At 46.3% G+C, this 71790-nt stretch overlaps 1 protein-coding gene across 3 annotated transcripts; it reads right to left on the bottom strand.

Annotated features, from left to right (window-relative positions):
* Positions 1-20095: 20095 nt before the first annotated feature.
* Positions 20096-47333, bottom strand: DUSP10 (dual specificity phosphatase 10). 3 transcript variants are annotated; one of them, XR_015258183.1, is made up of 6 exons: positions 47258-47333; positions 44819-45664; positions 37052-37129; positions 25698-26075; positions 25012-25270; positions 22266-22354 (listed from the first exon to the last, which is right to left on the bottom strand). XR_015258183.1 is itself a non-coding variant. In XM_086745123.1 (5 exons), exons 2-5 carry the CDS (start codon positions 45618-45620, stop codon positions 22089-22091), a joined length of 1524 nt encoding a protein of 507 aa, XP_086601249.1. In that variant the 5' UTR covers positions 45621-45664; positions 47258-47333; the 3' UTR covers positions 20096-22088. The 3 variants fall into 3 exon arrangements, 2 of the variants coding, with proteins under 2 accessions (XP_086601249.1, XP_086601250.1); XM_086745123.1 differs by lacking the exon at positions 25012-25270 and having other exon boundaries at positions 20096-22354; XM_086745124.1 differs by lacking the exons at positions 25012-25270; positions 37052-37129 and having other exon boundaries at positions 20096-22354.
* Positions 47334-71790: the final 24457 nt, after the last annotated feature.

The raw sequence follows: 71790 nt of genomic DNA, 5'->3' as shown, positions 1-71790 counted from the left end.
TTTTATATCCACTGTATATCCTCTGATAGTTTGAGTGAATTAAGTGCCATTTTGGGCAAATGGCAAATACAGTAGTCAGCAAAAAACTGAAGCTTGCATCTTTATATAAAGCTTCATTTAATGTCCTTTGAAATCAATGTAAAGCCTTGGATTGACGTCAGTGAGCTTTCAGTCAGACTCATACCACTGTAAATGTAAATTCAAGCTTTCCAGTAGTAGAACTCATGTAATAGAACACATTTTTGGTCTATTGAGCAGTGCAATCAGACTCTCCTTTGATCATCCACAGCAATCTTCTTCTGTGGGTTTTAAAGTGTGTTACAAAGGGAGGCAAGCATCATCAGCCTCAATTTACAAGCGAGAAAGAAGAGGCGGGAGGAGAGGAAACAGTTAGCAAGGCTGCCTAATACATCAGTACAGAGATGAGAATATAGCACACGCTTCCCGACACCAGCCTGGGGTCTTATCTAATAAGTCACACTAATAAGAGTTTATTATTGAGACACCAAAACAATCCTTCCTCTTTATCTTCACAGGCAGAGCTTTCAGAAGGAATGAGCTCCAAAAGCTTCAGATGCAAATTCCAATCGATATAGAGGTTAAAAAAAACCCCAACCAACCAAGTTAAAAAAAGACACCCCTGAAAGGTATAAACAAAAATGAAATGGTGCAAAGTCCCTGGAACAACCTCATGTGACCTCTGCACGATTCAAAAACAGGCTCAGGTCCTCAGTGAATTTTCACACATGAGCCTTACCTTTAACTGGGCAAAGGTTCACATGAGCTATAATTTGGGTATCTTCTGGCTTCTTTCTCCTCCTGGGAGTGGGCTCTCTGACCTGATGACACCTTCCATTGCATACCACCATGTCCCTTTTTGCTGAACTAATCGTGTCTGTGCCTCACTGTATGTTCTCCCAAGAGGAGGAGGTTGTCAGTTCCAGCCTGTTGGCATCTTAGGGCAACCGTAGCTCCAACTTCCACCCAGAGGTTAACTAAAAGTCAGAGTGGGCAATAGCTCTGAGCACAGCCTTAGCCCTGCCCAGCTGTGGGGTCACCCATCCCCATGTTCAGCTCCTCCAGCAATTAGTGGCTCCTCTGTGGGTTTGCCTGCATGATGTGCTACCCTTTGGGCACAAAAAACTTGCCATTGGGCTAGTCAGCTACAGTACCCCATCTTCTCCCATGCCAGGGCCCTGCATGCCCTCACAGAGTGGAAAACTAATAAACAAATAAAAGTGAAAATCCACCTTCATAGTTGAAACTTTTCGTATTGCTATGGTCAGGTATAACACCGTGTGCTGACCTTACCAGTGAAGGTGGATAAAGGAAGAAAATCTGATCAATTCGTGTTAGGTCAAGCAACCACATAATTATTCAGTATTTTAAAAAATCCAACAGATTAGTTAAAATAAAGCACCTATCTAATATCTTATGCATCATTTCCCCTGCTCAAAATCTGCAGCACTGTCTTGCATCACTCTTAGTCATTTGCAAGTAGTTTGCTATCTCTAAATTTCAATGGACAGCATAAAGATAGCAATATCAGATTGCTTGCCAGAAATGCTCATCATTTATGCAGAGAAAAGCCTGATTAATTAATCAGTCTTTATTTAAGCACAGAAGAGGAAGGGAAAGCGGAGATACAGAGCCACTCCAAAAAAGACTCTGTAAGGAAATGCTATTTTTAATATAAAAGATTGGCTCATAGTGCAGTGTTCAAAGTCGGAAGGGCTTAAAAACTGTTTTCTATTTCTGCTAGCAGAGCAGTCACAGCTAGGAAAGCTGGAGCCCACTGCTGCTTGTGCATTAGCAACAAGCCTATTTATGTAAGCTGCCAAGTATTAATATATACAGAATCGCAGCGCACTCCGTTTGTAAACAGGCAGGCAATGCCAGAGAGCCAGGGACAAAAACACGCACATGCTTCATCTCCTCTGCAAGAGGAGCAGGCAACGCCGTGCGCTGAGCTACCTGAACTTTGCGTTCAGAGACGCCTGCACAAGTCGAATCCGAAGCTGCCAGAGAAATGTTCCCTCGGATGCGTCCATGCGTATCGGTGTGACATTCCGTGGCATGTTCAGTTAGTCTCAAGCTCTTGCTCTTACCTATGTTTCCCCCATGCAGTACCACAACTTTTATCCTTCCCTCTCTCTCCTAACCCCAGGAGAACGGCGGCTGCAGGCAGCTGCTTCGCCGCAGCGTGCTGTGCTTGAGGCCAGAATGAGCAAGAGGGCTTTGTTTTAATCAGCTCCTGGGTTAATTAATATCTTTCTGTCTTTTCTCAATTGGTGGTCAGCATTGCACCCCTTTTATCATCTCCCTTGCTGGGGGATGGAGGCAGCACCCCGAGCCCTCCTGCTATTTTCTCCTGCTTCCCTGTGAGAGCACAGGCTCTGCTGGGCGACGTGGGGCAGTGCCACGCTGTTCGCTGCACATCACATCATCTTTTAATGTTTCACGCATGGATCCAGGAACAGCAGTGCATTTTTCTGTGTCACATAACATATACCACATGGCCAAGCTACCATTACAGCCCGCCCGTCTCCAGCAGTTTGTGTTCCTCTAGGGTGCTGTTATGTTTAATCTTAAGATCCAGTCTGTCTCCTTAGGTATTTCCTATTCATCTAGAGGATCACAAGCAATAGCTTTCCTCTGTGTCAGAGGAAAACCTTAATTTTAGGTCTTTCAGATGTGCCTTGCCCCAGAGGAAGTCTCAGATGGCTTGGAGACCTGGTTGGCAGCTTCAGTGGGATGAAATCCATGAGGATCCTTTATGCAGATGACATCTAGGATTAACCCAGTCAGGTTCACTAGGTCTTTCCTAAGGACGTCAAAATCTTAAACTATTTTAGAGCATCTTGAGACACAGCTAGTTAACTAACAGAATCTGGGGAGTAGGGCTGTGTCCCTTTCTCGCTCAGTGGTGGTGATAGGTCCTGTTCACACCTCACACATGAATAACTTTTCCATTAAAAAAAAAAAAAAATCTGTATTTATTTGCAGCAACACTTTCATAAAAGCTGCCTGAAGCAATATTAGGACTGTGCCTCCATGGAATTTACTGATCATACATAAAAAACATATGTTCTTCTCCTGGGACTCGTTAACAGGGCTGGGGGCAGATGGGGCTGAGACCACACTTCTTGATGGTTAGGTGGGAAAGGGAGCTTTGCCTACTGGAAAGGCTTGAGAATCGCTGCTGTAACAGGCTGTGATTTAATGCTAGGAAAAACTGTATCCCCTCAGTAAATGTACTTGGACTAGATTTTATGTAGGTGAATGCAGAAAAACCTTACTCATTCTTATGTCACTAATCCACACACCTCATAATTTGCACAGGGTAGGGGGAGGAGAGGAAAATCAGCACACTGCTGCTTTCCAGCCAAAACATAACACTGATTTCTCACTGCTCGGATTTCATTAATTTTCTGCAAGAGAACAGCAGAGTATTTACTAATACACACAAAACCACACACAGAGGCCTGGAGGTGTTTATTGCCTTTGCTCTTCGATATCTGCTATGCGTGACTAGATGCCTATACATAGAGCCTTTTTTTTTTTGGCGTGCTACGTTTTAATGGACACAATGAAATGAAAGTACATCATGTGTGGGCATCATCCCTTTTTTCCTTTGTGATTGAAGCTCAAATATTTTATAGATCGACATGTAGTATCTTAATGTATTTTAAAGCCAAGTCAGTCTTTCTTTGCATCCTTGTGCATTCCCTGTTCTTGGAAAGACAGCACAGTCATTATCTCCTCTGCTTTTCCATCCTTCCCTCTACCCACAAATACTTCAGAGGCATCAAGTAATTCAGTCACTGCTCTCTCACAGCTGCCTCCTGCGTACTTTTAAATAAAAGAGCAAATAAAGAAAAAGAGCCTTTGAGGAGGTAAGGGAGCCTGAATGCACAAAGCGGAGGGTCCCTTGCTCAGTAGAATACACACGTGCCAAGCTCCACATACCCCAACACACGTCAGATCAACTGAGTCATACTCAGGGACTTGGTAAGCTTCCACTTCATGAAGCAATGGATGTGCTTTAATCACTCATTGGCAGTACCCAAAAGAGTGTCTGCATAACAGAAAAAGAAATTTAATTAGTTGCTAAACCTTTCCCAGGAACCACATTACCCTCAGACTTAATGATCTCATCTGCTGGTTGCTGGCTTTGGGGTTCTTAACAACTCCGGATTCTCTTGGTCCTCTTTCCGTGAGAATGCTGGGGGTTTTTTCATACCCAGGCACATAATTCTCAAGGCCAAATGGTAACATCCACTCTGTTCAAAGTTATTGCTCCACAAGTACACCATCATGATATGAAAAAGTCCCAGAACCCACAAATCTGTCTTATTCCTCCTTAATTGGGCCCTACAAGACTTCAGGACTACAAATAGCAAGAAGAAACTGAACAAACATATCCACTAAACAAGCCAAAACAGAAATATTTACGAACAAATTTCTAAATGTTCTTGACCTCAGAAATTTTGCTACCAAGTAACTTCTGGAAAGAAAAAGATCATGTCCTGACCTTACCGCCCCATCACTTTGTGTTTGGTAGGAGAGCGTCCCTGCCTCTTCAGCAAAGAGCAGTCAGCCACAGAAATTTTGCTCTAAGGATCTCCTGCACAGCATCTCACCCTACCCAGCAGTGAGAAATGGCCCATACTGTCAGTCCTGACAGATCCTATTCAGAGCAGCACCTTCAGACAATACAGACATCGGAGTCTGGACTTGTGCAAAGCTTTTGACACTGTCCTGCACAACATCCTTCTCTCTAAACTAGAGAGACATGGGCTTGATGGACGGACCACTCGGTGGATAAGGAGTTGGCTGGATGGCCACACTCAGAGAGTGGTGGTCAACGGTTCAATGTCCATGTGGAGACCGGTCACGAGTGGTGTCCCTCAGGGGTCCGTGTTGGGCCCCACCCTGTTCAACATCTTTGTCGGCGACATGCACAGTGGGATAGAGTGCACCCTCAGCAAGTTCGCCGATGACACCAAGCCGTGTGGTGCCGTCGACACGCTGGAAGGGAGGGATGCCATCCAAAGGGACCTTAACAGGCTGGAGAGGTGGGCCCGTGCCAACCTCATGAAGTTCAACCAGGCCAAGTGCAAGGTCCTGCACCTGGGTCATGGCAATCCCAGGCACAAATACAGGCTGGGCGGGGAATGGATTGAGAGCAGCCCTGAGGAGAAGGACTTGGGAGTGCTGGTGGATGAGAAGCTTAACATGAGCAGGCAATGCGCCCTTGCGGCCCAGAAGGCCAACCACATCCTGGGCTGCATCAAGAGAAGCGTGGCCAGCAGGTTGAGGGAGGTGATTCTCCCCCTCTACTCTGCCCTGGTGAGACCCCACCAGGAGTACTGTGTCCTGGAGCCCCCAACACAAGAAGGACATGGACCAGTTGGAGAAGGTCCAGAGGAGGGCCACGAAGATGATAAAAGGGCTGGAGCACCTCTCCTATGAGGACAGGCTGAGAGAGTTGGGGCTGTTCAGCCTGGAGAAGAGGAGGCTCCGGGGAGACCTGATAGCGGTCTTCCAGTACCTCAAGGGGGCCTACAAGAAAGATGGGGAAAGGCTGTTTAGTAGGGCCTGTTGCGATAGGACGAGAGGTAATGGTTTTAAAATAGAGGGGGGTAGATTTAGATTAGAAAAAAAAAATTACAATGCGAGTTATAGAACACTGGAACAGGTTGCCCAGAAAGGTGGTGGAGGCCCCATCCCTGGAAACGTTCAAGGCCAGGTTGGATGAGGCTCTGAGCAACCTGATCTAGTTGGGGATGTCCCTGCTCCTTGCAGGGGGGGTGGACTAGATGACCTTTGAAGGTCCCTTCCAACCCTAACCATTCTATGATTCTATGATTTTATGATGACACTGTACTTCACACCAGTTGCTGGCTATTTAGTTTTATGTCACATCCAGCATTTTATGAATTTTAATTTCCTTTTAATTTCAGCTTTTCTCTAAGTTCATGCCACATTTATAACAAAAGGCTGGATTCCCATATACCCTGGGGGGTCCCAACCTGCAGGCTTGGGGAACACAGGCCCCTGAGATCAGAGGCAGCGTGGGAGCCACATCTCACCATCCTTGTGTCACCGAGGTTCAAGGCAGGATTGTCTGCAAACTTGCCACAGGGATAGGAGGCAAAACACATGGCAACACAGGCTTTAGTAACTCAGCACTGGCACTTCATAGGTGCATGGAATGGGATCTCTTCCTTGCTGAGCACCTCCCTTTCCAAGGGAAAGCATCGGGAACATCAGGATCTCTTGGGAAAGTTCACCCTTTCCTTAGAATGAACTAGAACAGTTATCACAGCTTTTGACATAGACATTTTTGGGCAAGGTGCAGATGTCCTCGACTAAAAATCATTTCCAAGTCCCTTTTTAAACACTGCGTAATGATTGCATCAACCCATCATTTCCTCTGATGGAAATTCTCATTCCTAACTGCCTATTTCTACCCTTTCCAGTCAGTTAGAAAATGCTATTTCTTGTGCAAGCCCAGTCCTAACCTATGTCCTCTTAACCAAGTCTGCTCCTTCATGATCAACCAGGAACAGATGTGGAGAGAGGACTGTAGTTCTGCTTATTATCCAGAAAGCTACTTCTTTTTAAAATGTCTTAAATTTGCTTAGTTCGAGATATTTAATCCAACCCTTTCTCACCCCAAATTTTGTGCCACTCAGAAACACTATTCAGCCCTGCCTGGAGGCAATTGCTATGGCCTGAGTTTGTTTCAGGATTTATGAAAAGGTTTCTATAGATTCTGGCAGCAGATTTGTTTGTTATTTTTAAATAACATTCATAGACTGCAAGTGATCAGGGAGGGCGAGAGTGTTATTGCCAAAAAACTTCATCCAGGCTGGCTGAGGCACTATATTATATTAAAATAAATGAAAGGTAGCTCAGTTTCCCTGCCCATGCACATAGATCAAGAAAAACAATGCCTTTAAATGAAAACTATGCCCAATGATCTGCCACTCATTACATTGCTTATATAGTTAAAAAAAAAAAAAAGCAGGTTTTAATGGAGGACTGCAGGTTCCAGCCTACAACTGGGTTTTACTGATGCAGAAATCACAACTAACTCATGAATTTCACATATGCCACAGACATCTCGCAGCTTTTGGAAACTACCTGGCTGGACTGGATTTGGTAAGCGATGTGACAATGCAGATGGACTTACTCCATCACCCTTCTGCTGAGCCACCTGGTCACAAGAAGCTACAGAGGCAACGCTCAAACTCAAAGCCAAATGAGTTTCTCAAGTAGAAACTTAAAGACCCTGCTGTCCATTAGGAAGGAAGAAGATCACAGGAACACGGTGCTTCAGAAATTGCGTCTGGCAGGTCCAAGTAGCTTCAAAGCAAGGAATGCAGTTTACTTCTTTCCGACTTAGAAGTTACATTAAGTTATTCATTGAAATTTCAAAACCCCATGTTGCTATCAGGATTGTAATGCAGTAAGGATATGAAAACTCCAACACAATTAAAGTAAAAAAAAAATATGTAAAGTACATTAATAAAATAATTACATTAAATAATTATCCCTTTATTTGCATTTAAAAATAAATCCTTTAAAGGATTACTGAATAAGCTTGAAATAAAATTAGCCAATTAACCAGCTAGTATGTGGTTAGGATGACAGAAAGCAGGCTAGCTAATTGTTTGTGGAACATTATTTCTCTAGCATTAAACCTCAGGGTCAGTTAAGGAGAAGATGATGAAGGAGTAAAGCTGAGCAAGAGCAAGATAAACAGCATGAACTGCCTGTAGTGGGAAAAATATGCTGTTGGTGCATTGAGGTGGGTCAAATTGTAAGCATGACTGATGATCACCACAATCCAAAATCTGGTGCTAAACATGGCAAAGCTTGAAAATCTGGATTTAGAAGCAGCCACTTTCCAATAGGTACACAGATTTTGGCTTGAACTGCCAAAATTAGTGAGTAATTTTGAAAGCATGGATACAGAGAGGCAGACTTATTTTGTAATCACTCCAACATTGTGGTTTTGATAACTAGACTGGAATTTGAACTTTCAATGATTTATTTTCTGGGTTAGAGTGGGACTGATAAGGAAGAAAAAAAAGTACCATCTTTTCTGAGAAATATTGCATTTTGTCTGGAACAGGGTAATAGAGTGGTCAAAACATAAGATGATGAGGTGGGGGAGGGGGGAATCTACAAAAAAAAAAAAAGATCTTTTTCTTTACAAATTACCTCTAAGCTTCCATTTACAGAACACAACCAGAACCGGGGGAGAAGAGCAACAGGAGCCAGGTATGTGGAAGGAGCATCAAAGCCTCTGACTTCCCGAGAGCTTCAGCTTCAGGCAGTGATGGCAGGGCTTTTGAGACCAGTGCTTTGAGAGGGTTTCACTTTGCAGGAGCTTAGAAACTTTGGGGAGTCCAGCCCCAAAGGCAGTAAAAATGAAAATAAGATGCTTAAAAGGAGGTTTGCAAACTCATCAGTCACTTGGACTTTGGTAGAGGACGTGGAGCTGTAAATGTAGAAGAACCAGACTGTTTCTCTAGCTACATCACTTCCCACCACTGACTCTTACTGGAGCGAGAAATCATCTCTTTTGGAGAGCTGAGGATGCCTCCGCTGGGTCACCAGCCCAACAGAGGGGACTCCTCAGCCATATCCTCCATTTTCCTGGTTTATGAACTTGTGTTTGGCTCAGCTATATCATGCTAAATATTTGGACAAGTTTTAACTGGGGTCTTCAAAGAAACCATACACATCTTTCCTGAGGCCACTGTTCAAAAACATGCAGAAAAAGCCATAGCATGAAGACTGTCTCTCTCACTTTCCTATAAATTTAATCAAACTGCTAATTGCAAAGACACTTTTGAGGAAATAAGAATGCTAATGCTGTGATCATAGATCTGTAAAAATTTTGCTAGCAACTTTCAAAAACATGCTATAAACTTCTATAAAATCATTCAGAAGAGACAATCCTAGTTTAATCCATGCAAAACCAAAACTGTACAAACAAGACACAAAATTCTGAAATTTACATTTTAATAGAGAAATGTTGTTGGAAAATTATTTTAAATTATACCTTTTAGCTCATCAGTGAAATTATCTGTATGAAATGAAACAAATACCCCTGAAAGCTGTCCTGCAAACAACGTGCAGATGCTTTTTAAAGAAATAAGAGGTAAATTACCAACTAAATTACCAAGATATTAAAATCCCTTTTTGGCATACTTTGCTTGCTTCTAACTCGACCTTAGATGGTAGCTTCTCCACAGGATTTGTTTCATCATAATTATGAACCATTTTTTTCTTTTCAGCACATTTTCATCTAATTTTCTTACATTGTATTGCAGGCCTTTGTACCAGCTTTTACTGCTTGTTCTCTTTTATCACAGAGAAACCAACTTCAACACATTGCTTTCTTCCTTTCACAATTTTCTTGACTATGCTAAACACCAAGCCTCCTTTAATTTAGCAATAATCATCCCTAGCGAGTACCTAAATGCTTTTGCTGCATTTCTGAATGACCCAGGATAATTATGCACAAAGGCATGGGTGTCATATAGCTGAAAAGACAACAGGAACGTTTTTCGCCAAGATGAATTAAATGTTCTGAATTATAAAAGCCATGTGTGGCCTTTATCTCTAGCCTGGTATTCAAGGATACCTTGATTTCTTACTAACATCTTGCAATAGGAAAAATATGCTTTCATTCAAGCTCAGAACAAGCACGGCACATCAGGCACAAGGCTGTCTGCACAGTAGAGCACCAGGAAAGTGGAGCTGAACAATTCAATCGCGGGCAACGTGAGGCCCTTGGCTTTCAAGCTTATGAACTTTGATACTCCCTACTTCTTGGATTGCTCTTTGGCAATTCAAAGCACCATATTGACTTCAGTTGCATAATATTGTTTCACAAAAATATTAATGTTCCTGCTCTCCTTAATAAGCATTCCTATCCCGTTACCACATGCAGTGTCAAGTGCTCTTCAAGTGCTTTCAGAATGAATCCAGAAAAGTGCAATGGCATTTGCTCCCTAGGCCACAGCTCCTCTTTGAGGACCCCCAACTTAACTTCTTCCATTCACACTGTCTGTGAGGAGCACTGAGCCCTGAGATGGAAGCAATTCCCTCCACTTTTACAAGTGAGGATGCTGAGGATGAGAATTAAGTTCACATTTCAGCACGTAAATGTCTGCCTGCCTGAAAAGAGGACTAGAAACAAGGAAAACTCCCCTGACATAGCTGTCAGGTGAGACCCCAGATGAGGGAGATCAGTGCCTGCTGTAACCCCTGCAGTGGCTGACAGCCAGCCTTGGGTCAGGATGTGCTCCAGGAAAGGGCTGAAGGAGCTCGCATCCCTCTGAGCAGGAACACGGCATTGCTACAGCCACAGCACCACCCTCGGCAGCAGGGTTTGTTCTTGATGTTGGCTTGGGGTCAACAGCTTCCAAGGGTCCCAGCTGAGCTGGACCCTCACTTGGAGATCCAGCACTGAATGCCCAGCTCAAACACATGCACAGAGTCAATAGCAAACAAGGAGTTGCACTTCCCAAGACTACAATCTCAAAACTCCTGTAAGGCCTTCTCTTCTACTACTTGGAGGATATTAAGTGAAGGTTTTTCCCAGTAAACATAGCTGAGTACTTCTACCCTGCGTGCTCCAAAGGGGATCGGGCAAACAAACATTAGGAAGGAAGAAAAGAAATACCGGCATAGAGTATGTTGTTAGAAATTGTCATCCAGAAGGAAAGCTTCACTTCCCTCTAAGTCTGGCAGGCTGAAGAGACTGAAGTGGTAATTTGGGAATGCTTGAAAATCTAGGGGGCATCTGTAAGTAAACATTTTTTAAGATCTCTCATGAATGTAAGAATACTTTGTTATTTTCTGTAAAGAGCATCTTTCACATTAAGACTCAGTTCAGCGAGACATTTCTATTTGCCCCCTCATTGCAACCATGTAGTCTTGGTAGAACAAATACATTGTCAACATCTACCCTTCTGGCAAGAAGCAAGTACTATCAGCCATAGAGACAGGCATTTTCCTCTCGCAACCACAGCCCCATAAGGCCTGGTTTAGCAGTAGCATGACTAGGAGTCCATGCCGCAGAACAAACTGCCTGAGGACAAGCTGCACAAAGAGGACACAAGAGCCTCTTTCTGTTTGCTCTCTCCCACCAAGGCTGGGCTGGACCCTTCTCTTAACTAGCTCCAATCAGCAGTGAACTCTCAGACTCATCTGTAAGAGCAGCAGCCACATTTCAGGATGTCAGCATGCCACTCTGACATCAATAACAGAACTGGGTCACATCCGTGATGCAGGCAGTGGAAGCAAGTGCTGTGCACCAACGGTCCCACCGCTGAACCACACAGACCCCACACCAGCCCGTCGGGAGGCATCTCCACAGCCTCAGGCTGCTTCAAAGTCTGTAAAAAATAATGGAGCAGTCAGGCAAAGCTCCTCTCTGCTCACATTTATTATTTGGGGTTATCATATACCTGGAAATGTTGACATTCCTGAAACACCATCATTTAAAAAACTGCCTGCTCCAAGCCATTTAAAAATGATTCATTTACAGACTACCAAAAACTTTTGACAAAAGTCAAAGTGCTTCTTTCCAACAGCAACTTCATTTCATGATAGATATGCATTCAGAAGATGAAGTCCTTTTTAGGGATGAGCAATTGAAGGGTTTAATCACTAAAAAGGTCAAAGTGACACACTTTAACCTTATCAAAAGAGTTTCTTTCCAATTATTTTCTAAACAAAAACCTTATTAGCATTATGTATTCCATGCAATGCCTTGCTGTTAATGAAAAGCATAATTTTCCTAATGAAAATGAAATTATTTTCATTTTCCTAATGAATAAAATCATAACATCTTATTCCAAAGTTTCTCATCAGTTCACTTTAAAAGAGAATTACCTAACAGCACAACGGAAAGAGAGTAAATCAGCTTCCAATGAGCGCAAAGGGGTGCTTAGCCTCGACACCCATCTAGCACGGAAAATTGTAGCCCCAAATAGCTCAAGTTCAGCAAAGTTATAAGGAACTGAAACCTGAGCCTTCTCATGATAAGCGTAAGGAAACCGCAGTGAGACTGACAGAGTCAGTAGGGTGATGACAAAGTACTCAAGTCTCCTCCTTGAAGCAACAGAATTTAACCTTCATGGCAGAAGAGTTGCAGGGAAGCCAAGATGGTTCTCAGGTAGGCAAAGCTGCCAATGGGCTGGATGCCCAGCCTTGTCCCCCAGCATGAGGATGCCAGATGGGCCCAACTGGCCTTCAGTCACCAGGATGCAGCTGGCCCCAGGCCCTCCCTGGAAAGCTGAAGATTCCAGGAGGTTCTCAGACCCTTAGATGGGCGGAAAATGTCTCCATTGCCTTCTGCAGGTATCCTATCTCAACCCAGCTCTCCCTCCTGCCCAGAGAGAGGGACTAAGGTGGACTTTTGGCCATGTAGAAACTCCCTTTCTCTCTGGATCACTGTTTCCATCTCTCTGAATCAGGCCAATGATATCAACAAGAAATGCATGAAGCAAAATTATTGTTTTGCTCCAGCTCAGCTCCCAGGAACCATTTCTTCCCCTGGTCAGCAGCTCATCTCTAGAGGTCCAGCTACCACCTGCCAGAGGTGGTGTTCCTGACACTCCAGGAGATCAGGCATCATCCCTCATACCCAGGTGAGGAGGAACTCTCACTTCTGTGCCTAGTTTTCCCTGTGTGTGCCACCCTCTGCTTCTTAGCAGACCCCATGCATGGTCCTTTTCAGCAAGGTGGTTATGCCTTTTCCACCTTCCCATCATTAAAAGCCTCACATTTTTTTCATCTTAAAGGTGAAAAAGGAAGCAAAGAGAAATACCATCTCTAGATGAAATAGAAAGGAGACTTTTAATAGGCAGAATAGACCGTGTTCCTGAAGTGCTACTGAAGGGATCTGGCCACCAGAAATACAGAACAGGAAAGGTTAAAAAAGCAAAAATACTATAGCATATTTCCTTGGGATCTTACGATGATCCAGAAATCCTTTTGCCCAGTTTCTCCACACATGACCCTTACTCTGATAGATTGCAGTAAGTCATGTTTCCTCTGCTTCCTCATGTTGAATGTGTGGTCATCCTAGCGAAAGCAAGGCAAAGGTAGCAGAAGTTTATTTACTTAATTGCCCAGTGGCTTATCTAGTCATATCCAGCCCATTCATCCCAGGACTTCAGCTTGGATGGACATGAGGTCCAGCGTACCCTGGGTAGGACAGCTTTCAAGAAGCAGCTCTTTGCAAGGTGATGAGTGGGAGAGGGCTCAGCTCTGCAGAAGCCCACCTTGAACCGGGCTGGTACCAATTAAGTGGCTGGAGCTGGCTGCCAGCATTCAGCTGACACATTCCCACCATGCCAGGTGTGATGTAAGATGCTGCTGTCTAGCTGTTTGGTCTTCAAAGCCAATAGGATATGCACAATTAAAATGAAGAAAATAGATGAGGAAAACATTTCTAGCCTTCAGCAGTCATTAGCCTATCCCAACCCAAAATCTCCTGCCTGCACAACACTTAGTGTCCTGCATACCATATGGGTGCAGAAGACATTTAGCAGCCAAAACAGCAGTACCTTCACACCTGTCCTTGCCCTGTCACTATGGTCCCTGTCTGCACAACTTTCCTCCATCATGTAACACCAGGTAGGCAGCTGTCTGCATCTCATGATGCTTCATGCAGCCTCTGCCCTAAAAAGGAACATCTCCCAAGTCACCGTCTGACCCCAGCATTGGTTTTCTCGACCAGGTAGCACCTGACTGCAGGCTCCTGCTGTAGGGATTTCAGGATGATTGTAACAGTACCAAGTGCTATTAAAGACCCAGGTTCAGTTTTCAAGAGTAGCTTGCACCGTCTCTTGAGAGAAAATTTCTGCAAACACAGCTCAGACTGAAGTCACTGAGAACAGCAAGAAAAGACAGACTTGGCCGTTAACAGTGCTCGTTATAACCCCTGTAAAAGCTTTGTGCTGGTGTACAAGAAGAAAGGAGAAAAAGAGAAGGGAGAAGCACGGTAGCACGAGCTCTTTGCCCAACAGTTCTCTCTGAATTATGTCCTCCGGCTTTAAATCCGAGGCTGTAGCCATGTGAAGCCACGCCAGCTGTGTCCGGGTCTGGTGCGGCCAGGGCGTGCCATTCCCACCAGACACGTGCTTGTGCTGTGCAGCTGAGGGTCACCAGCACAGGCAGCAGCTCCACCACCCCCTGAGCCATGAGAGACGCTGCTGCAATGGTTCACCGCTCACTGGCACGACGACATACGCTGCGGGACCTGCCAAACCAGAGCTCTCACTCAGCCTAAAGTTGGGGTTGCACATACATCTGTGTGTATCTCAGTAGTCTCCTGAAAGGCTGCAACGCCCCTCATGCCTTGGGCCATCTGCACTGTGGAAAGGCAACCCGGTCAAGTGGAAGTCTCTTCAGGGCTGTGCTGGAAGCTTGTCTTTTCCAAATACGTCGAAAAGAGAAGGCCACGGCTGGATGCAGGTTTGCTGAGATCAGGGCTATTCTGGTGCAGACAGGCTATGTGCTACTGATAGGGAGGATTAATGAGCCAGGCTGCTCATCCATTGCAATTAGAAACACCACAACTATTTTGGTGCCATTTCTCTGCAGAGCCCTCGAACAGCTTATCAGCCCCTTCTATATCTCCATGTAATCGTGGCTTCGTTAAATATAGGATGGTAAACTGCCATACGTATGCATTGCTCTTCATTTAGAGCTAAGGCCATTTGCTAAGGCTCGCAAGATAGTAAAAAGAGGTTTACTGAAGTTTACTGAATGTCACTAATACAACTTCAGTGTCACATCACCGAAGCCAAAATTGCTCTGGCATTTTCAGTGCATATAGAACAGACGGACACAATGAGGACCAAATTTGCTCTGGCTTCAAGGAGAAGGGCCTCAGGGTCTGAAGCTGTACCTAATCACATTTATCAGCAACCAGCTGAGGCTTTAAGAAATGGTTTTGTGACATTAGTAAAGCAAGAAGACTTCTAGCTCCTGGGCTCACGCTGCTCTGTGACCATGGACATCCCTCTCATCCACCCCACGACAATACAAGTCTAAAGGATGAGGTCTCACCTCCTGCTTCCACAGTGTTATTTAGAAGCATGGGTGATACTTAGGAGCAGAGAGGGACTCCCAGAGAAACCCAGTCCCATCTTACAGCAAACATACTGTGTTTCATACAGATCCTACAGAGCTGTAAACATTTTATCTGCCTAGATTCCCTGACAAAGGTAAATCATGACTGTGCACCAAAACTTCAATACACATCAAAATTTCAGAGTAGGAACTGGGCTCTCATTTCATGTTTTCTGAGCTTTTTACTGATGCTACATGAGCAGGAGTTCAGCCAAGTCAGCTGGCAGCAACAGCTTAGCCCATGCACCTGAGTTTCCCTTTCAGACACTGTCACAGACCCCAGCCCAGAAGAGCCAAGCCCAGAGAGGTTTCTCCAAAGGCTGCACTCCAGCCAGATCAACAGCTGAAGTGCAGCTGGACTCCACGCTGTCACCTGACTGTCACCGCAATCCTCGCCAGTCAAGGAGCACAGCTGAAAAGAGAGGAGGGTTTGGAGAAGGGGAACGAACTCTCAGTCTGCTCCTCAGCACCTGAAAATGAATCCCTACAAGCCACTACCAGTAACTGCAAAAGTTTGGTCTCAGGTGTTGGAGTACTACAAGACAGAGCAAAGCGATGTGAGGCAGATGCACAGCACAGCATCAAAACTGAATGCCTTGAAAAGAGCTTTCAAATGGATGCTAGTGGGGCAAAGCTTTGTTCAGGACTGTCAGACCTTGTTCAGATCTCTGAAAACATAAGGGGCTCCAGGCAAGCTCCTCAGCCCAGCTGCCGATGTCTCCTGGTTTTTCACACCAGCACCCTCTTCCATCACCCCTGCGGACTTTAACAAATGACCAGAACATTCTCTCGGGGAAGCTGCTGTCAATGCCTCTGGCCAGACATTTTGTATCTGCATGTGTCCTGGACCAAAGAGAGAGATCTTACAAACCCACTGACTCTCTATTCAGGGTCCCTGCATAGCAGACAAACCTCTGTCCATTCTTATAGCAACTTACTACTCTGCTCTACAACGTGATCTTCCTTAAACGCTCCACTGGCCTCTGCCAGAAGTGCAACTTGATATGAAACCCCCAAGTGCCAGACAGCTCCTTCATCTCTCCATGACAAATAAATCTTTGTGATAAATCCATGCTCTCCAATGTCACCTCTTGTATATAGACAATCAAAGAAGCTAAGGTACAGCAAGCAGAAGTGTGAAGACAAGGCATATGAGTCAAATTACATTTAACCTCTGGTTTAGTGCTTTTATCTATCAGAAATAGTTTGTTACATGTCTTAACTTTACTCCTTGATTCATGTTAGGTTTCCTTAAGTGTTTCTGTACTGTGCTGAACTCTTCCTCCTCCCAGATACAGCTATTCTTATCCCCAGGAATAAAACTTCAGGTTATTTTTCCTCGTCACTGAAATGAACCCAGCCCTGAGGCAGGAGCTCATGGGCTCTGTGCTCACTCTGACAAACTCATGTTACAGCCTGGGAAAACGCCAAACAGATGGGCATCTCACGACGGAGGATTTAAGCCAGACTGGATTCAGCCAAAGTTGACAGGAGCTCAGACAGCTTCTGAGGCAAGGGACCATATCTCTACATGCTCCAGGACACTGGCTCCATCAAGACACAGAAAGGAAAATCAGCCACTGAGTCACCAGCAGGATTTCGGGCTGCACACTGGGTAAGTACTGCTACAGCTCGATGCACACCTGACAGGCCTCCCCACCCTGGGCAGCATCAACTAGAGACCAGTGTGTTACTCTGCAAGTGACTGCAGTATGCAATTTTGTCATCCCAACAGTGTTCCTTGTTTCTAGTAACAAGGAGGTTGCAAGCTTGCAAGCAGGAATTGCTGAAAGGAGAAACTCTTGGGCTCTGGTCTCCCTGGGAGAGATGCTGCCTGGCTAATACCAAACTCAAACCAGAAGCCCATCAAGGTGGCTGAAAACATTCATCCAGCTGCAGTACACCTTGAAAATGACTGGCTTTAAATTGCTTTCCTCTAGTCTGAAGAGCAAGATGGTTGGAAAAGATGCAAAAGACAGCCAAATCAAGGCAAGAAAGGAGACCACTCCTCCAGCTCATGCTCCATTGGGACAAAAGTCCAACACAGGGAGAGGAGATAGCAGAAGAATGAAACCCTCAGCAAAAAAAAAGCACCCATTGAGCACAGACATTAGGATTGCATCCAGCACTGGGGGGATGCTGGGGTCTGGCAGCACCCCGGACCACTGCTGGGAACACGGCATAGCTTGAACCACTTCCCTTTGCTGCCAGCAGCAACATGCTCAGGGAAAACAACAAGGGCTCTAATTATTGGCTTCTGATGTCAGGCTGTGCTCAAACCATTTGCAACCTGCTCATCAGTAACCTCCTCTGTGGTACCTACAGGAGCAGCCACCAGATATGCCACAGGAAAGTAGATACCTGCTAATGAGACAGCTATCAACCACTTGTTATCTCTTCGATATCCCTTAACTCAGTCAAGAGATAGCACACTTTATTTTTGTCCTCCGTACTGAATCAGCATCTTCAGCTCCCAGGAGGCTTTCCCACTGCTGGTAGCACACAAGCCGAGAGCAGAACCCGAGGCCAAAACGCTCCCAGTCTGCTCAGCACTTTCCCATACCCCTTGTGTCTCCTATCTCAGCCTTGTCAGCTCCTGCGTGTGCTTTTGAATATACCTTTCTACAACCAGTCATTGGCCAATCTTGTGACCATAAGGTAACAATGCACTTCCTACACGATTGCTTCATCTTGAAACACTCCTAGCCTATATCTGTCAAGCGAGTAGGAGAGGGACCTCTGATTCCTCTTTCCCCAGAGGATGTTAGCACAACATTTGTGAAAGGTGAAGTCATAAGAAGCCTCAGAAAATCAAGTGTCAAGACAAAAAGGGGGATTCGGTTCGGTCCCCAGCGTGACCCAGAAGAATGAAGCATATAAGATACTTAGCACAGAAAGTTGAACAATCTCTTGGCTCTGAAAGTCCAACCTTAAAATCAGGATAGCTTGCAAGATCAATAAATTGAACAGTTTCAACTTTAACAGAGATTTACGGCAGATCTTAACGCTCTCACACACTGACAGTTCACCAATCTGTAAAGATCCCAGTTTGTAAAGAGAAAGTGGATTCACAACCAGAAGCAGCACTTGCTGCCACCACCCTGCCTGGCTTTTTGCAGGCTGGATTTCAGGGACCCGCTCCCGAGACCTGGGTCTTGAGGGCAATGCTCTCAGAAACAAGCACTCAGGGGTCTACCCCAAGCTCCCCAAAGGGAGAAATGGAAAGCAAGTTATGAGGTAATCTAATTTTCCAGGACAGTACCTATTTTAGCATACCTCACACACAAGCATGCAATGCTGATGCTGAGTGGGGAAAAGTAGGTCCTGTCCTTGCCGACACTCACATGTGCATTGAAAGCTATTGAATTCTTTCCTCAACTTGTGTTTTGTTTTAACCATGCCTTATCTCAGAGAGGCTGGGAGTACATGGCAGCCAGTGGTAACCTAGCTACCTATTCCTTTGGCCTTGCTTCCTCTTAGAAATGAGGGCAAATCTCCGGTTTTTTAGGGCCTTTCTCCTAATACACGGGTACATATTCACAGTGTATCATATCAGGTACCAGAAAAGGAGGCCTTTCCAGCACGCACACAGGGCTCCCAGGTGGTCTAACACTCATACAAGCCCTGTGTATGAGAGGCATACATAGGGCCGTTCATGTACGGCCTACATGACCCCCCTCCTGCCCTCAGGCATAAAGATGCAAAGTGATCATTCACTGGCTTCAATAAATTCTGCCTGAAAACCAGTATTTCTCCCTAGCCGGTTTCCTGCTGAAGTGGTTTCCAGGCTGCCACTTCGCAGCATGGCATTCATAACATAAACCTCCTGAGCTCCTCTCCTCCAGCCCAGCCCCAGTCCCCTCCAAGGGAACGGGCCCGCACAAAGGAGGGGTTTGATCCAGCCTGTCCCCACTACCAGCGGACCCACGGCAAACTCCACTCACTCACAACCTTGTGTTGCCCTGCCCCATTGTTTCCAAGTACACGACACCGGACGGCAAATCAGGCAAATTTTACCCTACGCCCACTACTTCTCACCACAATGAACACAAAGGCTGATGGGGTTTCTGCATCAAGGAGCAAGCTCTCCAAACTCCATGTTTGCGCTGCTCAGCCTTACCGAGGCAAATGCATCGGACCCTCCGCTGCCAGTAACTTACTCAGGGCTGCGAGGGCTACTCTTTGGCTTAAACAAAAGCCAAATGCAAGAACTTACATGGCTGCAAACTTGATCCTGATCCAAGGCAGTGCGTGGCAGCTGAGGCTGAACCAGAGAGAACGCCGTGAATCACGCTGGCATGGCAGGCCCTTCCTCCAGCCAGAGATGTTCACATCAGGCCATTTAGCACAGGAGTAAGAAAACAGCAGTAACAGAGAAGACATTTTGAATCAAGTCCTCCTCCCGCTCACGCTTAGGAGAGCTTTGTCCCAGGTAGCAGCTCGCATGCTCCTCTTGCTGAATAACCTGTTCCTCTGGTAGAGTATCGGCACTGTTATGCAGCACTTGCGGCCACGAACGCAGACTGCAAGGACCAACTTTTCAGCCAGCCCTCAGTCCTCCTGCTGCTACTGCTCTTGCTTCTCTGGCAAGAAACAAAGAGGTTTTCTAACTTTCTCCCTGTTATCAAATTATCTGCACCTGCAGTTCATGGAGAACAGCTGAAAGAAGTTGAACTGAAATGCAAGGAAAGGGAGGGGAGGAAGGAAGGAGACCATCTTTGCTAAGGGACCTCCTTTTTCCGGGAGCACAAAGGCTCCCAACTAGCAAAGAGTGACTTCTCCATCCAACCACTCTCTCCTTAGCCCCAGGAGCAATCACAGTCCAAGGGGTTTTGCTGCCTGGGCAACACTTATTGCCAAGGGTGTCTCAGCAAAGGACCAATACTGATCATAGAAAAGAAAAAAAAAATTTAAAAATCCATTCCAGTAGAAAAATAATTTAATAAAGGGATAAATTTCAAGAAAATATCTGTATGGTAACAACAGTTTAAGTAAAATGTTCACAAAAATATACATGTCTAATGTGATTATACATAAGTTTTCTGACAGGTCCTGTTTTCAGCTTGGTTCAGTCCATCTAGGTTTTCATCTAGGAAAAACCTTCACTGCTACCAGACTTCCTGGGATATATAATTTTGCACAACAGATTCATATCAGAAATGTTTTCTATCTCATTTTAGGCTCATACAAATAAACTTTAGAGTTGGTAACAGTCCAGAAGAGATCAGGTTATACTGTATCATTAAAAAAAACATAAATACAAACAAAGAAAGCAAAACTCAGCCACCTAAGGAACACTGTCAGGCAGAAACAACAGCCCTACAATACAGACACTTAACACTGAAACAGCTGGAAAAGGAGGGGGATGAAGGAACAATGGGCAAGAGAGAGGGGGAAATCCCAGGAATTGTGGAACTGCTAAAGGAGCAGGCTATAGAGAGGCCAAGAAAAAGCACACAAGAGACCAATGTATTTCTAGAAACCGGACAATTTTGTAGCATAGAAGATAAGCTAATTGCAGGAACATGAAAAGGAATCAGGGGAGAATGTTTATTTCTATTTTTTTTTTCAAATGGTTACCGAGCTGTAGAAATAACAGGTCTGTCCCAGAGAGCCCTCACCAATAGTGCTAATTCAGCTGAACAGCTCCAAAACTGATGTACTTCCAGGAGAGAAAAATCCGGTTACAGAAATTGAAGGATGCAAGAGTACAGTAGAAAATAAAGAAAACATGTTCCACCAGCAGATGACAGGAACAAAACACTGAAGAGGAGATGCCAAACAAGAGATACCAGTTTTGTCAAATGGAGATATACACTGCAACAAAACAAAAAGAACAGAACAAAACCCCATCCCATAGAAAGAAAATGGAACATTACTAAGAAAATAAAAAGGACACACATTTTCCAAAAGACTTTTTGTTTTATAATCATTTTTTTTACATAGACAACTGAAACACACCAATATTTTGTGCGAAAAATATTTTTAAATAAACTTTGCTCGTTCTCAATTTTTGTACATTCTGATATACATATGTAACAAGGTTTATGGCACTGTAACCAGGATCAAAATCATATAAAGGAAAAAAATAACTGCTCTCATTTATCCTTTCTGAACCAAGCCAGCTGCCCTTGCACTATTAGACTTTAAAAATTATCGTATTACTAGTGGGCAGCCAACTCTAGTTGGTTTGAACACTCAAAACAAACCTCAAATTATTATTGCACAAGAAGCCAGTGAAGGCATATGGCATAGAATGATCAAAGTCCCTTACTGTTAAAACCTTACACCCCAAAATAGAAAAATAGAACTGGAACATGAAACATGCCAAATTAACTTTTTTTCTTCTTTAGTTTGAGTGAGGAGCGTGAAAGTGCCTTGCAGCCTTCTTAAGCTGCTCCTATTTCCTTTGCATCGGTGAGTGTTTAGCTAGGTTATCTTTAGCAAAGCCTTTGCAGATGAAGGCCCTTATGTTTCAGGGAATTTTTTTTTTCCTGCTTTGTTTTGGCTGTTTGTGTTTCATCTTCAACTTAGGTTTCTTCAGTCTATGAACCTGCACAGACTACTTAGCCATAAACTCTACAAGTAGCTGAAGAGAAGGGAAAAATAAAAAGAAAAGCCAAATATTTCTTTTTCTTGTTTTGATTTTTAAAATACTCCTTTTGCTCTGAAGCCTCCTTGCTCTGCCGGCATCTGGGAAGGAAATCACAACAGCACCCCAAACACGGTGGTGAAGTTCTTGGATCTCTTTTAAAAACCTTTCCTTACAAAAAAAGGTTTTTATTCACAAAAAGTTTGCCACAAAACCCCCCTTGAAAGCTAAAAAGAAAAACCCACAACCCACCCATCACTGCCCCAAATCAGGTGAAGAATAGGTCAACCCCTTCATTGACCGCCTCCTCGCAGCTTCGCTGTCACACAACAGTCTCTACGCCGATCAACTTTGGTGTGAGGATTCGTGGTGTAACACCATTGTTTAGATCTTCTTCGAACTCCAGTAACTGCCCCATAAAGTTAAGGTTAGGGGAAATGATTGGTCGTTTGCCTTTTACAAATTTATAGGCATCCGTCATGGTCATGCGCGTGTGCTTCATTAAATACGCAATAACTATGGTGGCAGATCGGGAGACACCAGCCTGGCAGTGGATGAGGAGACCTTTTCCACATTGATGAGCTTCCTCTGGAAACAAACAAGACAGAATAAAATAAGATTTGTGCCAGTTTGTAAGTTCGAAAAAGCTCAGTGCAATTAAGAGTAACTTAATGTGAAAAGTCCCTTTATTTGATTACAAGCACAGCAGCATTTCCTCCCCTTTCCCTCCAGTCCATCTTCCTTCAGGGTTTCATAGTTACTGAATGTGAAACACACAGACCAGTCTAGCACTTAAAATCCTCACATTCACTTTTATCTCTTTATTAGATGGACTGCACATTGAGAGACATTGCTGCACTGCTCACGTGTGCTGCCACGGAGCATTTATTTAGGAGGTTAAGGCCCACAACCAAGCAGCTCTGGCTCCATCTCCACCTCTGCCACAACGCTACTGCATTATGTCATCATCTCAATCTCCCTGTCTTTCAAAGCAAAGCACCACCTTTTCAAAAAACAAGTATTTCCAGATTCAGTTCATCACAATACGTGTTTCAAGGCCCTATTCTTTCAAGCTTTTACACGGCTACTCTTGAAATGAGCTTCAGTGGGGCACTCTGCTGTGGTGTCTCTGCAAAAGCAGGAGCTGGATGCAGTTTGCACCTCAGCAAGATTTCAGCAGTAAGAGATCTCAAATTTTGACTTCTCACTTCCTGCATATCAAGCTCTGGGCATTTTGACTGGGTCACCTTCAGTGGTGTGAAAAATGGATTTGTCATCCCCATCTCTGCGATTCGAGCACGGCATCGCCTTCTGGCTTACTGGGAGCAGCAGGGAAAGGATGAGGTGGGGAGGGAGGGAAATGACAACACACACAATCACACACATGCTCTCCATGAGGATATAGCACTTAGAGGGATGCAACCCGGACAGAATTTAGGGAGGATGGAGCCCCTGGAAACACCTGTCAATAGGACACGAGAAAGAAGAGAGTCACTACCGTACCATCCTCATCTGCCACAGCTGGCTTTTAAAACAGGAGACAAAACTTTCAAAGATGTGACACTGCAATCTATTTCTTTTGTTTTAATCTGCAGGAAAAGCGTGAATTTAGTTTGCAAGTCTTGGCATGAATCTAACCCCACTAAGAGTACAGTTCATCCTATCCCAAATGTTCAACCTGTACTGTGAAAACACAAATGAAGCCAGCTTTCCTCTAGACATTTTTACCAGTTAGTATTTCAGAAAGCTGAAACTCTCTAACGCATTTTGACACACTTTCCCAGAGAGTTTTTGATGATTTCACTTCCTATGGGTTTAGTCTTAGCTAAAGCTGGGTTTGGTTGTGGTTTTTTCCAAGACACATTTAAAGAAACATAGGCCAGCGATCTGCTAAACATTTCCAAATCTTCTTAAATGCAATTTAATGTTTACCCTGAGGAAGGGAAAGCTTGGACTAGTTACTTCCCTACTTCCCCAGCTGGCTAAATCTGCTATGGAGAAAAACTCTCAATGGAGAAATATTTGTTTATTAAAAACAAAGACAGCCCCTCAAGCTGTAATTATTAAAGGAAAGTAAAATAGGTTTTGAAACACTTTCTAAGCCTTTTTAGAGCAAGGCTGCTTTCTCTCCCCTTGGTAAGGTCATAAAGCAAACACTGTCTGCTTTAATCTTGCAGTTCATAGGGATGCTGGGTGCACAGATCTCCCTTCCTTCCCCAGAGGGCCTCAGAGTTTTGCAGTTTCTTTATGTGAGCTTAGCCTATTGCATCTCCCCATCTTGTGGAATTCAAAGGTTAAGGTTTTACTGGATTTCTCAATTCAGCTTTTCTTTCCAAAGGATCAAAGCGAGGTTCCCTCTCCCCTGCCCTCAGAGGGGGCTTCCCTTCACCCAAAAAGGGGCATTCACGTTCCCATGCACATAGTAATCAGCAGTTTGGGAAGCTGACAGCACTAGTGGTAGAGCTGGGGTTGTGTTCAGAACACTAGGGGAAAATTTGGTTTTAAGTAGAGATTCTTTGATCTTCTACACTGTAGAGGACAAGCCCAAGGGCTCCTGGTAGAAGCTCTCAGTGCTAAGAATCAAGCTTCACTCCATCTGAACTGCAGCGTAAGCAGTTATTTGTCTATTCACCCTCCCTACAGCAGCACGGCTATAGACCGTGTGCATCAGCACACCACAACCCCCTGCTAACCGAAACACAGACAGACCAGGCTGGCGAGCTGTCTGGTTCAGAGCAGCAAGCCCTTGCCCAAGAAGATGGCCGGGGCAGATGGGCTCAGAAAAATACGCTGAGCTTAGACCTCCTGCCCTGGGATCCAGTCCCACGACTGGGGCCCAATCCTTGCTGAGCCTGAGAGCACCTCCACAGAGCCAACACAAGCAGGCTTCAGTTTTAGGAGCCATGTGCCCATACCCTGACTCAAGGGCCAGAAAGACAGATGGTTTGAGGGCAGGGAGGAACACAGGGCCACTTAAGGACCTAAGCTGTGACGCAGCACAGACGCACACCTTCTTTCTTCTACATCTCCATCATCGAGCCTGAAGTATTGGTAAAGAGATTAGCCCAGCCTCAGCACAAGAAAATAAAGTTATATGTCAGTGGTCCCTTCAGCTTATTTCAGAAAATCTCTCACAACACATACTATGCTGGGGAAGCACAAGTGGACATTCACTATACTGCAAAAGATACAGAGAGGCAAGGGAAGGTCTTAAAGCTTTCAGTATCACGTGCTGATGTCCTTACTGATCAGCCTTGCCCAAAGAGGCCATCTGGCTTCAGCCTAGATGACCAGCGCTGAATGCTGAGGGTTGTACTGCATGGATCATAGTGAGATTCAGAGCAACATGGGTAATGTCGCTGGGTCATTTCTTCACCGTAGCCTTGCATCTTGTCAGGGAGATTTCTGAACTCTCTTTCACACAGCCTACAGGGCTTAGAGGCTTATCAATACAAGTTTTCATCACAATCCACTCATCCACACATACACTCTGAAGTTATAAATCTAATGACAGAACAAGCAAAGTGTGAAAGTTTGTCAGTTTTCTCATGAAATTAAGTTAGGAAAGACTCAGCCATCATTAAGAACAGCTACTATGAAAAATTGGCTGGAAGCCACCGTGTAAACTAGGAACACAAAGAAATCAAGAAGAAGAGATAATAAAAATCTCAGTTTTCTGAAGCTTCCTGAATTTGGAAGCCTGGAGGTAGGTATCACTATCAATGGATAAAAATCGTACCCCCAGGCTACTCAACTGGATATGCCAGAGATGAGAACGAGTAGAAATATGAGTTGCTCAGCTTTTTTGACAATCTAAACAAAAAGTAAATATGGCCTTACACAGCCTTCAGGGTAGTTCAGCAAAACATAAAATTCACTCTAGATTCTTACAACAGGTAAAAAACCAGTATTTCCAGTCAAGGGTAATTACCAATGAACTCAAAAGCCTCTTCAAAATACTGCCTGAGATTCTGCTTGTTGCTGTCAGTGGCCGGGAGCCGCTTGTAGTTGAACATGCCTTTCTCGTAATGGTACAGGGGCAGGTGGGTGGTCACATTGATTACATAGCCTATATTCATCCTCTGCATTTTCTCCAAGTCCTGAGCATCGTGCTCGTTTCCGAGGAAGAGGAAGGGCAGGATGGGGGTGAGCTCAGCGTTCTCGATGTCTGGCGTGGTGGGGATGGACTGAGGTAGCGTGGGGGGCACGGCGGATGCACCGCCCCCTCCTCCCCCCTCCGGGCACTCTTGCAGCTGGAGGGAGTTATCGCAGAGGTTTTCATGGTTCTGCTTGAAACCACTGAGTCCTCCTGGGAAGAGAGACCAAGCAGATATTTTGGTTAGACACACTGAGGACAGCAATGCTTTGGACCCACTTTTCTTCAGAGAACACACTGGAGCCACAAAGACTGGAGCTGGCTCTGTTGTCCCCACCACCACTGTCCCAGTGACCAATGTTGGGCATGGCCACCAACAAGAAGGGTGGTATGAATCAGCAGCACACATTGTCCTCCCCTCCACGAGGCTGACGGTGCCAAGGAACAGGCTCACAGACAAACATGCCTCTGTGCAACATCAGTACGCTGGGGCTGCCTCACCTACTAGCTAGTGGGAGGAGGCAAGGAAAAAAAAAAAAAAAAAAAAAAAGATGACAAAAGGCATTTTTCCAACAAGGAAAGCACTGCCAAAACTAGGAGCAAATGGGCTAGCAGCACACTAAAGCAGAGCAGCAAACCAGCTAGGACAGTCTTTTAGCTTTACCTATCCACAGATGTGCCAGGAGCAGCCCTGCAGGGTGTCCCCCCACCCAACACCCCTGAGGAAGGGTGGGAGGGTAGGTGCTGCTCACAGGAACTCCTGGTCCATACACGTTTGTGCGGCTGAACAAAAAGAAACCTGCTCCTTGTAACCTAACAGCAACTGAGGTACTTGTTTAACATGTGGCAAACAACTCTCCTTTTCTGCCCCGGTTCCCTGACAATATCTAGCAGGAGTTATTTTTAGGACATTAATACGGATTGGGAAATGGATTCAAGGGGGAGGGAGAAGTCGCTTTTTTGGCTCATGCCTCCCCTGGCTCTATTGCACATCTTGCTGGCTTTTTCAAGAAGCATTTTTAAAAATTTTTTTAATTTTTTTTTTTCAGGAGCGTGGCTCCGCAGAACTGGAGTGAGAAAAGCAGACCTTCTTTCCACACCTCATTCAGCAATTACATCAGCCCGCGGCTCTCCACCTGCCCAGTTTCCATAGCGATTACACAAAGCACACAATGACATCAGCTGGCATGACATCAGCTCTTTGAGCACAAACAATACAATAAGAACTACTTTGTGTAAGGCCTTTGGTAGGAGGCAGCGTTCCTGGGAGCCGCTGATGTAATGCTAACAGGTGGCTCCTCCAAAAGAAAAAGGCGGAAAGAGGAGAAATGCAATGATATATCTCCCCCTGCCTCGCCCACAAAAGCACACGTTTGTGTTATACCAGGATTCTTGGAGTCATGCACCGCACCGAGATGGGCCAAGTGTTCAGACTCAATTGCACTTTGTTAGATGCAAGCCAAAAAAAAAAAACCAAACCAAACAACAACAAAAAACCACACACCCAGGAGAGCGGAGAACTAGGCTGAAGTTACTAGAAAGAGCTACACTAGCCAAAATAAATGCTGAATGTCACCATCCCAATAAAGTTATTTTTTTTTAAAAAAAGAAAAAAGTTTATTTGTCTTTTCCATGCTCTTTCACAGTGATGTAGCGAAGGAAGATTTTAAAATAGAGCAAAACATGCTGTCACATGGGCTCTGGATTAGGCACAGCAAAGGGCTAGGATGCCTACATCTTGAGCGCTGCCACCCCAAATGTCCACACGCCTGCCCACAGGGTGGGACCCACCCAAGGACCCTGTGCCCTCTGCAGTACTCAATGGGCACAAGGCACCCAGACTAAGTTACAACCATCTGAGCCCCTCCAATGCAAGTGCCCTTTTTCCATGTCCAGACCTCTGTCCTTCACACACTGCCAGTAACTCATTTTCCCAGAAATTCTTGAATTGTCCACAGAGTATTTCCCCCACCTCAAAAGCATGCTTGTCTTCAGCTGTTTCTTCTGTTTATAGGACACTGAGCAAACAGATCTGCCTTAAAGATCTCTACTCGCAAAGTTGTTACAACAGAGGAGCAGGATGGAAGGAAGAGCAGGGACAAAAATCCGAGCTCGACTGCTAACTGCACCACCTGGCCTTGACATGGTCTGAAAAGTCTTCTCAGTCCACTCAAGAAAATAAACAAAACTATGGTTCCATGGCTGAAGATGTCTGAAGCCTCATCCAAACCAACAGCCTCAGCCTAGAGTCCAGGCTGAAGGCTAAGCCCTAACCCACATTCCTGTCCTTCTGCATAGTCAAACAATCCATTCAGCTTAAATGCTGCTGTTTAAACAAAAACCAGAGCAGACTAGGATTCGCAAGAAAATCCTTGAAAAATAAATTGCTTTAGTGACTCCAGAGTCAATGCTCATTTTTCACCTCTCCTGCAGCCTTCTGGGAGTAAGTGGCCATAGGCGGAGGTAGGATCCCATTGCTTCATCACACAAATGGTGTGCCAGATACCATCCTGCTTCACCAGCCACCTTGTACGATACAGCAGAGCTGGAGAGTCTACAGCAAGCTCTTTCCTCACCACCTATGTCCTCCTTTCAGGGCCTCTGCCTGCCCTGTTGGCCAGAAGACACTATTACTCTTGTTACCAACTCTTCCTCAGTGCAAGCTTTGGTCCAGCAGAGGAGAATAGGGAGGAGAGGACAAGAGACCATCGCATTGTGTGAAGCTCCTCTGTTATCACTGTACCCAGAAGAGATCAAGAGGTACAGGGCAATTCCCACCACTCCAGCAGGAGCATCACCCCAAAGGATGGGAAGGCAATCCCAAACACACTATGTGGAAGACGCACCAAGAAGTGGAGCAGTCAAACATACAGGAGCTTCACCCACAATTCCTTCCCCACATTTGCCAGTGAAGAGGTCACCTTTCCTAAGATCAGTCCACATCCCCCCTCTCCTTGTTCTCCTCCCTCATGTGGGTAGGGAGTTTAAAAAGCCAGTTCAAGCAATATTTAAAGTGCCATAGCCAAGCAACTCTCAGAGCAAGTGTCCCCAAAACAACACATTACTGAGGAGAGCATTACTAACCTGAACTGCCTCAGACATGTGAACATGGGAGGACTGAACAAGAACACTGGTACCCAGAAAGGATGCAGCAGGATGCAGTCACGGAGGGAAGCTGAACTCTAAAGCCAACAGTAGGAGCTTTGCTTGGATCTGCACTGCCACACACATCACACAGGTCCCAAAACAGGATCCAGACACCTCATGAGCGCTGTTCCCTTAATCCATTCTCGCCACACATGGTCCTTGCTCCTCGCGCATTTATGAGGCACTAGTGTAACTTAAGTGGAGCTCATGCATGCATAACACTCAGGTTTTTCTGAAGCTTGAGACTATTTCTCGAAAAAGGTCCAAGCAAAGTTCATTGTGACAAGTCAGAAAGAGTGACATTTACCTTCCACATGAAGGTAAATACAACATACAAGGTATTCAAGGGCATCTGTATTCCCTTGTCAAGCAGCTGCTATTTCAGCATTTAAAATCTTGTGCAGTGGGAGAGAGGAGGTGAGAGAAAAGAGACTGTACCTAGAGAGGAGGCCGACACATTGCTTCTACAAGCCTGGGCTAAGAGTTTATTCATTAAATTTAGCAAGGACCAAGACATATCACTGCTACTGACAGCAACTCCAGACCACAAGGAAGCTCAAGGCATGGATGCAGAGGTGCCACTCATGGTTGAAACAGAGGCTGTTCTGTGGTTGAAGCTGCTCAAGCCTTCCCAAACTTGGGGCACAAAGGAAGTGTTACAGAGAGCAGGAACAGGGAGTGTAGAGAAGCACAACCTGGCAGAAGCCTCTCACTAGCAGCCTCTCACAGCTGCTATTTGGAATACGCAAAAAGTCTTCATCGTATGCAGGCAGCCTGAGCAGAGAGGCAATATAACGCATCCACCAGGAAAGACTGTTAGCAGTCTGAACCACCACCATGAAGCCTAAACCCAACTGTGTAGCCACCTTCAGTTACAAACCAAAATGCCACCAGCTACTGAAGCCACCAATGTTCACTTCTACAGAACATCATGCTTGTAGCCTGTCTCTTCTAGCTTTAAACATGCCACATAGCTTTAATAACCTGAATCACCCAGCCTGTTTGACACAGCCCATGCATGGATACGGAGAATATATTAAGTGCTTTTGTGCAGACTCTGCTCCAAAACAGCTGCCAGGCAGGCTTTCAGGGGAGACTGAACCCACTTAAATCCAAATGAAGATGGACACGCAAGGATACCTTGGGTTCCCTAGTGTGTGGGGTATTTCTTCCATAAGGAATGAATCAATGAAGCAGGACCCTTCACAGCAGATGGTCTTGCCTGCTATCTAGTGGAACATGACAGAAAACCAATGGCTCTTGCTCGCTATTGATGCAAGAGCCAGATATTTTTGCAGTTATCACTGTGTGACATCCTCCAGCATCCTGGCCAGCCAGAACAGCTAGTGAGCAAAAGACTTCGGATTGTCCAAGACCTCAAAACTTTTAGGAAGTCTCAAGTCAGCACCATACACACTCCAGCTATTCATGTTTGCTGGTTCAAGCTCTTTGCAGCCACCTGCCCATAAACATCTTGCTTAACGCTCCTCAAAATCCCTCACCAAGCAGTGCCTGGGCAGCAGCTGCATACAGAATTCCCAGCTCCAAAGCTACCCAGGAGCCCGGGGCTTGCACCAGCACTGCCAGTCCAGGTGAGCAGCTGGAGAGGAGCCAGAGCACCTCTGAACAAATAAATAAAAAAAGACAAGCAGCATGGTGCTTGCATAAAAACCATGCCAAACATGGCATTTGTCTTTTGCCATCAGAAGAAGGCAAATACAATGCAAAACAGGCACAAAAGGTATGTTAGAAACCAGGCAACCAGGTTTTACAAGGGACCATGGCCTTGCGATAGAAGTAATCATCTTCAAAAAGGCAAGAAAAACAAATCTTACCTATGACCACACATTTTATAAAAAAAAAAAGTTTATTGTAAGATTGAGAATTAAGGCACAAGTAGTACAGTAACACCTGCCCTTCTTCTGTCGTCTTTAGCATCTCTTTAAACCATCACTGCTGTTCTATGGCTGTGTGACTGTATACAACCTAGGACATGGGTTTACAGTATGTTTTGGTAGATTAGCAGTACGTTTCCTATCTGGAAAACAGGCTCTTACACCACAGCAAAGGGAGGGACCTTGTTCCCCTCTACAGCAAGAGAGCTTATAGCGAGGCAGTCACTGTGAAATGCCCTCGCCATACAGCAATACCTTTGCATTACCTCATCGGCGTGGCTATACTTTGTTCCGAGCGTGGCAGGTACTGGGTGTTCCCACTACAATTACAAACAGGAACATATTTTTATACATGACAGACTGCAGATGCGGGATCCACATTTAGACAGAACACGTGGTCCCGGGAGACAAACAGACCTTTTATAAAGCTTTCAAAGCTGTCCAGGCAGATTTCTGGATCCGCTCATCCTCGATTACAATACCACAAAGCCATCTCAAAAAAATAAAACCAACACACACACGCACATGTGCAACAAGAGCAGAAATCCCAGGATGCTGTGAAGTTATCAGTGGAAGAGGTGTTCGGTCTGTGACTTCCCCTGCTCTTGAGCTGCTGGGTGCTCGTTGTGGAACCAGTGGAAAAATTTAGTGGTACTGGAGTTCTGGCCACCAAAAGCTTCACTCGCTCAGGAACGAAGCCAAGTTTTAAAACATCCACTCAGCATATGCCCTGTCAGTACCCTCATCACAAACTGAGCCGCTGCGTCTGAGCGTGTTTAAGGTCAAAATGTTACAGCTCTCATTTGGGGCGCAGGACAGAGCCATTCAGACAATTGGTGTGTATCTGTTTAAGATGACGCTTTGAATTTGTGCAAGTACAGCCTGTTCCTTTAAACCTGTGACCTCATTTATTTACATTACTGCAGAAAAGCTGCCAGAAGCAACAGCTGATGACAGTCTCATGTATTTTTCCACTAAGACCACAATTAAACTGCTCCTGTGTTATTAATGAACAGATAACTTTGTGTCAAGTTGATTCGAAGTGCAGGATGCCTCAAGGTTAAGCAAATGCGACTCCAGCACGTAAGAACAGGGGCCAGGTACTGCCAGCTGCTTCACCCACCTGGTGCTGCACCCCTTCCCCACCCAGGCAGGAGGGTCAGGGCCCCGGGGCCAGCCCCATACTGTGCCACCAGCAGTGCCCGGAGGTCCTGCTGCAGGCTGGCACGCTGGTGCTGAGCCACCACCGCTTTACTGCCAGTGTTGGTGCTGCTCCTGCACCACAGCAGGGTATGCTGTGGACGGCAGCACCATGCTCGAGGGAGATGGGCTCACCTTTGAGTGCCACATTGGCTCATTTTTTTTTTTTCTTACTGTCACATATTCCTCCCCTTTGGCTCAGGCTGCAGTCCCCACTGGCTTCAGCAGGCAGGTAGCATTGCTTTCCATGTGCTGACCTTCACACGACAGGTTTACACAGGGCCGAGGCTGGCTGAGCTCGTTTGGAGGCAGTGGCTTGTCCCTGGGTCACAGGCGTATGGTACGACTGCTTTATCACACAAAGGAACCTTAACCAGCAAGCTCCAAAACAGAGGTACTCCGAGGGACACAACTCTCCATGCGTCGCTTTGAGCAGCAAATCCATCACAGCTTGCTTGCTTCCACCAAGGGAAAAAGGAGCTGTACAGCTCAAAGCAGAATTCAGCCAGTATAGGCCAAATCCACTTCCAAGATGTGGACATCCACCCAGACCATCTCTTCATACCACCCACCAATGCAGCCATGTCTGCAGAAGCCTATGGCTTTGCACAAAGGATCTTGTATCTGGGCCATAACCAAACTGAAGGCCCACTACCTTATCTCCAATACCACCAGATGACATGGAAAGAGTAAAAGCACCTAACTCCTCGTGTTTCTTCTACAGTACTCCCTTAGCCTCAAGCAAGGGTAGCTCTAACGGGTAGCAAAGACACTCGCAGGGAGGGCACAGAGGCACTGGGGGTGCGCCCACAGAGCACAAGAGCAAAAACCACCATGCAGTGGAAGACTCAGCCACCACATTTTCCCACAGCTGTGTCTGGCACCATTGTAGCCTCAGCAAAGATGGTTCACAGTGCATACTGGGGATCATTATCTGCTCATCCTGAGGTACTGAAAGAAGGGATGCCTAAGTTTCCTCAACAACACAAGACAGCCACTTTCCTTGTCCAAGCATGGCTCTACTCGCTGTGGCACAGAACTATGCTTCCCACATATCTTCAAGAGCAACAGGGCTAACTCCAGCAGGTCATTATAAGAATGTTCCCACTCTCCAAAACAGATGTCCTTCTCCTCACCACACCTGCTGCTGCTGAGCAGGGCTCAGGGCTTGCCCTCACTGCTCTAGAAAGCTCAACATGGTTGAAAATATCGTACTTGGCCCACACAGCGGGAAGCGGAGATGAGAAGGGCAGCTCCCTTCTGTCAAAAGGGGTGGGAACCTATCAGATCACACTCACCCAGGTGGCATTAGGAGCTCCTCCTTTGTTTTCAAGGAAATTGTGGTTTGCTTTTTTGTTTGTTTTTAAAACACCGGAGGGAGATTTACATGAGGTCAAACCCATCCTTCAGCAGCACAAGGAGATCACAGTGACACCAGGACTGCTTTATACATTACTATACCTGTCGTTAAAGAAAAGGTGGCAAAAAAAAAAAAAAAAAATCCATCCTCCTACAACATAAGTAGCTACATTCACCTCAACCCACATTGCCTCCCTGTTTTTGAAAATCAAAGGCATAGCTAAAGGTTTTTCTACTTCTATTGCTATTAGCAAGTAGAGTAGGTCTGACTTTCTGGTCCTGCAAGCGTGTTTCTCACCTGTCCATAGAAGGCTCAACCACACAGCATTCAGCATCAGCCTTGCCATGAAAGATTAAGCTTTAAACAAACATTAAAAAGTAAAAGTAAACATAGTTCACAAAGAACAGCTTCCATCTCAATACACTCAATCTAATCTAGTCTCTCCCTCTAACCAAGCTGCCAAAGGCACTTCAAAAACAGGCAGAACCTTGCATTCCGGAGAACTTGCAAGGTCAGGTTTTTTCCATGTGGGAACTACCCTGAGAGGCTGGTTTGTACACAAATTCTGACCTAGAGGAGTTACAAGTACATCCTTGACACAAGTGCTTTGAGGTCTCTTTAGAAGTCAAGAGCATGACGCTGGATAAAGAGGAAAGGTTTCCCCTCAGCACTGAGGCACGTGTGCATGTTTGCATGTTATTTCTAATTTCATCTCACTGCAGCTCAGACCCCTTACCACAACACATCCTCTCCCACTGGCCTTTGCAGTCCCTGGCCTCATCTACTTTTATTTTGTACTTTGACCCCAGGCACAGCGCAGCCAGCTGTCCCATGGACATGTCCCAGGGAGGAAGGAGAGAGGTCACCAAAAGACCCTTCCCCTACCAGACTGTGCCAGAGGTGCTGGCTCTGCCCAGCTCCACTCTCAGCTCCTCCTGCCTCACCACCACCTGCTCTCAGTCACATTTTGTCACCCCAACGCCTACAACACCTCAACACATGACTTGCTACTTTACACCATCAGCTCTCACCCCCCTTCACTTCTCCTGAGGACCACTAGATCATCCAAATTAGTTCCAATTAGAAACAAACAATTTTTTTTTAAAACCTGCTTCTAGGGAACCTTTCTTGGGATTTCAGTTTGAGATTATTATATTTTTTTTCTTAAACTTAGTTTTTGTTTCGACCTTAAGTTTTGGGCCTAGGCCACCCATGCAATTCCCCCACATCCCTTCCCTACCTCAATTGCCAGCTTTTCCAAGAGATGCCACTAACTTCTGGACTACTCACCAGCCTGTCCAGAAGCCGGTGTGAATACTTCTGGACCACATCTCTGAATTCAAGACAGTGGTTCCAACTTGTAACTGGAAATCCCCCTATGCAGAGGGAGTGCAGAGTCTGCCCATTTGAAAGAAAAAAAAGAAAAGTATTCACAGGAAAATAAGCCACATGACAGCATCCTTCAAAGCACTGAGCTATCCTCAGGGAGCATTCAGAAAGGTGAAAGAGGAGAAGGCCTGCTCTCAGTTTTAGTACAGGGATTAAGCTATACAATAATGTAATTAGGAGCAAGACAAGAAATCCCACATCCCAAACACACTATGGTGACAATTCTGCTACAGATGAGGATTGGACTTAACCTCCCTGGAGGGCAAGCATTTATAGCAGAAACTAAAAATTAGACACATTACAACTTCTCATAGCAAAAGTATGCATTCCCTTGGGGATGTAGGCTAACATGAAGTCCAATTAAATAATCACTGGAAATGTCAGTGCAAACCCTGAAGGAATACATACTTCTACTGTGAAATGCTCCCACTGGAAATCATATTAACAAAAAGGTCATCAAGAAATGCTAAAGTTACGCACAAAAGAGGCAGGGGAAGTGAGGGGGGAGGGAACAGAAACTATTTTAATGCAATAAAGATACCGCAAATGGTTTTATATTGACAAAGAGCTATGAGGCTGTTTTCACAGACAGAGGTAGAGCAGACCAGATTTGCCCAAAACACCAGGGTTTTTTTGGTGTGTGTTTTTTTTTTTTTAAAAAAAAAAAAACAAAAAACAAACCAAAAAAACCTTTTACCAATTCTCTCCCTGCCCATCACCACATCCTCCTGTGCACCCCTGAAGCTACCAGCCAACTTGCCCTGTAGACAGCCAGCAGCCGCTGCGATCGCAGACGAGCGCAAGGCAGAGGGCTTTGGCTCAGCACATCAAAGGCAGAAGGGTCCCAGCACTGTGTCAGACATCTGAAATCCTGGATGCGTAGGAGTGGACGTTTCTGTTTAATTCACATGTTCTAGAGAACACTGACATTTTCACAGTTCAGCCATCCATTTATTCACTTTACCCTTTTAAGGGCAACCTCTTCAGGACAGTTTCATTCTATTGACAGAGCAGGCTGCTTTGTTTCTCCTGAGGATGAACATGAGTTCTTTTCCAGTCCAAACCACTGCTCCTCCACATTGGAAACACCAACAACATGTGCATTAGTATGAAAACAGAGTGCTGATACACCACACCAGCGTTTGGGAGTGCCATCCACTCCTACTGGATCTAACCTCTTTTATAAAATAAAGAATTTCTATCCTTTTGGCTAGAAATAATAATAATATCTGGCTCTGATTTTACACTTCTCAGAAAGGTATTTCAAAGCACATGAAGAAAACCCATAGAAAATGAAGCGTGCTGTCTTGACATTGCCCAGCGTCATGCTGGTCAAAACAAAAAGCAGCAAGCTACTGGAAATAGCATAGTGCAAGCCAGCCCCCACACTGACACAAACTTCAGGTCCAGCCCTGCTGACACTTAGATCCCAATCCTAACGGTCAGGGAGGCAAGGCTAGACCCTAAAAACCCTAAAGGGCAAGAGAAAATTACCCATTTGTTATCCATATACTCTAGAGTCAAGGGAAGTAGATGGGAGAAGGAAGTAAAAAAAAAAAAAAAAAAAAAAGAAAAAAAAAGAAAAAAAAGGACACATTTACAGAATCCAGAGCTACATAGTAAAATAGTAATCAAACAAGGACTCTCTTTAGGCAGATCAAAACCAAGCTGGGTCTCCTCGTCTCCACAGATGAGTTAACACTGATGTTTCCCAGGAGGCATAAGCACTGTGTTATCCCTCAGAAGTGTCATGCTGCCTTACAGGGCTAACAGAAACACCTATTAACATGAGGTTAATCTTAGGTTCAACAATCACATTAAATGTTTTGTACCTAAAATTCACCTGCAAATTCTAAGCAATGGCAAAAGGCTTATTCTTAGTTTCCATCAACTGGGCAGATAGACTCCCATTATCTTAGCAGAGACCAAGAAGAATTAGAGTCCATCACCAAAACAGTACAGGTCAACTGTTCTAACAATAGTTTTTCCTTTGAAATATTATTGGTCAACTGCTTACATACAGCTTAATATCACACTTTAGCATAATAAACTGGAAACAACCAATTCGTCTGATATGACACAGAAGCCTGCAAGTTATCTTTTTTCCCAAATGTCTAAGTAATTGTAAAAAAAATATATATATATATATGATAATTCATGTGTGGACAAGGAGTAACATTTGTTCTTCTTTTTATTACCTTTAATTAGAATCAGTTCTTCTCTATTGCAGTGAATCAAGCAGGAATTAACCCAGGCATGCCGTAGGCTTTCTAAAGCTAGAGCATAGTAAAAGAATTAGAACTAACATGCTCACATTACTTAATTTTTTTTTTAATTTTTTCCAATTTCCTCCTTTAAAGCCATTATCTTCGAAACAGAGCAAGGCATATGTGCAAAGCAGCACCTAACCCCAGTGGGAGCAGTGGCTCCCAAACCCTCCCACCCACCGAGCGCATTCATATCCCCCTAGCAGATAGTGATGACAGATTTATAGTCACCCTGACTGCACTAACCCCAGACCCCTCCAGTGGGGACAGCACAGCACAGGGACACATGAGCTGACTGGACCCCAGCCGAGGGAGCTGTGGGTGCAGCTAAGCTAGACGAGGCTAGCGTTGCCACAAGCAGCAGGAATCGGAGGCTCATTCCTTCAGGACAAGAGGGACTAGGTGGCACCCAGACCTACAAGGTCTCAGATGGTTCCTGCAGACTTGCTGGCTCAGGTCTCTCTTGCACGCGCTCTCCTGGGACACACTCTTAGGGGCACCACTAAAAACAAGTGCCAGGAGATGACAAGCTTGTGCGCCTTCTGGGTCCTGGTCGCTTCACTGGAAGTAGAGCTTCCCTTTAGAAAGGAGGCAACCTGCTCACCAAGGCAGAGAAAGACATGAAAACAAACCTTGAATTTTTAAAAGAACAAAAATCCCCTAGATGCAAACCAGAGCCTGCAGTTTATCACTTTAGCAAAGATGTACTGTTAAGGGAGGAAGGGAAAGGGGTGCTTAAAAGCCTCTCTCCAACTTTCAGGGACAGGCAGCTGCATCGTTCCAGGGCACCATAGCAAAGGTGGGTGAACCTGGAGAAGCCACACTTAACACTGACATGGCAACAAAAGAGATGAGCTCAGTCTCACAAACGGTGCAGAAGATAGAAAGAGAAAACCCAGACAGATTAAAACTTGGACTTGTCCAAGGCCTCACAGCAAGCCTGTTGTGTGTCAAGTGAGAGACAGCATTGGCCAGAGCTACCCTGGCCCCAAGACTGCCCTGCTACCTAGGCACAGAGTTATCCCTCTAGCCAGATCACCCCCTGTCCGCACTATGCAGAAGAGATGCTTAGTTCTCCCATCTCCCCACTCCTCTCCTTCCAGCTCTAACGTACTGCTGGACAGGTCCAGAACCAAGTCAGAGACCATCTTCTGGAGGGACACATGCTCCTGGGGAACAGACATGTTTCAGAGCAAGGGAGGACACACCAAACCAGCCCCCAACGGGCTGAGATGCTTCCAGACATGAAGTTGCCTTAATCATAGATATTAAATGAAGAAAAGAGTTTCCTGTACTAAAAAGTCACAAGGCATTAAAAAAACCACAACCCCACACCTTCACTACTGAAGCACAGAGCATTGATCGGCCACTCCGCACAGAAACCACGAGCACCCTGGGACTTCCCAGCTGGAAAAAATTACCCTGCTGAACCCCTGCATACCTCCTGCTCACAGCAGCCCCCTGTTCTGCCTCCACATCGAGATGCACAGTCAGGGCTGGTGGCCAAACCCAAAGGCACTGGCACACATGTGAGCTTTACCACCATAACCATCAACATTCATCAGATCAAGACCAGGTGAAAGGCAGCCATCTGAAATACTCGCCAGCTAGAGCAGAAGCAAGTGCAATGCTCAAAACAGGACCTTTATCCAGCCTCCTCTCAACAGGACTCTTTGCCAGCTCTGACTTTTAGGGGCTGAGGGGAAAGGTGACACCCATGATATCTGCCACTCTTCTTTAAGCCCCGGCTTGCCAAACACCTCTGTGATAACAAGAACCTCAAAAAAAAGAAAAAAAAGTTTAACTTTTACAGTACAGAGGTGCTTAAAAAACACTGAAGACAGATTCAGGTGAGTACCTAGAAAAAAGCTTCAGGCAAACAACCACTCAAAATAATTCAGGTCAGCCTTGTGATTTCTGTAGCCAGTGCTCTTCCAGGCCCACCAGAGACTTTCCAACAAGGGCACGGCATCACACATAATCTTATGTGCAAAGGAACAATGCATTAGGTGATCTTCATAGATTACTGTAATTTATTTCTTTACAGCGTGACTTCTATAGCCCTGCAAGCAATGCTGACTATTTGAGAAGTGTTTCTCTCCTGGTTGGCTGGTAAACAGGCAAAAAAGACAAATGTTAAGACTGCGTGCATGCTGCTCCTACGGGTTGTATTTCTTCACTTCAGAGTTGCTTGCATAAGTAAAAAAACTAATTATAATGTGGCTCTTCACAGAGTAAAGAAACAATTATAGCCCAAAGACAAGTGGCTGATTCCCCACTTCAAATGCATGGTAAAGACAAGGTAATCTCATTACAAACTTTTGTTCTCCGAAGCGTAGTAAAAACATTGGCTGCTGCTTCAGAAGGAAAACAACCCATGCATAGGTCCTGAAAAAAAGGTCTGTCTGTATCAGTTAACATCCAGACACCACTCAGACCTCAAATACAGCTACTCTTCCACCCTGAGCCTCTCAAAAAGGCAGTGCTCACCTTAAGAATAAAAACCCAGAAGACACACCAGCAAGCAACTCCATAAAGATTTTACTAGCAGAATGCCTCACTTTCAGCAGGGTAAGGGCAGCACATCAGCCATTCAGCTAGTTATAATCCAATGTCTACCTACCAGGAACATTGCAGGGGATGCCTCCCCAGTTTAAACAGAGCTGGAGCCAGATTTTTCTTTACAAGTATCAGAGATCATTTGCTGAATGTAACAGTTTGCTTCTTGACTCTTAGTTTGGTTTCCGCGGGTATGAGAAGCTGAAGAGCTAAGAGGAAAAAAAAGTGCCTTTCCTGTTCCTCTCTTTCCAAGGCAGCATCATTGCTCTCTTCCCCCCAAGGACAGTTAAAACATGACGGGCGCTGTGCAAGCCAGCACTCTGAACTCTCAGATGCCATCATCTGGGAGGAAATGCTACACTTTCCATTACTGTTGAATAGGCAAAGTTTAGAGGTACGGTCCCCTGCAGAAGCATCTCCTCAAAGTGCAGAAAAAAACTGTGGTCTCCAACCACACTACTGCCCCAATTTATCTACAAAAAATTATACAACCAATTTTCAAGTGTTATCGCCAATAAGATAGTCTATTCCAGTGGAGAAAGAGGTACTTTTTTTAAACTCCAGCAATCAAAGTCTGAAAACTGAAGGTGAAGTCTCAGCCCTAATTGAGCCAGCAGAAGTTTTCTTCTCCAGTGACTGATAGAGCCAGATTTCCTCTGCAGCACAGAAGGAATACATTTCAGTTTTAAACACATTGGACATTTCACATGCATTACTTAACACTTAAAAATACACATTTCCCTATTACAACTGTGACCTAATAGTTATTCAGCGGAGATCTCTGGTGGAAATAGGTGCCAGGCACATGTTTTGTTGGTCAGCTGGATTTGTTGACCATTGCGTCAAGTTTTACTCTCAAAATACACTTGCGCACCGTAACCCAATCAGGGTTTAAAGTAACACTAGCACTGTTAAGTTATATAATTAATAATAGAAATGAATAATGTATTTGCAACAGATTATGACCAGGTCACGTATTCCAGAGGCAGCTGATCACAGTATTTTACACGAACCTGAGACAACATAAAGCAGGTACTTATTCCTTTTATAGGTGTCTCGGTCCCTCTGTAATTGTTTCAAACTTTGCTGATACGTGGCTTTCGCTGTGGTAAGAGATCTGGAGCTATTCTTAGACTGTGGCAGAAAGCGTGAAGTGGTTTGCTGGCAGGTCTTACACTCATCGCTATAATGAGAGCAAGTCACTTCATTTATTTCTCTGTTAGATGAGCAATGAGAAGACTGAAAGCCAGAGCATAAATAAGCTCCTCAGACCAGGAACAAGAACAGAGAAGCAACCAGTTGTTATCACCACCAGCTGGTTCCTTCCCATCCCCCTTCCAGCAGCCCAGCCCTCAGTTAACAGCACTCAAGGGGTGTGTGCGTGGGGGGCGTATTATTTGCCAAATTCCACTTTGCACCTCTGCTTTTGAAATTTGTGTTTACCTGCGGTCAAACACAGAAGCCTTTAAAAACTAACCACAAGACTTCAGCGGGTTCACAAGGCTCCTGGGGCTGGAAGGGCAGATGAAGACAACACTGCTAGGCACCGGCCAGGGAGACAAAGGCAACTCTGCTTGAGTTAAGAGGTGTGGAAATGTGTTGGCACAGATGCTTCAATTTTTTCATTTTTGTTTAATTTGTAGATTTAAGTTAACTTGGAAGAGAGACGTTCAACTCCAAACCTAAATACTTCATCTGAATGCAAATGAATTTTCCACTTCCTATTTTTAGGTCCCAGCAGCAAACTCAAGCACACAAACCCCCCAGACTCCAGGCCACTTTCACTACGAGCCGAGGCGCTCAGGGAAGGCAGAGATACCTCACTCTCAGGTTTGCAAGAGAGAAAGGGGCACCAGCCCACCAAGGAGGGCCAAGGCCGCACCGCCATGCTTTCCCTCCGCAAATTCAGCAACAGCTTTCCTGCTGGCCTCAAGCAGAAGGGACACTGGGCTTATACCGCTGGTTTTTCCTCCTCTCCTTCCCAATACTGAAGGGGGGGGCGGAGGGAGAGGAGACCCTTAAGTTTTAGTAAGCATGTGATACCATGGTTCAGTATGAAAGTGTGTGGGGGGGAAACATGACTTCCTCCTATTTTGTACACAAACAGGCTCAACAGCAGCTTGTCAGCCCTGACAGTTTAGGCTGCCAGAGCCCAGGCAGCAGCACTGTGATGGACGTGATTATTTTCTTCTCTTGAAAACAGGGGGTTTATGTCTGTCTCAAGTGCTGTCGTGCCTTGTGACCAAAGAAATAAACAAATCTTTGCTTCCAAAGAGCTTAAATAAAAAAAATATGGAAGTGTTATATTTATGACAAAAACAAATGTTCCATGTTAAAGGAAGCAGCAAAGAGAGTCAGGGAAGGGGATAGGAAGGGAGGAACAGAGGTCTTAAAATCTCCCCATACCGCAGTGTACATAAAACCCCAACACTCTCGTCACAGTGCTAGTTTATATATCAGTCTGCTACATTAAAAATAAGTCAGGCCACCTCTTTTTAGCTTGAGTCTAATAAGATGCCCCATACATACATTTATCTATAGATCACAGCCTGCCCTTTGGAAACAGCACAGAGTTTCTCTGCTGCTTAAAAAGACTCAGGCATCTAAAACCCAAATGCACGCAGGGCCACGTCGCTACCCCAGCACGCTGTAAGCCAAAGCTGTAACTCAACCCTCGGCTTTGCCGATCGGATTCGCCCCACAACATGACACCGTGCCACGAAAACAGCCATGGGCTGACAGGCAGTACCAAACATGGAGAAGGTGGCACCGGATCAGGGGGACATAAACTTGGCCGGCCAGGCTAGCAACCAGTGTTTGCAAACACAACACGGGGGATCAGATGAGCCTGCAATAAATTACGACCAGATTGCAGCGAGCAAGAGAAATAGCTTGAAATAACAAATGGAGGCAAAGAAGGCTCCCTAACTACCCCCCAGTTTCATTTCGGTGCCTGAACCCAGGGGCATGCGCACACCAGCTCCCAGGCTGCTGAAGCATGATGGAAAAAAACGCTATCTGACAACTGAAACTAAATAACAAGCGCTTCCAGCACCGCTCCTCCAGCTCGAAAACTTAACCACAGCCTTCCTAAACGCTGCTTTACTGTATACTCGACACTACTCGACCCCGGTTCAAGCCCCACTTCAAAGGAGGGGAGGGGAGTTAGGGTGATGGGAGAGTTCCTCTCTACACACTTTGTCACAGTCTACTTGGGACTCGTGATGGTTCTTTTACTGCAATCTCAAAGTGCAAAATTAAGGCGAAGATGCCAAAGCGGTTGGTTTCAATCAAACAGCACAAACTTTATTATTTTGCCCATAAAGTGGCACGCGATAGATGAAAGGGAGTGAGAAGGAAAGATAAGTAAAGACAGGAAAGAGGATTATATATAGAGAGGATTATAGACCCCAGGTGAGGTCTGCTCTGGCCCAGTCCATCACTACATCCAAAAAGCAAAGGATTTGGGCTTCCTCTGTCTTCTAGTGCGCTTCCAGACCTGTTGGTAAAACAGTTTAGGGAGGGGATTTCTGCTAAGCATGTCTTTGAGGCAGATGCTAACATTTCTGAGTGGCTGAGAACCAAAAGTGGCCCAAGCAGCCCCACAAGCACTCAGCTCAGTGCCCAGGGGCCACAGCCAGCGGTGGAAGGTGGGAGAAGGGGCCGCCCATGGGGTCCGACAGCTCGGCACTGCCCAACTACCACTCCATGGCTCCATCTCAGCCAGGGCCTCTTACCTCAGGCACTCAAAAACTGCTAGTTTGAGGTCCACAGGAGCTTCAGTGTTTTCAGAGGAACACAGAGGAAGGACACCTTCAGCATCGCACTTTTGCAAGCACAGGAAGGCTGGGAGACTACAACCACCTATCCAGTTTTAAGGGCTGTACAGCAGAATGACTAGTGCCAGAAACACAGGACTTAAGCAGTAACCTCATGGTCCAAAGTGCCTCCTCTGCCTTTCCTACAGATGAAGGGCACCATCATGACCAGAGAGACTCAATAAAAAGCACACTGGGAACCTGTAGCAAGTGTCAAAGCAAACCCAGCATGACCATATTCTTGCTGGGAGCAAGTTTAGTGCCATTTTAAGCTACAGTAAGATAGACCCACAGAGGCATATCTCACAGGACCCTTAGCTCCTGTAAACCTCTGAAACTAAACAGAGGAAAGGGGATAAACTATCAGCCCAATCCATTTTCCTGCCACACTGCGCAGGTTAGAAGTACTAAGTTGTACAGAAAAATTAAGTTAAATACAAACAGTATGAGCTAAGCAACAAATCCTTCCATAGTTTCTCAGTGCCACAGTCAGTCCCTGCCAACCATGCCTCTGAATGGCACAAACATCCAGGAGAAAGGAGGCTCAATCTAGAGCCTCATTATAAGTAGGAGCTACAGAATCAAGAGAAGAATGGGAAGTGTCCTTGGAGGCTGCCTTAATTGGTGGTGTTCATTTCCTCCAGAGCACTAAAGGATAAACCAAACACCACATTAAAACAGGAGCCTTTACAGAAAAGCCGTAAGCATGCATACATGTAAACACAACACTTTCGGATCACTTTTTAAACAAAGTATTTCCCTCTGTCCATTATTCTGACCCCATACCACCAAACAAGGCTTGACTCCTTCCTCAGGTTTTGCTGACTGGTCCATGATGCAATGCCTCAGACCAAGTGGCCTCCCTCATCTTTCCTGCTCCCTTCTACTCTCCCACTGCCTATCTCCAGCACCTATGCGTTCAGTTTTATACAGACTAAAATAAGGCTGCTAAGTAAAGGTCAGTCTGACGAGCTGAAAGAGAAGTACACTCTCCTGGACCTCTGCCCCTTGGGCTATAAATACTCAGAGCAAGCACTGTGGGAAATTCTTTGTCTGCACAGACAGACACCAGGAAGCACGTTTCCTCCTCCTTCCATTTCCCACCCTCTCCACTACTCAAAGACAACAGTCCGAGAAGAGCAAGCATCTCCCTGTGGTGTTCATGGAAGACATTTGTTTTGCCATCGGTGACTCAAGGCACACAGGCCTTCCTAGAAATAAACAAACGCTCTGAAATTTCAACCATCAGCAAGGCTAATGGCAGAACACACGCACCGCAAAGTGAACCATGAGGTTACGTGTGGGCAAAGAGGAGGATTACCTTTTAGGACTAAGGGTTCCTTGCCTTCTCGCTTGAGTGACTCCAGTACTATGTGGAGGGGCTGGGAAGGCATTACTCTGCTTGGCTCATTGGTATTCTCATCATAAACTATGATTTCTTTGGAAAAGATCCTCTTGAAGGAGTCCTTGCCTTCCCGGCAGGAGATCAAGTCCAAGACAGTGATCTTGCCTTGCTGGAGCCTTCTGCGGCTGATCTTGTCGGAACAGTTAATGTGGACAGCCCCTTGAATGTGGCTCTTATTATACTCCATGAACGGCCTGCAGTCAATGATGACAGGCCCTTGGTTCTGTTGGTGGCTCTTGCTGCATTTGGTCATCTTCTTTGCCAGATCGTTGGGGTAAATTATTTTGATGCTAGCAAGTTGCTTGGTGGTGCCAGAGACCGGGCTGCCCACACCGCCCAGCGGGCTCAAGCTGCCGGCGTTCTCATTGCTGTTGACCATTTGGTTGGCAGGGCAGGCGGTGGAGGCTGCGGCGCTGGCACTGCTGGTGCTCGCTTGAGTTTGGGCCTGAGCGTCCTTGTCGTACGTTGCCACAGTGCAGCAACTGGCACTGCTGCATCCACAACTCAGGGAGCGTGCAGAGCCGTTAGATGAGGGCATATACGTGAGATTAGCAGTCTTTAGGGACACGACAGCTGCGCCAAGCAGACTGGAGTGGCTCTCGCTGGCGGAAGAGGCGGATTCAAGATAACTAGAGTCTAAACAAAGGTTGAGATCCTGAGGTCTCACTGGCCTCGAAAGTGCCACTACTACCCTGTCGTCTAAAGGAGATGGAGGCATGAGGAGGCTGAGCACTAGCAAGTTAAGAAGAACTCAAGATCACCCTGCAAAAGAAAAAAAAAAAAAGGGAGGGGGAGTGGGAAGAAGAAAAAGGTGATAAAAACAGACCATGAAATCACATAAGCTTTGAGATACAGGAACTTACTTTGCCAACACCCATTACCCATGGGTAACAACCCCTTCTGACAGCTATCAGCTCACAGTAGCTGCTAAAAAACCTCTTCCAGTCCCACAGCAAATACTTCAGCTATCTGCATGCGTGCACATGGCACGCAGAACACATGCGACTAGCCTGGAGCATGCAGCTACACCCAGGAGGAGGCATTTGTCTCCATGCAGATGGTGCTGAGCTATTCTGAAACCCCAGGCTGCAAGGCATGCAACCGATAACGACAGAGGCACGTCCCCTTGTTCCGTCGCTTGCTGCGAGGGAAGCAACTACTCGGCTGACTCGATTACTGGGAGGAACACGCAGGAGCTGGATGTGTCAGTGGCGATATACAACTTTTCCAGCAAGTTAGAATAAAATTAGCTCGTGAATAAATTCTCCAAGACAGTTACAAACTTGAAGACTTAAAGCTAAACAGAAAACAGCAAAATTAGGCTCTGGAGATCTTGACAAATAAAGCAAGTGTGCGCCTCGCACTTCCATCCCCTGGTGAGAAAGGTCAACCCAGCGCCGGTTAAGCCCCAGCTCCAGCCCCGGCTAAGCGGCTGTTCCCCAGCAGCAGCTCCCCAGCCCCTTTTACACCTTCTAGAAACGGGGACGGGGGGTCCCTCCACGCCAGCCAAGGTAACAGCCTGCCCAACTTGCTTGCCATGTGCTGAGAGACAGCACACAGGGTGAGAAACTCCCCCTCTTTCCACTCGGGAGGGAAGGAAAACAACACACGAACAGAAGAACCTAAGAAAGCCCAGACGGTGCCTCCTCTTTCCCCAGCAACTTTAGGAGCAGCTGCGGCTCTCGCTGGAAAGCAAACGCATCCCAACAGCGACTTCACCAACTCCACCGCATCCCGCAAACCGAGCGAGCGCGCGCCGCGCCGCCTCCCCATCCCGCTCCGCACCGGGCCCGCGGAGAAGCGGCACGGAGATTCCTCCCTCATCCCCCCTGTCACGAACAGCCAGTCCTGCTCCTCCTCCTGGGGCGGCCCGCAAGACCCTCTCCTCCCCGCCACTCCAAACAGCTACGGGAGCGAACCCGCGGGCACCTCCGGGCCAAGGCAAGGTACCGCGACCCGCCCGCCGACGGCGGAGCTCCCGGGGCCGGGGGGCGCCGGCCCGCTCAGCCGGGAGGTTTTCCAGCCCGCTCTTCTTGTCCCAAACCGCCCCTCGGGAAAAGGATAAACAAGCCCTGCGCGCCTTCGCCTGATGCAATTTAAAAAGAAATAAATAAATAAACGAGGGAGCTAACCCAGCTCCTCCGCCTAGGGACGGGGGAAACAAGGAAAAAGCAGAAGAAAAGCGGGAAACTGAAGTTCTGCCCCCGAACGCAGCGACCCGGGGCGGCCGCCGCCACCACCCGCCCGCCCAGCGGGCCGGACCCAGCTGGGCCGGTGCTCCCTGCCGCGGCAGCCGTGCCCGGGTCCCCGCAGCTCCGGGGCCCCGCATCCCCTTGGTCCTCTCCCCGCACTCACCGTCACGGCCCCGCGCGGCCGCTGCTGCGTCTCGCGCCCACTGCCCCGCCCGCCCCGCGCTCCGCGTCCCGCGCGCTGCCCGCACCATCCTCGTTACTTTCTCTTTTGCTACCGCGTAAATGTACGGGTCGGCGGGGGCGGGGCAAACGGCGACTGGCGGCCTCGCCGGCCAATAGCGATACAGCGGCGGGCGGAGGGGCGGGGAAAGAGGCGTGGCCGGCCCGCCGGGCGCTGGGGCGGTGATGTCATCGGCAGCCAATCGGGAGGGCGCGGCACCGGCCCGCGCCCCGGGGCAGCAGCTGCTCGCCGTTGACAAGCGGAGGCGGGCGGGCCGCGCGCCCCCGGCGGCAGCGCCCCCCGCAGGACGAGGTGCGACCAGGCGGCCCCGGTCCCAGGCTCTGCTAGGGGGGCTCGGGGCGCCTGCCCCGCACCCGCTGAGGGAACCTGCGAAAACGCCCGGCAACTCAGCACCCCGAGTCACTCCCTGCATCAGGAAAAAGCCACGAACGCCCCGGTAGCCCCCGGGCTCCCGCCTCGGCGGGGAGCTGCGGGATGCGCTGCCTCCCCACGACCGCCACCCCCAAGCTGCCTTTGGGAGAACGCCAGCAGATGGGGAGCGATTGCAGGTGCCCCGTAGCCCGAACACGTTGTGTCCGTGGGCACAGCGACTTACACAACCCACGGGCAGCCTCCTTAGAGCAGGGCATAGAGAGCAAACCCACCCACTTCCAGAGTTTTTGGTACAGCGTGTTCTCCCCAGCCCCCACAACCAGCAGTTCGGTGGTCCACAAGTGGCGTCAAATCAAGGAGGCTGCTTTTTAGGTGCTTTTCCAAGCAACCCTCCTCTAAGAAAAATAAGCCTGCACAAGAGACTGAGAAGAAAAACCAGCACGGCAGCTACAAATCACAGGGAGGGCAGAAGATGCCCCCCCGGCACATGGCTAGGAACCGTCTGGGCCTGTGGGTCTCCCCGTTCCCAACCTCCACGTGAAAGGTGGATCCAGTTGCTCCATGTTACGCCAACTCAGATCAAATGCAGCCTCTGATGTACTGCCAGTCCATCCTTGCCCGGCAAAGATGGTGAGCTTTCGGATTAGACTGGACTCTTCCAGTGTCAAAGAGAAAGCAATACAGGCTTGAGGGCAAGATTTTAGGGACCAGTTATGAGGACGAGTGTAAATCCCTTTCATCCTTTCCGTCAGACCTTGACATGGGTGAAATAATGAGCTCTCACTCTTGCTACGGGTGCACTACAAGGCAAAAGGTGAAAATTGATTTCCAAGCCAGAGGGATCTACTCATCAAACATTAGGAAGGTACCTGGCAGCAGCATGAGATCTTTGCACCCCTTCCTTCCCCACTGTGCAAAATCCATTTTAGCATTTCCTGGTTCAGCAACCACATCTCATCATCTGTCAATCCATCACATATCAATCCATCACATCAGAGATGGGGAAAGTGGCGTCGCCAGAATGATGCATCCCATCACGTCCTCCTGACAGAGGGAGTGCCGGAGAGTTTCACCTACAACCACGAACACAAATCCTTTGAGCTAGAGGAGGAAGGGTGAAGTTAGAGAAGACAAGATATTGTCAGTGTGATAATAGTGAACATAAATTAGCCCCCAAAGATTTTGGTTTTAGGGTGAACATGGAGAACTCATTTTTCAGCTGGAATTTTCAAGCTGTGACTACCAATCCAACTGGGACTTTTACCAAAAATACTGTAAAATGCAGTAATATCAGCATTCGGCAAATCAGAGTAAAAAAACTCACGAAAACAGATAACAAGATTTCAGAAGCACTGAATACTTGATTTTTTTTTTTATTAATAGTTCTAACTTCAACAGCAAGTCGAGTCATTCTCCTCACAGCCATCCCTTAAACAATCAGTTGCTCTCCTCTAAACGTTCCTCGCAGGACAGTGACTCATCCAGTACAAACTCAGGCTTTTGGTTTCCAGTTTTGCGATGCCTCAGTAGGGCGCCGTTTCTCCTGCACGCAGGAGAGGAAAGGGGAACTGGGGTAAGGCTCTCGCATGCAACAGCTTCACCTCCTGCAATCTGCTCGCGCTGAGAGCAAACACGTGGGCAAAGACTTTGAGCAAGTCAGTCCTCACACCGGCAAAGACTGCAGTCTGGAGGTGTTACCTCCTGAAGGCTTATAAAAATGTAAGTCACCATGATACCCAGCATAAAGGCAAGCTGGGCTTCTAATACTGGCACGTAACTACTGCATTAGCAGCTGCCCTCCCCAGCCAGAGAGTGAACAGATCAATGGAGAAACACATCGGTCTCAGACTGACTCCACAAACATGGTTCAGATCCCTGGAGGTGTCAGCATGAGACACCACTGTAGCGTTTTCACGCTCTCTACTCCTCTTTGTCCGTGACTTGCTGTGGTTGGCACTGGGCTCACCGCAGAGAGGAGGGTTCGCTCATGCTTCCCTCCAAACTGCCCTTTGAAGCCACACTCAGGTTTGGGAAAGGAGCTCTCCATGGGCTTATGCTCAATTTACCACTTGAAATGGTCCTTCCAACCAGGGCAGCTGGAAATGGTGTTTCTGTGTTTGGGCATCCTCCTAAAGCTAGACGTGTCCTAAAGCAAAGATTTGCTGGAAAACATATGAAATAATTGATTTAGCTATCTTTTACTTTCTAACCAAATTTCTCAGTACTAACAACGTAAACCAAGGAGATATTTCGTGACTTGTTCATGGAGGACCTCACCTCGCAGAAAAGCCATGCGGAGCTTACTCGCGGCAAGCACTGCTCCCTTCTGAAGGATACTCAGCCTTTGCCAAGTTTTATTACAATACAAAGGGAGGCCAAATGTAATTTTGCCTCATACTTGACTTAACTCTATGTTTTTCTAATAACGTTGACTATAAGTTGCTATTCGTCTCCGGCTTCAGAGGATTTCCTACAGAACTTTTACTGACTTCATCCTTAATATATTTTATTAGCCTATGACATAAGATTGGCCTTTTTCCTGCTCTCAGAAACCACAACCCGCTGTGATTATTTTTTTTTCTGAGCATATTCAATGAACAACTTTCTTTCTAAATGCTTTTGCTTTCTGTAATTCAAAACCCATAAGAGACACGACTTATCTATCCCCTAACAACTAAACTTCTGTTTTCTGAAAAGCATACAAGAATTCTTACTATGAAAGCTGGCAGATCTTAGTTAAATTCCCACTTCCAGCAGCAGCAGCACATGGGGTTTTGACATTCATTTTCCTCAAATGCTTTTGCCATCATGGTGCACTTGCTCAGATATTTGTAGAAAACCACAGCAGACAAAGAGAAATCATCTCAGAATTGAAGCAAATCTTCACAAACTTTCACAGTATACTAATTGCATAAAATCCAATCAAACCCGTTCAACCTCACAAAAAGGGTAAAGATTGCTGCAAACACAGGCTGAATATTGAACAGATGTGAAAAAGAAGCCATCAAAATTCTCGCCAATAACACAGACATCCCTTAAGAGCTCTCAAACTAAAGAGTCCCTTGTTATTGAAAGATTTCTTCCACGTCAAACCATTCTTATCTTCCGCTCTACAATCAGGGACCTTTTCGCTTGTTTGGGCTTAAAAAAAAAATAATAATAACCTTCACCAACACAGCCATGTGCAGCACCCACCCTGCATTTAAGTGGAGAGGAAGGTCTGCTGTCCTGTCTGCCCCTTAGCATGCAGATCTCCTCTGAAATGATGTGGGAGGAAGGAAATGATGTGGGAGGAAGGGATCTGACCCGATGTAGGAGATGGTGCATCCCTCTGCCATGCCCTGTGCTCTCCCGGGCACTCCTGTGTCTGCTGCTGTCGGCGCCGCCCTCTCAGTGGTAGCGTTATTTTGGTTTGAGGAGCAGAGCAGCAACCAAAATTAGGTGCTCACCGTAGCAGGCTGTGTAAAGGCAGTAAAGGACACTCACCTGTCCCTCCTGAGACTGAGATGTAAACAGAGTAAAGTAAGTTCCCAATTTTGCTGGCTGAAATGGGAAGCAAGAGGTTGAATGACTTGCCCAAAGCTGCACTGCAGCTTACACTGTGGAGCAGAAAATAGGGAAACCTGGGGAAAGCAAAGGTGATAACCAGCACAGTATTTAAATAGCAAACCAGTATCTTGCACTTCAGCAGGTATCGCATGAACTGGCTAAAAACAGCTCTCCCTGGGGCCAGACCAAGCTTCTATGAATTCACTACTTAAGTTTGCCTGTTTGGTTTTTTAAGCACTCTTTGATTCTTGATAGGTTTTAATGCAACACATCAGGCCTTAATTTGTCCTTGTTAGGAATGTCAGTTCACTACACAGGCAAAGCTGAGAAACCACTTGATTTAGTTTCTGTTAGCTTTTTGCAAGAAAAGGATACCCACTTTTGCTTTGCTTTTTTTTTAAAATCTGTTTTCAAGGCACCTTCCTCCATACAATACAAACTTCCCTCTTAAGTGACCCTCTAGTACGAGGAAACATAACCCCTTTTAGACAAACAGTTCATCTTCTAGGGAAGGGGGTGGGTTTAAAAATGTGCAAAAAATGAGTTTATAAGGAAAATGAGGTCCAGTAGTAGGCATAATAATATATCCTTGTACTCCCGCTTGCTTTTTGGCTTATCCTCAGTAGGGAAGCTGCTATTAAATGACCTAGGTGAGAAATTAAAATGCAATAGCTATGGCACTGTAACTCCACATGGATGATTTGGCTGCACAGTAAGCAGCCTGCATGGGTTTAGTAAGCCACAGGTGATGCCATATGTCCATTCCCTGGTGCATGCCACAGGACCATTTGGGCAAGGAGGTCACAGCCGTGAGCAGCATCGCTTAAACAAAGCAACAATGCAGGCAGTGAGACAGGTGAAGTCAACCCACATCTGCTGACCTCCATGTCTGCTCCAGTTTAGCTCTCGGCCATCACCGTGGGGTTGTGGTCAGATGCTCACCTGCAACCCTTGCAGACATCCTTGCCTTCTTGGTTCTTGGTGGCAGATCTCAGTTGGAAACCACCCTGCAAGCCCCCCGAGCTGCTGCAGGTGGGACAGGTTAGGTTGAACAGCAGCTGAAGTAGGGGACAAGATAACCAGGGGGAATTTGCCTCCAGCAGCCCCATGAGCACCTCCTGTGACCCTTCTGCCCGCAGAGTGTGGGTGCAGCTGGGCACTGGGAGGAGCGGGAAGTGGTTCGACACCTTTAAGACACAGTGCTCGAGTGAGAAGATGATGTGTACTCACAGCCTTGTTTATACAATTTCATTAAACAAATGCAGATACAAATTGACATTTTAATTCCTCTACAGGGCATTTACCCAGGCAGGGTTTCAAAACAAACATATTTCCACTTACCAGGCAGTATATGCCACCTTTAAAGCAACAGAGGAATGGTTAAATAGGAGTTTGCTTCAGTAAAGTCAGCTAGGTTTTCAAACTTGCCTGGGTCCAACTTGCTTATTTGTATTTAAGCTTCTCCATCCATCTCTGGTGGCAGCTGAGTCAGAGAACCTCAGCAGGAAAGATACAGATTTTTAAATTTTTTTTTACAGGTCTTTTATCTTTATGATTTCCCTATTTAGGCAGCAGCTGTCTGAGTGAGCAGGCAGTGACTGACCTTCCCAGAGTACATGTACCACAGGGAGCAGAACAGACCCTGATCACAAGAAGTCTTCAGGTGTGCTCCGGGAGCCCCCATGCTGTCCACCAGCACAAAGCAACACTAGGAGCACATCAACAGGAAGGGACAGGCGGCACATCTGTGCCACGCAGGAGGGGACATGAGGGCCAGGGAGGGAAGGAGTAAGAAAGTGTGAAAAAAAAAAGGAACTGCTTTCTGAAGGTCTTTATTTATAAATTCTGTTGAGGCCAGACATGGTCTTACTTCCTTTTCTTAGAGATTGGGTGAGAGCGCTCACTGTGTCTCTCCTTAGAAGAGCCAAAGGGGAAGGCACTGGTGATGGGGAGCAGAGCTAGGAAGCAAGAGGACTGGAGAAAGTCCAGCTGGAGTCACTCCTACAGCCCTGTTCAGCAGCTTGGGGTCATAAAGGCTAGTCTCTCCTGGCTTAAAAAACAGATCAGGGAGGGTGAATTATTCAAATCAGCTCTATCGGAAAATAAGTGCATGAATGCTGCCCTGACGATAACTGTGAACTGAGAAAGCTGAAGTGCTATTGACAGCTGTCTGGGCCAAATCCCGCTCTCCATTGCACTCAAACCACCCTATCGATTCAGTGAGAGCAGATTCTGCCTTTCAGTGCACTTGCACAAGGTCTCCTTCCCAGAGGCGAATATCCGATTGTCCTGCCCCAGCAGCCTGGGAATTGTAGATGGACATGCATAGGGTTGGTGAGGGCATGCCGCAGCTGACCTCATGAGACAGGTGACATCTGAGGGTCCTTCCAGGCCCTTGGCTGAGAGATGCTGTAGGTGTGCTCCCAGGCAAACATCAGCCGTGCAAAGCCAGGTAAAGCCAAGGTCTTTCCTCCTTGTGCCGGTAAAGACGGCCCTACCAGAAGTGACAGCTATTGCTTTTGTGTGCTGTCCTTCCTGGTTTTTCTTTCATGGGCCAATGCGGCTCCTCCTTCCTGAGCCACAAAAGTAAGAATACTGTCTTGCATATTTCTCCCTCCACTCCCATAAACAAAAGAGGAAACAGGACAGGAATATGACCTTTATGGCTTATCTGCACTTGGAAGCATACCAGGACAGATCTTCAGAGATGCTTGTTTCAACTGCTGCTGTAGCTGCTTCACCAGTGGCCCTCATACAGCCGCTCTTCTGGAAGGGCAGCTCCTGTCTTATGTGAGAGGGTTCTCCTCTTCCAGAACAAGCTTCCACATCAGTCCTTCCACCCGGACCGCAGTTTTGGTCCTGCTTGGCTGTAAACACTGGCCAGGCTCTGATGGTCAGGGATGTGAAAAAGCACAATGCTGAACAGCCAGAGGAAGCCCCACTAGACAGCAGATGTGCCTTTATAACACAGCTGAGATTCTACCAGCCCCACTCACTGCCATGAGTGTCCTGCCTACCAGGGGACAAATCGCAGCCCAGATAACTGGCGCTAGCAGTCCTGGTTCGCAAGTGACTTTTTAATCCAGCATTTTGTGCCTACGTCACCTCCAGCTGCTGCTCCTGCCTCACTGCCTGCTCTGCACTGGTCCATCCACGCACACAGGCACATGGCGTGCGGAGATCATGCCACGATCCCACAAAGACAGGAACCAGCAGAAGAGGCATGGATCCCCCTTCTTCTACCTCTTCTCACATCAGGTCAGTTCTTGAATTTGCACCAGCACTTGTGCCAAAACAGCAGAGCAGTGGCAGTGAGCAGCTGGGATGGGCAGCTCTGCCCCTGCCCAGGGGCACAGAGCAGAAAAGCTTCACCAGCAAAGCACAACCAGCTCTGCTCCTTTGCTTGAAGACTGCCTAAGCCCGTGCCAGCCTTTCTCAGGGGCATCAATGACATGGCTCACTCACCCACTTAACCAGGGAGAAGGACCCCGGGCTCCCAGCCCTCTCTCCAGCCCAGGAGAGATGAGGGACAGAGGATGCGCATAGGCAGGCTGCAAGGTAAAGTCAGATGTCAGCAGCGCTGCGCTCTGGCACTCGCAGGTGTTTCAGAGGAAAAAAACAGAACTATCATAAAACCACTCTCAATGTTTGTCCGAAGAGAACATCCTAACTAATTTGTTTATGGCGGAGGCTTTGTATTTTAAGTTGCTGCTCATTTAGATTAGCATTCAGTGCCAGTTTCCACTCCACCCCATTTCCGTCTGTATTAGACAGAGCTGTCAGCATCTCGCCTGCAACGAAAAGAGCATCAATATTCTTTGGCAGCAGGCAGGGGAGGCTCTGCACAAAGCCAGAGTTTTAACATTTTAATGGATGTGCAGAATTGTGAACCTGGAAACTTTTGCTTGGCCACACTAGATGGTTCAGCCCAACCACCTCCCTCCTTCAGTGTGGCCACCGCCAGTGGGGAGGGAGAACAGGTCCTCTTCTGACTCGTGTACCTTCTGTGTGGCCACACTGATGACTGAACGGGAACAGCGCCTGAACTGCACAGACTCTCTCTGTGGAACAGAGACTCATTTCGTACAGTACATTTCCAAGCAACTCCTCTCCTCCTGCCCAGGCTTCAAGCAACTTCCCCTCCATGAGATAAACGGCCTCTTCCTCGGCTTGATTACAGCAATCCTAAAATTGGAACTGAGAAGTTAACAGGAAGAAAGAGCTGGGATTTTATTGAGATCAACTCTATTTCTGTCACGTTGACTGAAATAGGCAGTTGACCTTGTTCTACTTATGACTACCACAGCACAAGCCACAGCTTGTTATCACCAGCAAGAGGCGAGCAGGTACAGCAGGGGCTCCTCAGCACCCTCCGCCCAGGGCCCTCACTCTGCAGCACAAAGCCCGTGCCTCCCACCACAGTCGAGCGACCCCCATGCAGCCAAAGTCAAGCAACAGGGAAAGTGGAATTTGTATGAATGGGCTCCAAATTTTCATCCTGCTAGTCAACGAGCAAAGTGCTCTGGGTCACAGGATGAGCTCGTTTCCCTCCTCCTCTGCTTCCCTGAGGCAGTGAGCAATAATTATGCTCACCATCTTCCTTACGCTGATACAACAAACCAGTTTAACTGCAGAGGGAGCTTCCCTTGCCAGTCTATTGTACCGAAGGCCAATGAGCCCCGTGCGGGTTTGTGCAGCTTTCATTGAAGAGACTTTCCCTCTGAAAGAGATGAGAGTTTAATCAAAAGCATTTCGTGCCTCCACAGACCCTCCCTCCCACCAGAAAACCACTCCTTGCTTCCTTCCGCTCTCACAGCTGCCAGCTGGGTCCCACAACACGCCTGTGATATCCCTTCATTTCAGCCCATCAACCACAATGCTGCTGGCACTTCATGGAAGAGGTGCAGGAAGCTAAGCCCCTGCTTATCCCTGCAGGTGAGGTGAGGTGAGGTGATGGGGGACACCAGCTCGCAGGTTGCTGCTGTCAAGTTCTTTCCTTGGGAGGTCACTGCCACTTCTAGCTTAGTGTGAGGCGCTGGCCTTGCCAAGCCTCTGAAAAGGATGTTGCTCCAAGGGCAACAGCATGTTTGCTTGCTGTGGTTCAGGTGTCCCCTCTTCATTTGTGAGGTGAATATATTAAAGCCACTGGGAGATAAGGGAAGGACACTGAAGGTTAAAGATGGTAGGAGAAAACTACAGAACAATTTGGCTCTCACCGGGTGAGCCTGTCTCCGTGGTTCACGCTTGCGACCAAACTTTAAGCAGGCAGACTACACTCTTACCACATAAATCAGTGCAGGTGATTCAGGTAGCAGAGCAGCGGGACAGTATAACCAGCTGATCAGTATAATCAATGGTTGCAACTGATAAAAATTTTAAGGCAAATCCTCTTCAGTTGACTCATGGGATTGAGGGACTTCCTAAGTGACTTCTACCACTCTTGGTAGAAGGAAAAACAACATGATGTAATCGAGGGAGAAGAGGAAGCTGGATCCCTCATGCCCAGTTGCGAGAGTACAGTGAGCAGTATTTGGTCGTAAATATAGATTTTGTGCAAAATGCTTTTCTTGCTTAGAAGGTAGATCACCCATGCTCTGGTTAGGCTGGCTGCTCCTAATAGGACGTCGCAGGGCCCTTCTCTTTCTTATTTAGCAAGGCACAAAAAAAAAACCCCAAGTTTATTTATGGTTACTATTAATGTCCTAGGCATTTCTTATAACTTCTGTTTTCCCATGCTGATGATCCTGCAGCTGATGGATTGTGAAACCACAGTGCAGGGACTCACACAACAGATGTCAGCAGTAGAGATTACGCACTATGGGCTTGCTTCCCCAGCCCACGGAGGATTATCACCACAGCTACCATCTACTTGGATACCTCCTTGAGAGATTGATTTATTGATTGGTCCAATAATCATTTTCCCCCCGCTACCTACTGAAAGCAATTCAGCATGCAGCCAACAGCTGACCAGTCCTTTGTCTTAACTCCAGTCCAATTCCTGTAGCTCTCCTGACCTCTAATGAGTTCCTTCAATCTCTATAAGTATCCCGTTCTCACTAGGCAGCCACGTGGCTGCTTCTGAGCTGGCTATAAAGTCCCTACCAGCAAGCAGTGGCCTTGGCTTCAGATCCCAGAAGCGCTTTGCCCTGCAGCAGGTGCAATGCATTGGAAAGACATCTCTTTGTGACATATTCATGTCATAGTTTTGTGTTACATGGTTTTGTTCTGCCTATGGCAGTCTCTCAAGGAGCACAGCTGTAGCTTCACTTCAGTGTCTGCTGGTGTCTTTGGTCAGTTCAGCCCTTGTTTCTCTGTTCAGCAGCAAACTGCAGATACTGGGAACTGGATGGCCAAGCTGTAATCACAGACCGCTTCACTTCTGCAGAGCAGCACCTGAATTGGTATGCATGGTGGTATTCAGGGAGGTATGGGACTGGCTGTCACTACTGTAAGGGTCATTAGCATGCAACACCGTATTGCTTCATTACTCCACCATGGTGGCCTTCTGCAGGTGATCTCTGTAACTCACGGGTCATCCTCTCAGCTCTGGCTGGAAAGAGTCACTACAGATGAAAACAGTGGTAGTGCCAGTCCTCCACAGCTGAGTTGGTGTTGCCCACACCACCCACATGCCAACAACCACACCAACCCCCAGGCTGGCCTTGTTCCTCGCCACTGAAAAACAGTTTAGAGTGAGTTAATAATAATGGACCTTGTGTGTCCTCAAAGTGTTCTCAGCATGTTGACCAGTCCTCCATGCCATCTGAGGAAAAGAGGACCTGGCACTTTGCAAGCCAGTCAAATGGTGCCATACACAGAAGTGGCCCTACAAGCTCCAAAGTGATCACCTGAGTGATATGATCTTGTCCAAGGGGTGGAGGGTCACGGTCACTTAGAGATTCCAGGTGACTTAAAACCAGACTGTTTAGGATATAAAAAGGTGAGGAGCAAGCACACAAAGAAGAATCCAGGGCAGATGTCTCTCAGTCTCAAGATCAAACCAGTAAGAGCGTACCACGACACATGTCAGAATTTCAGTTCTATGTGAATCCGACATCAGCAGCAATGCACTGTGAGAGGCTGATGGCATAAACAATGCCTGCATGTTTTTCACCATTGTTTCCCAATTCTGCTCACTTTCCTAAATTTTGCTTTTATAAACATGCTCAAAGAATGCTGCTTCCTCTCCTTCTTCTCCAAAATAAGTTGATGAATTACAGAGATCTAATAATAAAGATACAGTAAACTTGCAGGACTTTGTATGTTATTTATGAGGTGGTGACTCAGCCTTAAAATGCTGCAGAAGCCAGTGGAGGTGGCTGTAACCTAGCAAAAGCAAAAGGTTTTGGTAGCAAAGTCAAGTAAAACAATCACCTGTATGCCAGGACAGAGCACTGTGCAAATATTTCCTAGCTGTGCCAATCCTTTGTGCTGCATTAGGCAGATCAAGCATATTTCCTCAAAACTGAAAAGGATTTTTCCTAGCCAAGCAAGTGCATTTACTATTAGTCTGATTAAAGTAGTTTTCAAATATGACTAATTCCATCTGGCCAGAAAGAAAGTAAATAACAGCTTTTTTTTTTTCCCTGTGAGACGCAGCACTAGCACTGCTACGACACTGTAACTCCAGGTATCACATGGGTCTGCTGTGAGTCCTGTCAAGGGACTTTCATTCAGGCTTTTAGTCCTCTTCCTTTCTAGGCAGCCATGCCATCCAGATGAGGCACCCAAACCACCCAGATGAGGCACCTGACCATCGCTGCCTAAATTAGATGCCACCCCCAGATCCCTCCAGTGCTCTGAGTCACCGTCCCTGTTCACTGCGTATCGCAGGAGATCTAAGAGGAGATGCCAAAGTCAACAGTGCGAGTAATTACTCACGGTTTTAATCTAATCGAAGGAGTGTAAAAATAAAAAGTGATGATATAATGAAGTGAAAGATTCTTTCTTGATGAGTGTTAATTAAGTCACTGTCACACAGCCCCTGTGGGAGCTGTGAGTAGATTATGGTCTTCAGGTGGGGCCACAGATATGGGTCTGCTGAGCCTATGGCCATTACAGGATTAAAGTTCAGCAAGGGGCAGTTATATCCCTGCACTCATCGCGCAAGAGAAAACTCTGGTTCACCATCTCCCTTTTGGGAGATCCCTTTTGGCTCTCCCACTTCCCAAAGAGGGGATTACACCCTTCATCTGATGTAAGATATTCCGGTTCCCCTCCACATCCTGACTCCATTCTGCTTCTCTGCTTGACCAGGGAAAATCCACCCAATAAGCAGTGATCAGGCACACATGGTGTTTCGGAAACACCACAGAAAATCACTAAGGAAGAACAATTTTTCCAAGAGGTATTTCCAGAGGCATTGCAGTAGACATACACATTGACAACAGCAGCTACTAGATCCCCGTGTGTTTGTATAGGCACAACACATGTTCAGGGAGATTTATCTTCTCTGGTTTTTTACTTCCTACAGTGCAAAATGTCCTCTTCAGAAATAAGCACTCCAAAGGGACTTTTCCCATTGTTTTATTGAAGATGTACTTCCCTACCCACATGGGCAGGCTGACATCACAATTCAGCAATGGTTAGCAGTAGCAGCACTGCCCAGGGGCTGGTGCAGGATAGAAAGGGATGAGCACTGGAGCTTCATTACTCTTTAAGGGCACAGATCATCTACTAATGTTCCAAAAATAAAAATGTAAAGGATTGAAACTTATGGTTTGCATTATCTTTAAAAAAAAAAAAAAAGAAAACCAACAACTTTCTGGTATCATGGCCAAACAGTGGACAGCAAATATCACAACTTGGGCCGGCCTCGTGTGCAGAAGCACCAGTAGGCACAGCTGAGTATGTCAGCGTGCCTGGGTGCTGTTCCCACTGGCGTACATGGAGCAGCTCTGGGGTGTGTTATACGTTCAGCCATATGGCAACCTGCCCATTTTGAGGACAGAGAACAAGCTCTGGGTCCACGCTTGGATAATTTCCCTTGTAGCTCCGTGCCCCATACCTGCAAACTGCATGCATAAATCTGTGCATGCAGCTAACAGATGGAAGCAAACCTATTTACTATAAATTTTGCCAAGAATGGGGAACCTACGCTATAAAAACCATACCTTGTGTGTGTTGAGAGTTAGAGATGACCAACTCAATGTCAGTTTTTAGCTCCAAACTAATTTTAATGGCTGAACCATAAGCACTCAAACAACAGGGTAATGGAAGTTGTCAGAAGCCCTTATCTGCAGCAACCCTGCCAGCAGCTGCTATGATGCTGCTTCTCACTGCTAACATTTTTTTTTTTTCTCAAAAGAATCCTGTCTCCTAGTTATCTGCAAGACGAGCAGAACAGGGATTGAGAAATGTGCAGCAAAATTGTTTCAGACCCATGGAGGCTCTGACAATGAATCACCAAAGCTTTCCCTGCCAGGGAAGACATTTCTAATCCCAAGCACTGCTTCTCCTCTGCCCTTGTCCTCCCAGCGCTTTCTTGCCAGGGCATCAAGACCAGAAGAGAAGAGGGGTCCTGCAGTTCCCAGGCGTCCCTGTTTTTGTCCTGTCCATTGACTGGCCCCCTCCCAACTCTTGGATCACAGCTTCATTCCCAGGAGGGGCTGGGATAGTGCAGGGCATCCGTGGCAGGGATAAACTCTGCTCCTGGTGAAGGAAATAATGATGCTTCCACCTACAGATTTAAAAAAATCAGCACCCGTTTGGCTTTTGATTTAGATACCACCTACATCTGACTACACTGCCTGTGATTAGCACTAATTGTAAATGCCACGGGAGTGAGCAATGTCTTCTGTGTTAAACACAGAGCAAACATAAACAATTAGTGCTTGATACACAAATGAGGAATTGCTTCATCAGGTGAAGAATGTATGCAATTGCCACAATGGACTATACACTGCAAATGTAAGTCCTCTCTCATCCACAGCATTTCTTAAAAGACTGCATTGTTTTATAAAATTACACATCCTTTCAAAATAGATTAAATAAAAGCTCAGGAGGACAATTGTGTGATGTTATGGATATTTCATTCATGACTAATGATTTTCTGGCAAACTTTGTGTAAATGAAACTTCAGCTTGGGCTCAGTAGAGTGTTGGGGGCTTCCAAGCATTCTGTCATCCTGGCTGGATTGACATCCTGCAGCCTGGTCTGCCAGGGAACAACTGGGACCTCAAGCCACCGCTCAGAGGCCTGGGACATGCACAGTCCACTAAAGTATTGCAAAGAAACACTGATGTCAGGAAGAGCTCAGAAATGTTTGTTTAAACTGTAAACTTTGGTGTGAGGCTCTTATACAGTGCAGATTTGGGGAGGGAGCAGGGAGAGGAAGGGAAAAGGAGGTTGTTTTAACCTGATTGCTTGTTCAGCCCATTATAAAGAAAAGCTTTTGCAAAATTCAAATCTAGCTTAGTGTAGGATTTGGGAATATGCATGGGTAAGCAGCTGGGAGGCTTTGTTTCGATTTTTTTTCCTTGATATTGCTGTCTTCCTTGCTACATTTGCTGAGGTCAGTATATAAAATGGAGCCTGCAGGCAAAAAGGTGATAAACGCAACCTTTCTCCTTGACAATATCATGCCTTCGCACTTTTCAGCTGTAAAACTTAGTGAGGTCTATAACAACTATGCATATTAAACAGTTTCAATTTACATAGTGTGCACAGGTATATTTACACACACACACACAAAATGCTTCTGGTGATTCCCTCCATGCTATACAAACAAGTTGGTGTTGCAGGCAATCCCAGTGACCCGCCTGCTGTGACACTGAGCCTCTGAGAGCAAAGAGATTCAGCAAAAGACTGAATGAACCCCTCAGTGGACAACCAAGGAACAGCTACAATATCCAAGCCTTGGCAAATGCTCCTGAAGGCGACACTCATTAGTGTCTTTGATTTCTTCTAACAGATTTGTTAGGAGCAGTCTCATTAGCCCTCTAAGTCTTTCATTCACTCTCTTAATCCCGCTTGCTTCTTGACCTCCAGACTCTCCCTGAAAGGAATTTCCACATGTTAATTATGCCTTGTGTAAAACAGAGTGTTATTACTCCTCACGCATTTGCTGCCTCCTAATTTTTCTGGGATACTCCCACACTGTGAGAAGCACTGTAAAAATTTGGTGACCTAACCTCCCCAATTCACGTGCTTGTTAGCCGAGTGAAAAAGGCTGTGATAATCTCAGGCGGTTTCAGTGAGCCTTTCCATAATCTTCTGGTTTGATCTTTCCCATGGCAGGAGCCTTCCTGCTCCTCTGTGGCTTTATTCCCCTGCTAATGAAAAAAATGCCCAGGAGAAGAGTCACCTTTGGGTCCAAATGATGAGCTCACTCATCTTCATCAAGGGACAATGTTGCACAACTTGCAATTGTTCACGACGGTTATGACTGGAGTTGATCAGTCATGGTCAGGTTTGAAGTACAGGAAACACTTTAAGTGAAAAACATTCATTATCAAACTATGGAAAAGGGAAACGAAAGGTGATTCATGAGCTTTAACCATTTAGAAATCAGAACTGACACAGAGGTGGTAATTACACTGGAAAAGTGGTGCAGTATATAAAGAAATAAGTTAATATTTTTGGTGACTACCCTCTGACCTGCATGCCTGCATGCAGCTCACAACCTGACAGGTCACAGAGAGAGGATTTTCTTTTCCGAGAGAACTATGCATAACCCTTGTGGGGTGAGGGAAGAGAGGTTTTGTTGAAATGCCACCACCACCAGAGGGTATAACATGTACCCAGGGGTTTCACGGTGCCACAGTTAAACAGCAGTCAGGTGGATGTGCTATAAAACATGGCCATACCCTACGGATGCTGCAATCCCCCCTGGGACTCAACAGATTTCAAGAACAAGACTCCTCAGGCTGCAAAACACCTTCCTGGTGGTGCAGTACCACAGCTCCATAACCCTTTGAGCCCACTGCTTGGAGACAGGATCTGAGTGCACGCTATGCACAAATACGAGTTCACAGGCAGGATATGGGTCTCTCAACTTTTCAGCTCAGATCTATTTGACCAAATTAGCCAGTTTATTTTTGTTTTCCTCTGAAGATACCTCTTTTCTGGCAGAAAAACAAAAGATTCATACACTTCTTCTATGCTGATGGAATTTTTCCAGGCTTGCAGGCTCTTAAAGCTGCACAGATACCAGAGAGCAGATACCACCCGGGCTGTAAAGCCAGGCATTGGTATTCCAGGTCCTGCAGAATGAGAGGAGCATGATAACCCATCAGTAATGCAGTACTGCACACCCACCATACAGTAGGAAGACAAGGGACAGTATTTCTTGGGATAGCTGTGGGCAAGTGTTGTCAAATGTCTCAGACTGCTCCTTTCTGCACAGACATCAGGAGCTAAATATTACAGTGCATTTAAAAGGTTTTTTTGCCTTACAGTTCCCTTGGCACTTCATTTTGTGTAGCCCATGGAGCATTACATCCAATTCTACACGGCTGCCTGCAAAGGCTGCCTGAAAGTTGATGTGATATTACAAGGAGACATCTTTGTATATAGTAAAATACTCACCCTCCCCCAATATATATACTTATCATAAATCAGTACATTAAAAATAACCACTCATGTTAGCATAAGATATAATGAACTATGTTAGACTCATTCAACCCAGCTTAGTCACCACACATATCCCATTTGAAAAACTGCATGAGTAATTCTGAGTGGAAACCTGAAAAAATGAGTAACCAAGGCCAACGGTAACAATGAGGCCAATGTCCCCTCTCATGTTAGTCAGAATAGCTCCAATGACAGCAAGGGAGCTTTGCCTTTTTATGCCACTTGAGGCTCATGCCCTTAATTACAAACGGATAGTGGAAGCTTTCAAGAAATCTTTTTACTAATCCCAAAGAAGGGCAGATATTTTGCCATTACTACCAGACCTAGTAGTAACAACATATTGATTGAAGAATCATAGAATCTTTAAGGTTGGAAAAGACCTCCAAGATCATCAAGTCCAACCATCAACCTAACGCCACCATGCCTACTAAACCATGTCCCAAAGTGCCATGTCTACACGTTCTTTGAATAGAAGGCTTCACTCCACATAAGCACATGCCTCGAGCATTTCTGATGGACCAAACATTTAACATTTCATTGCCTTAGAGAAACAAGTGACCAGCTCTGATATGGCTCACCTCTCCTGTTACTCTCAGTCTGACCCTGACCCCACGGAAGAGTTTCCCCCTCCCCAGTTATGTCTACTGCCATGGATGGGCCAGATCTGCAGCCAGCAATGATGAGCACAACAGCACCGGCCTATCCAGCTGCTAGTCCAGGCTTGCCTGATGAATTCAACAACAGAACCATTGCCTCCAGCTTATATGCACCATTAACATATGCTCAGGACCTGTATCTTGAGAAGAAAAGACCTGGGAAATAATTACAAGGATTATTCAATGGTGTATTAGTGGTGCACAGCATTCAAGAACCTGTATTCCAGGTTTGGTAGTGAAATAAACATCCTGGCCCTACTGAGGACACCACAGATTTGCCACAGGTCTCCAGCTGAATGGAAGAACTGAACATCATGCAGGAGCAAGGCAGAAATAAAATTTTACTAAGTATCACGTGGGAGATCACTATGTCAAAAGCCTGGCTTTAATCCTGACTTTCAAGTGACATTTTGCTAGACTTAAGGTGTGTCCTGCATTACCATTGTCCCACTACTGGTATGGCAGGAGAAGCAGTGCCCTGCTGAACGAATGAGAGATGGAGGATGGCAGACAACTGAAAGCCTTCTAAAATAACTCTTTATATATAGATACACATGCATGGATGCACAGAAACTAACCAGGTGGAGGGCTGAGGTTCTTTGTTCTTTTTTTTTAATTGCAAAGTTTCCTTGAGTGCTTAAAACTCAAAATGGACAAATCCTCATTTCACATACTCCTCCAAATCTCCCTCCACCTCCCACATGCAGCTGGCCAACGCGGACTTTTCAGCCTCACAGAGTTCCCTGTTGTGCAGAGACACAGCGCAAGGTGCACGTGGTACCTCTGTCCCACCTAAGCTTCCAGGTACAGCTAATGTGAATCAGAAAGTGTGACAAGGGCTCCCAGTCACCCAGAGGAGTGGGCTTTACCCCAACCACCGCCACAGTCCATCCTTATCTAGGAGATACAAATAAAGCGGTCTACAAAGCTCCAAAATTTTCCCCATGCTTCCTCATGCATCACACACCAGACGTGCAAGAGATGTGCAGCACTTGCATCAGGCAGGCTCTTGCCACATCATCCCCCTTCTATCCAGAGCCCCAGTTGGAGTAAAACCCTTGCCTCTCCTGCAACACCTCCCTAATGCGCTCATGGTCATGAGCTGCCCATCCCTAAGCTGCCCTGGCCTGAACAGTCAACTCAGGGAAGGTTCATCTTTGGAGAGGAGCAACCTCCCAGTCTGTCACACATCCTTCACCCCAGAGGAGTCCAGTTAGTCAAGAAAGCAAGTAGGAGGCAGCAGGGACATGTGGACACATCTCTCATCGTACTTTCCCTGGCAAGTATGTTAGCTCCCTAGCTCAGCTGGCTTTCTCCAAGGCAGGTCTTTAAAGCAGGATAAGCAGAGATGACTACACTTGTAGGCAGAGGCTCTACACCCATTTATCTTCTGGTAAGGATCTGGCCCCTTTCTATTTATCCATGCCAAGGTCTCTGTTTTCACACATTACATTTCTACACCAGCGCTTCAATCAACCTCTTCAGGCCAGCATCCAGCAATCATGAACAAGCATATCCAAATAAGAGGGCAGTAACAGGAAGAAATCTATCCCAAAAGGGGAAAAAAATACTCTAGTCATGCCTTTATACAATCAACACACCTCTGAATCCAAAACACTCACTTTTCCTGCAATGCCTTGTGATACAGAGGTCATGAAATGCAACCTAACCAAATAGATGCTGTGAGGTCTTCATAAGGCTTCCACTTTGGATTATACTTCTTGGAAAGTCCCCAATAGCTGCAGATGAGCCCCACCTCTGGAAACCCCCTACTTGTTGCATTTCAATCCCTTTTGTCTATGGACAAAACCCAAGCTGTGTGCTTTGCTCTCCTACGCGGGTACCGCGAGGCCAATCTTGCATGAACGTTTGGAAAGAAGAGGAGGCAGAGGTTATTTCTGGCTACTCAGATAAGGAAAGAAGTACAGACTGAGGAAGACAGGGAAGAATTAGACATGCTTCATTTGGCATTTATTGTCCTACCAGGGGCAAGGGGAAGATCAGACTGAAGAGGCTACAGGCGGGAGAATCACGCGTATCAGATCCAGCTCTTCCCCATGCTCCTGGCCCTTCTGCAGCCTGAGTCAGGCTGAGGGGACGTATCATGACCACGGGGACCACGCTAAGTTCTCTGCCACGGAGAGGTGGCCTTAACCAGCACAGGGATGGCAGAATCATTCCCTCATCCCACTTGGCTGTCTGGAAGGAGCAGCCCAGCAGCCCTCCAAGGCCTGGGGTGACCAAGTCCCTCCTGGGTGACCTAGTAGCTGTAGCCACCAAGTGAATGCAATGACCATTCACAGACCATGTCAGCTTTAAAAACTACCAGCAACCCTCAGGGATAGCTGCAGTCCCTGAGAAATGCCCCTCTCCCCTGTGCCAAGCAGATCTTGGCACGAAAAAGAACTTGGCCTGATAAACTGAGGGCTTTCCTTCAAGCAATCAATGCTGGCAGCCACGATGAGTGTGTTTGAGGGCAGACACGTGGCTGGCACCACGCAGCACTAATGTGCTGATCTTCAGCAGCAAGGAGAGCTGCCTCCTCCCCTCACAAAGGGTTAAAGTAACGTGATCTCATGCACAGAGGGGATGGTGCCAAAAACCAGGTCCCTGCTGCCAGCCTGAAGTTGCCCTGCATGAAGGACCCAACTGTTCCTTGGCCAAGTTGCTGCAGAAGTGGATCTGCAGGAAGCTTTCCATCACAGCTCCTAATGGGACATAAAGAGAAGCAATTTTCACTTGGGATAACATTGATTATGACTTGTTTGCCAAAACTGGAGGAGCAGTGACGTTTCTGTGGTCTGCTACAAGGAGCCACACCATCAGCTCTTCTCTTGTTACCTCATCAGAAATGGAAACCGAAAAAACCTGAAATATCTCAACAGTTGCTGCCCCACGGCTGTGTGCAGTCACATCCATAGAAACAAGGGCTCACAACCTGCTGAGGTCAGGTGGAGAGTCCCCCTCCAAATCCTGGGGAGGAGGGCTGAGCAAGAACCCAAATTGCTGTGACCTTCCCGGTGGCCTTGCTATGTGATGGAGTGAATCTCCTCGAAGACTACATGATGCTGCCGCGTTTTGTATTTTGTCTGCCACTCTCCAAGCTCTTTCTAGGCCTCAACTCCTTGTGCTATTTAATACTTTGATAAGATAGGCTAGTACTGCCATTTCCACCTTCTAGAGGGAGAAAAGGGGACAAAAATGTGAAGCATCAGTCCATGACAGTGGAAATGGGTCTCAGCAGGCCTGAGTTAGACCCTAGATTTGCCTTAGCAGCAAGTCTAGCCTTCTTCTTTTCTCTGGTGCTTCTTACAGATCTGAACTTGGATCTCTGAAGGTAAGAGAAAATGAAAGGAGGTTGTGGTCCTGTTACTTGAGTAGAAAGAGGAAGCTAACACTCAACAGATAAAGCTTTTATTAAGTAAGCTCTAGGTCAGACCAAATTCTGCATCATATGGGTCCTTGAATAGCACCATTTCCTTTAAGAGAACTGTACCAGTCATAAAATGATACTGACAGTTTTACATGACTAATGATGGGGAAACACTAAGATGAAGCAGCAGTCACTTATTAGACATTTAGCGACTAATTAAGATGCAGGTAAAAGGGATAAACTCTGAAGGAGGCAGGTCACGGGCAGTCGGTCACACCTACAGTCAGCTCTGCACCAGTGCGTGCATCCTGGGTCCCGAGGGGGCTGACTCTGATACCACCATCACACCTATACAACCCCACTGATTCAGGTGGGATCTCTGGGGGGGTTACTTGGTGTAACCACCCGCTCACAGCAGGGCTTTCCTCAAAGATACACCTGACCTTGAAGCCAGACCCCACCGCTCAGCTTTTCTACAGAGTTTTAGTAATTATAGAGGAGAAGAGGGAGGGAGTGAGGAGGCAATCCCCAATCCAGCCATCAAGCTGCAGGGACTTCCAGGTAGTCCGTTCCCCACCCTGGAAGGGATGTGATGAAACATTTGTGCAGTACAAGCTGTTTCGTGCTGAGTTGCTGCATGCGTAGTCAGCGCTGCGTAAAACCCACCACCGCCGCATCACGAATCTGGGTCAGCATCTTGACGCACCCCGTGGAAATGAATCCTCCCTTGCTCTGCCCTGGCTCTGGTTGGGGTATGCACCAGGATCGTCTTTCCTTCATATCCCCTAGTTTGACTGGGATTTTCATTCACTAGCCTTCACCCACAAAACACACCCACCCATCATTTTTTGGATGCATTCCCAAATTCATTTCAAGACCCCAGCAGCCACAGAGTGGACATTTTGAGCGAGTGAAATGCAAAAGAAAATCCACATGGAACAATGTGCCTTGCAGCTGGCATCTCAAGTGAATGAAATCATGGCGTGCCCCAGATTTGCTGCAACTGCCCTGGGAAAGGTTTTTCAAAAGCTACTGTTGTGCAAGTGCTTCTGCTGCGCTGCGTTCATTAAAGTCTCCTCCTAATCTCCAGTGAATATTTGCCCAAGGCCCACAGCCTGTGTCTTAAAACGGATGTGAGGCTGGAAGTCTGTGATAAAGGAAAACACAAGATAGCAGCAGTAAGAGATATCAAAGGTCAGAGTTGAAATATACTGCAGGTCCAAGCAATTTAATCCGGTTCCCACTGGCACGCCACACTTCCCCCTACATATTACAGACAGAAGATAACACACGAGCTACAGTGTCCATGGGGCAAGGTCCAGCGCAGAACTGAGACCCCACTTCAGCTGTGCCTGCCCTGTAGCAGCTGCAGGGAGGAGGTGCCAGGGCATCCTGCCGGACATCAGGCACCGGCAGAGGCATCCCTGCTCCCTGCCTCTGGGGTCAGGAGCCACGGCCTCTCATGGCTGATGGACTCCTTTAGATCTAAACCGTCTCACAGCTGGGAAAAGGCCTGAAATCTTTTCCCCAAACTTTCAAAGGGCTCATAGATTCATTTTCAGCTCATAGCCATTTCCATCTCTTCTCTCCCTGCATCAGAAATATCAGTTACACAGGCAACCACCTCCCTGCTGTTACGGGCTGCGTTCTGCCTGACTGGGAAACACACTGGCCATCCCTTTGATCCTTCTGAGCCAATTAAGCCTTGATAGTAACAGGAAAGGAAAGCGATTTGGGGAAAATTGTATCTCATTCCCCATTGTCCCAAAGAAGATTTCCTCAAAGTCCACTACTTCAGGGAAAGAAAAAAAAAAAAAAGAAAAAAAAAGTCATTAAAAAGACCTGCACTTAAATCAAGGTAGCAAGGATAAGTCTACAGACTTTCTTGGCAGGGTACTAGCAGAAAAAAGTCCAAGAGCTGTAAACAAAAGTGAATTTTTATATTTGGCTGGTTTGATTTTTTTTATTCCACTTGGTCTTAGGGAGCTGGGCTGCACCAAGAATAACAGCTCAGTTCCCAGGTTCTTTGTTGCATGAAAACAAGTCCCAAAGCACCTGACTTGAAGTAACTGCTCCCAAACAAAGACAGTTCTTTGAGTTGATTAGGCATAGCGGAATCTAGGGTTTGGAGAAATTATTCTCTCCAAATGGAAACCTTTTTTAATGGTAAATGAATTAAAACATTATTTTAAGTAGCATTTTGTTTTGTAGAATTTAACACCAGAAAAAAAGGAAACCAAAACCTGCACCAAACCTCTGCACAGTGTGACAGCCTGCAAAGCCTTATTTCCTATAAAAAATATTACCATGAAAATGTTTAAAATATTTAATACCCTACAGAGATATGGAGCAGTCTCTCACCACACTTAATTTAAAAGAATCATATCTGATAATTTTGAATCACCAAAATTATACTGAAAATCTTACAAAAGCAGGCATTTCAGAAGACGATTGTTATTCTCCCCTTAAAGAAGCCCCTTAACAGTTAGAATCTATGTGGCACTGTGAGAGCCCATTACACGGAAGTTAAGCAGAAGGAGCTAATTTCAGACCCAGTTTGCCCGTAACATTCTGCAGATTTCCGGGAAACATTTGTTGTCATACAGCCATTGAAAAAAGACCTTTTATAGGAAGCTCACTGTCAGTTTAATCCACGTTTGAGATTATTATTTGTCTAGCTGAGGAGAACAGCCAGCTCGCAGAGGACTAGCGAAGCAGAGGGCTCTCACACAGGACAAGTCTGGATGAGATTTCACAACTGATTTACAAGGCCTGCCTGAATATACCTGCCTGCCTTACCTGGGAACTGCTAAAAGACAATCAATAGCTACACAGCCCTTTCTTTTGTTTTAGAAGATTTGAGGGTAAGGAAGAAACATTGTTCTTAGCACAAAAAAAAAAAAAAAAATCCATCTGAATGGAACATGTTTGAAACAATCCCAAGCACTAAAACTATTTTTATTAACAAGTTGTGGTAATCCATTCTTCCCTGTATGCCTGCTGGATGGCATTAGTAAGTCAGTAGCAATCTAAACAGTGTGGATGATTTTAAAAAAATTCTATTCTTAGAAAAGTTGAGAACCAGTCTACTCCAATGCCTTCATCTTCACCATGGCAGAGGCAGTTAATGAAGAAGAAACAAGGAGGCAATCTGTACCTTCCTCCACCCCAGCTGATGCTTCTTTGCTGCTCGCTATGGGGTGGTGGCTGAGTCCCCAGGCTTGTCCAGCTCTGCCCTGCCGTCTGTGCAGTCCCATTGGAAAAGCACCCAGGTCAGGCTGTACTTCCCCAGGGGTCACACGCAGCGGTCATACCCCTCTGCTTGCACATGGGAGGAGAGCGAGAAGGGGAAATAGGTGCACAGAAACAGGGAAAAACCTAAGCATTTTTTTTAAAAGCCTCAAAGTGGGAGCAGGACCCTAGTGTGGACCCCAGGGCACAGGTGGGTTGCCCAGGGGCTTGCTCAGGGGTGCTGGTAGCGCCCAGGGCACAAGGACGGCTGTGGAAGGCTCATGTTGCACCAGGCAGAGGAAACGCTCCCCTCCCTCTTGCAAGCCCCAACACCTTCTGTGGGAGCTCCACTGTGTTACTTACAACAAAAAAATTTAAAAAGTATTATAGATTAATCCACTAAATAAAAATCTCTTAAGTTGTTTGGTCTGGAAATGTATTTTTTTCAGACACTGGCATGGGTCAGAGCAAGAAATGGTGTGGACAAAAGGACACATTCAAGTTAGCTAGGAAGCTGTAGTCACCTCCAGTGTTTCCACGTTTGTGTCCTCATAAACCCCAAAAGTCCAAATTTTAAGTTTTCCTGCTAGCTAGATTTTTTTTTTTAAATAAATCAATTCAGACATGTGAAAATACCTCACTTCTATAACGATATCACAATATAAAGCTCTGCTGCCTTTGATGAGTTTTAATATTTACAT

Source organism: Chlamydotis macqueenii, chromosome 3, assembly GCF_036417535.1.
Source record: "Chlamydotis macqueenii isolate bChlMac1 chromosome 3, bChlMac1.mat, whole genome shotgun sequence".
Taxonomy (NCBI): domain Eukaryota; kingdom Metazoa; phylum Chordata; class Aves; order Otidiformes; family Otididae; genus Chlamydotis; species Chlamydotis macqueenii.
Note: the sequence above shows the minus strand (reverse complement) of the source record. Positions and strands in the feature narration are given on the sequence as shown.

What these genes read in the sequence shown, in the direction of transcription:
- DUSP10 (XM_086745123.1), bottom strand. Translation starts at nt 45,620, where the DNA reads ATGCCTCCATCTCCTTTAGACGACAGGGTAGTAGTGGCACTTTCGAGG. An exon ending in AGAACTGATTCTAATTAAAG is followed by an intron (nt 26,076 to 37,051) that starts GTAATAAAAAGA and finishes CTCTCTTCCCAG; the next exon opens with GAGGACTCAGTGGTTTCAAG. An exon ending in AGAGGCTTTTGAGTTCATTG is followed by an intron (nt 22,355 to 25,697) that starts GTAATTACCCTT and finishes GTTTGTTTCCAG; the next exon opens with AGGAAGCTCATCAATGTGGA.